Source organism: Nesoenas mayeri (genome assembly GCF_963082525.1).
Source record: "Nesoenas mayeri genome assembly, chromosome: 1".
In the NCBI taxonomy this organism is placed as follows: domain Eukaryota; kingdom Metazoa; phylum Chordata; class Aves; order Columbiformes; family Columbidae; genus Nesoenas; species Nesoenas mayeri.
In genome coordinates, this window is record NC_137541.1 from 123,379,396 (window position 1) to 123,451,219 (window position 71,824).

The 71,824-nt window shown below is 42.7% G+C and overlaps 2 protein-coding genes across 4 annotated transcripts in view; both read right to left on the reverse strand.

Moving 5' to 3' along the window:
- IL10RB (interleukin 10 receptor subunit beta) overlaps nt 1-8,379 on the reverse strand; it is a gene marked incomplete at its 5' end in the record, with an annotated part of 13,509 nt that extends 5,130 nt beyond the window's left edge. Inside the window, 5 exons of one of the 2 annotated variants that reach the window (XM_080363764.1) lie at nt 1-85; nt 1,869-2,035; nt 4,164-4,333; nt 5,769-5,892; nt 8,241-8,379. The exon at nt 1-85 is cut by the window's left edge and continues 66 nt beyond it. In XM_080363764.1, coding sequence (XP_080219890.1) covers nt 1-85; nt 1,869-2,035; nt 4,164-4,333; nt 5,769-5,892; nt 8,241-8,289 — 595 coding nt within the window. Of the gene's footprint in view, nt 86-1,868; nt 2,036-4,163; nt 4,334-5,768; nt 5,954-8,240 lie in introns of those variants that run through there. The other variant, XM_080363763.1, reaches the window with a different exon arrangement.
- A 1,192-nt stretch (nt 8,380-9,571) lies between these two features.
- IFNAR2 (interferon alpha and beta receptor subunit 2) lies at nt 9,572-26,132 on the reverse strand. Of its 2 annotated transcripts, none has more exons than XM_080363718.1 (10): nt 25,814-26,132; nt 24,208-24,539; nt 22,678-22,774; nt 20,064-20,105; nt 19,639-19,759; nt 19,277-19,440; nt 16,920-16,939; nt 15,163-15,325; nt 14,596-14,714; nt 9,572-10,972 (listed from the first exon to the last, which is right to left on the reverse strand). In XM_080363718.1, exons 3-10 carry the CDS (start codon nt 22,718-22,720, stop codon nt 10,280-10,282), a joined length of 1,365 nt encoding a protein of 454 aa, XP_080219844.1. In that variant the 5' UTR covers nt 22,721-22,774; nt 24,208-24,539; nt 25,814-26,132; the 3' UTR covers nt 9,572-10,279. The 2 variants fall into 2 exon arrangements, with proteins under 2 accessions (XP_080219844.1, XP_080219843.1); XM_080363717.1 differs by having other exon boundaries at nt 16,776-16,939.
- Between the last annotated feature and the right edge of the window lie 45,692 nt (nt 26,133-71,824).

Below are 71,824 nucleotides of genomic sequence, written 5' to 3' on the forward strand. Positions count from 1 at the left end.
CTGCTTGCACTTGAATACAATATACCGTCCACGGCTCCAACTGAGATAGTATTTCAGAATTATGTTTAGTATCTACGTGAGCTACCTAATAACAGAAAAGAATATAAAAAATTTGAAAAGCACAAGTCCAGTGAATGGAGTAGCAAAGTAAGTAAAATTACTCTTAGTAGGACAAATCTGAGCAGTTGTAGCTGCAACATGAATAAGGCTTTTAAAGGCAGAATGAAATGCTGTGCCTACATCACATAACTAATAACTCTACATTGATTTCACCTGTGGTTAGTGTGATACCACTCACACTACTGACTTTCTGGATGCTTCTAGCAGCATTAATGAAGTTTTAGGCTAAAGAGGCCTACAGAGATGTGGTAAGTGAGGTCTGCTTGCAGAGAGAAACGATTGCCTAACCAAATGAGATCAATTAGGAGTGCTGTCACAAACAAACATAATTTAATTTGAGATGGAGCAAGTAGAGTGGATGATCTAGGTAAAAGAAAGAAGAAGACAGAAAGAAAAAGGCTGGTGGAAGCTATTAGGTGATCGACAGCAGATGCAACTTGCTGTTTAGAGGCATATATTGGTTATGTTCCTGTAACTATACAGTCTTTGCAGAGTACAGGAATCCCTACAACATGCCTCATTATGTAGTAACAGATTCCTTCTGTAGCTAGGTTTCAACATTTTGAGCAAGCATTCACTTCAAAAAAACCAACCTATGAAGTTACACAGTCTATGCCTTTTGCAGAATCATAGAATTGTTTTGATTAGAAAAGACCTTTAAGACCATCAAGTCAAGCCTTTAACCTAACACTGCCAAGTCCACCACTATGCCATGTTCCTAAGAACCTCATCTACACATCTTTTAAACACCTCCAAGGATGGTGACTCCACCACTTCCCTGGGCAGCCTGTTCCAAAGCCTGACAACCCTTTCTGGGAAGAAATATTTCCTAATATCCAATCTGAACCTCCCCTGGTGCAACTTGAGGCCATCTGCTCTCATCTTATCACTTGTCACTAGGGAGAAGAGACCAACACCCTCTATGCTACAACCTCCTTTCAGATAGTTGTAGAGAGCGATAAGGTTTCCCCTCAGCCTCCTTTTCTCTAGGCTGAACAGCTCCAGTTCCCTCAGCTGCTCCTCATCAGACTTGTGCTCCAGATCCCTCACCAGCACTAATGATACCGTGACTAATATCTTCCAGTAAAGGGCTTCCTTTTTTCCTGTAATAGAACTCATGACCCTATAATTAATATATTATTTACAATCCTTCTTCATGCATTTTGTATGGAGAAGTCTTTTGAGCTGAGTAACAGTCTATGGAAGAGGCTGTCCATAAGAAGAAGAAAGCTAATTACAACTGACAGAAATTGAAGAGATGAAGGTGACCACAGTTAATATAAAGCCCCAGCCATGATGCTATTCAAAGCCCAGAGTCCCATGAAGAGCACAAATACTTGAATTACATGAGATTTGAATCTAAGTCAACTTAGAGCCATCATGACAGATACTGCTGATGTTACAGCTTCTAAGTTTACCCTTGCTTCTATGTGTGAAATACAGAGACTTGGTGAGGCAGACTGCATCGCAAATGAATCTCCACTAAACTGAGGGCACAAACTCTCATAATGTAGCAGTTATTTCTAACAATGGAAAGAGCAAACTATATCCATGCTACTGTTTAACTACACAGCTCTCTGCCATTTGCTTTGAATACCAGCTGTAGTGACTAGACTTTACTACACTGTAATTAGTAGAGAAACATTTTTACTTCAGTACTGTTAGCTTTCAGAAATCAGTCTGATAATTTATAAAGAAAAGCATACATCAAAATCACGGAATCACAACATGCAGGAAATAGAAGTTACCTCTGTATTGCTGCCTTTCTTCCAGTACAGTATTCTGTAATTCCATGAGCCGTAATATTGCTTTATAGGCCACTTGTCATGTTCATATTCAGCAAAAGGGCCTATGAAATCCACATGCAGGGACCCAGACTCAGACTTCACTTTTACATCAGGTGGCCCAATCACTGCTACATATTGGAATGGTGGAAAAGAAGAAAGAATGGAATTCAGTTTCACACTGTTTTCAATTTGACTTTTTTCCACAACCTATGACAATTCATGCTTTAAATAATTTTATCTGTTAGAAGAAAGTAATTTCCTTTTAAGAGTCAGGCATAAATAAATCCTTTCCTTATGGACCTGGTCTTGAAAGGGGTTTATTTTTGCAGTTACGCAACAGATATTTTTGTAGATGACATTTCCCATACACTAAATGTATGGGAAACTCAGTTCTCTTTTGCCAGCTGTGGTGACTCCTGGGAGAGGAAGGACTATTTCTATAGTTTATTACTCACTTCTCTTTCTGAGCCGAGCCGTTACAACATCTGTCTTTTCTGAGGAGACCCTCTAGTGAAGGGGTTTAATGTTTCTTCCATTGTGATTGTTTTGAAAAACTGAAACATTTGAATTATTCCTGCATGTCTTAAACATTGAGCTCCTTAGACTGAATATTATATTCTTATATTTTGAAAAAGGCTTGTGCTTTTTACGTTTTTGTGCCACCACCTAAATTAATTCATAAGTAGCTCAGTTATTAACTATAATACGTTGTGTCTGCAATGAGCTCTCCATTAAAGTCTCCTGTAATTCCAACAAACAACTGTTCCTTGGCTGCCTCTACTAAAGTTCTACCTGGCTACAGCCACACTATCAAGTGTCTAGAAAGGAAGAGCTCAATATACAGAAAATTTGGCATTCCTCTAGAAACAGGCGTTTCTTTAACTAAAAAAAAAAAACAAAACAAAACCCCAAACAAACAAAAATCCCTTGCTGGACCATTAATTCATGTAATGCTATGAATATGTTGTTGAACTTGTGAAAAATTAACGTTTCTTTGGGAAAGTCTTTCTTCGTTAGGAAGGTCTTGGTTACTCAGTTTTCTTAGGCTATTCCTACAATACAGTGTGGAATTTCTTACAAAAGCACTAGCAGAAATAACAACACAGAAAGGAATATCAGGTATTCTTATTATGATGCTCAGATCAGCTATGACATTAAAAGTCCTCATGTCTTCCTCAGAGATTCAGACAGTTTTCCCAGGTCTTTCTTTCCAGGTAGTTTTACATCCAGATTTTCCTGGTTCAGGAATAAGCTGCCTTTTCATGGCCAAGCCTGCTCTATAGGCCACACATTCTTTCAAGTACATGTCAAACTACAACTATGTTAATGATTTACACGTTTGCTCTCTGCTCTGAAAATCCACCCATACTTTTTGTATTATGCTTCCTTTATGCCGTAATTCATACCTGCGATGTTGGTTTGTTTTTTTGTTTCTGTGCTATGTTTCAGCACTTCTGTTCTAGGCAGATTAAATTATTATCAACATTATGCTTTTGAAGAGAGACAATCAATAAAAGCATTTTAAAGAACAAGGCTGTGAGGAGAAAAAAAGCCTTAGGTAACATTAACTACATAATCTAAAATAATTTCATTTTTGCTTATGAGAAGCATACGAATGTACAAAACAAAGGATGCTCATTGGCAAAACCCACGCTCTCATTCCCAAGCTCAAGCTGCCAGCAATGTGATTAACATCATTGCTGTGCATTATAATGCAAGGCAATGTCTAAACTGTGTCTCTCAAAAGACTATGAAGCTTCACTAAGAGAATGGAAATACTGTGCAATGAATATTTCTTGACTAAAAATTAATCCTTTGCTGTGATTTAGTTTTTTTAATTAAAAAGCCCCAAACAAACAAAAAAAGAAATCTTTTTGCCTGACGCAGCAATGAACAAGAAAGTAATTGAATTTATTTAGATATACAGGAAGTCTGAAGCCTTGAAGAAAAGCTCTCCCTAGTAAAAAATATAACTGAAGCCTTATTTTAAAGGAAAAATATACATTAAAAAAAAAATCTCCTCAAAAGATGTTTCAAGTACCAATACTAACATCTACTATAATAATGAACCTACTATGCTTTCTGACAGCAACTTCTGCCTTTGAAAAATGAAAGTGTTACAACTAAGATTTTATAGTACAATGTAATTAAATTCTAAAATTATCTGCATGCTATAGCTCTTTTCATGGAGCCAAATTTTAAATGTGCATGAATAACAGACAAGATTTTTTTGTGGAAGAGTAGAAGAAGGCTTACTGTCATCCATTGGCTTAAATCGGATGGTCACCCAGTCTGAATATTTATCTTCTGACTCCGCTCTGACCTGTAAAATGTAGTCTCCATATGCAGACAGAGAAGAGATATCACACTCTGTGAGACTCAAGTTCGTGCTCACATTTTCATATGTGTTTCCAGGGAAATTGATGCTGTATGGAAGATAAACAAAATGTGTATGATGGGTGAATTGTAACTGACTAAATGTCTCTCCTCTCAGTTAACTGGAAAAGTGGCACTTCTCTTTGTTAATACAAGCAATTATGACTCATGAACAAGAAAAATTAAATCCAGTGTATAAGATACTTCATTACAAGTATGTACACACACATTAAGCATTTTATATGCAACCATAAATCTGTGATAAAGTCAGAGGTTAAAATTATGATTCACTAAGTAGATGCCCTTGTCTTGACAGCGTTTACAAAACTTGATTCAACAGTCAGTAGTTATCAAACAAGTCCGCAAGTATTAAGATAATATCACTATGCACGGCTTTGCTGTCTAACTTGGACTTTGTTCAGAACTGTCTTTAAGATATGCATATATGGATAGATGCATATACTCAGAGAAAATCAAGCCTGAGAACTGACAGGAAACTGTATAATAAGTTATATTCTTCCTGTTTTGCACCAGAAGCCCACCTAGGAACATTGTGATCAACAGCTAATTGCTACCAGAACCCAGAAAAATAATCTTGTAGATGGCCTGTACCCTCAGTTTAGGGATTTCTCTTCAGCAGGCCCCTGTCTGTGGGTGCCATCATCTCCGCTTCACATCCTGTCCTGCCTTGCACAAATAATTCACCCTTCAGCAGGAACACAAGACCTGTGGTCAAACACGTGGTTTCATCGCCCAGCACGGAGGAGCAGGCAGGGAGCCCATCACTGGGCTGGGGATGCAGCCACATTCGTCCATACAGCCGCACAGACCATTTTCCAGATGGGAAAGACCAGCTTGGAAGGACACAGTGACAAAACCAAACGAGAGCTGGATCAAGCCACAAAAACGACCACAGAAAAGCTCAGAAAACGTGTCCTAAGTTTAAGGCACTGGACGGATGAGCCACCAGCCTGCCGTTCATCGAGCATTTCCACTAAGGGTGCAGGGCAGCTGGCTGCATTGGTGGTAGAGCACAGAACGCTGCTGGAGTTTCACAGAATCACAGAATGTTAGGGATTGGAAAGGACCTCGACAGATCATCTAGTCCAATCCCCCTGCCAGAGCAGGAACACCTAGGTGAGGCTACACAGGAACATTTGAAAGTTTGAAAGACAAGGTCCTAATTCTCAGCAGGACTAAGCCTCTTGAATCACAGGTAGCAGCTACATGACAGAGAAAAAACACACACACAGCTAATAACAGCCAACATCAAAATGTGTTTCTGGTTCCAAAACAAGTACGTACAAAGCTGCCTTGAGTGTGAAATGTGTAGAAAATGCCTCTGCCCTGTTATTGAGCTCAAAAGATAAGCCTCTCACAAACTAAAAGAAAGGGCCAGCTACTGATCTTCCTATAAAAAAGGAAACAAATCACAAACACACTGTAAAACATAAATTAAAGAAAACACAACTCCCCCAGACTTACCTCTTAGATCGGACAGTGTAACTTATATTTCCTTCGTGAAATTTAGGTGCATCCCACTGTAAAATGCTATGAAGATTAAGTGAAATAATTCTTGCGTTTTTGGGTTTTGGCACTATTCCAGATACTGTGGAAGCAATCAAAACCAAACATTTTAGTATGTGTTCCTCCAGCAACTTCTCAGTCATCCAAAACTTAAATACAGCTTTCTTTCTCTTCCTTGCCTTGGGCACTTCTTAAAAAAACAGACTTTAATGTAATTAATTTAAATCCTGATGTCTATCATTCCTTCTGAGCTTATGCAACAAAACCAAATTAGCCAGCATCAATAATTTCCAGTAAGTACAGTCTTTCTGACAACATAATTTATTATGCATGACTGATTTGTTACTGCCTAAGACTTCAGGCCCATCAAGCCACATGCATGAACTTTCACTGAGATTGTCAAAATCAATTTTTTGAAGTAGTGCTCCGGTAGCACTATGGAAATAACGTGGCTGTGTGGATTAATTTGTGGTGTGTGGTTTTGGTTTATTTTCTGAAGAGGAACATGCATAGTCTTTCTGCATAGACCTCAGTATAAGACTGAAATAATTTTAAAAAAAAAAATCCACCATAAGCATGGTTATATCATCACTCCATGGATTAGCATTGCCATTTAAAATGCTTTATGCATTATGTTATTAAGCCACCATCTGAAAAACAGAGATACCTTCAAAGGCAAGAGAGCTATTAAATATACCATAAAGGTATCAGTAACTGGCACTCTTCACAAGTGACAAAACCACAATTCTTTCACTTTATTGAAACTAAATAAAGGAAACCTTAAAGTAGTATCGATGAATAGACCATTACTATTATGATTGAATTATTTTAAAACAATTGTTGCCACTGAAAGTAAAATAGAAAAGATTTTGGCCCATTATTGCAACACAAATGATCAACACAAACAAAACCTGTCAGATCAGATTGGTGCTTAAATGTCACAGGATAAAACCTAATTAATAAGTTCTAAGGTAAGCAACCTATTTTTTATGTCTATAATTGATGCATAAATACATTAAATGAATGTGTCAGTTATCCACCTGTAGCGGAAAAGAGTTTAAAATCTAAACTCTGCTTAAATAAAAACTATTTCACTGACTCAATTCCTACAATGTTGCCCTCACACCCAACAAATCCACTCAAATGCACTCATGAAAGCAGAAGTTGGGTGCTCCCTGGCACCCAGGCGTCCTTGAGGGACGCTGCCCCTGCGCATACGTGTCCTCACCAGTACCCACCTCGGGCACCCGCCTTCAGAGACCTCTGCCTGTGCACATGCTGTGTCCCTTCACAAGCACCTCTGGCCTCCTGCTCTCTCACCTTCTCCTACCTGCAAAATCCCAGGTATGCAGAACGCTAAGGAAAATGGGTGCAGGTAACAGACTTCAAGGACTCAACCTGAACAACACAGCTGGAAACAAATCTGGCTAGTACAGGGCATCTGGTTTCTCCTCTCCCGCACAACACTGTCCTCACTACAAAGGACCCTCTCTAGAGCGCTGCCTGTGCTTTGCAGAAACTCCCTCCAAAGGTTTAAGGTAGGCTTGTAAATTCCCAGTAAAAAGCACGATGAAGGGTGGCTTCCCTTACATTGCTTTCTACTTGATAAAATTCTCCAGGTAAAGTTTTCTATTCAGCACTGTGGACCTAAAGAGATAAGAAAATACTTCTGTGGTTTTGTACTTTGTCAATGAACGGTTTTTACACAGTTCACATCACTGCCCTGGATACAGTCTGTTCTGGGAAAGGCATGGCCCGGGCCAGTTTAGGCAGCCGTGGTGGCTGCTCTCCCGGCGCCGCTGCCCTGCCTGAAGCAGCAGGAGCTCTGCCAGAGAAGGGCAGTCAGTGCCGGGCTTTGCGGGCACAGCTACACACGCACTCCCACAGCTCACAGTCACGATGCCTGGAAAAGTGTGGTTTTGCTCCCACTCGCATGTTTCATCAGCGGGACTTACACAAGTGTCCAAAACCGAAAAGGAAAGTTCGTTTCTCAGCACAGATGCTGCCTAAGGGGAAAGAAAAGCCCGCGGGCAGCGGGAGCTGGGCCCCGCCAGCGGCGCATCCTGCCGGCGCCCGGGCACCCCTCCGCGCCCCCAGCCAAGCTCTCCTGCGACGGGCGGGCGGCCGCCGGCCTTTGCCCGCTCTCCTCGGGGCGCGGCGGATGACACCCGGCCGGCTGCCCGCTGGCTGTCGGTGCCGCTCGGCTCGTCACGGCAGCGGCGCACCCCACGGGGCCGCCGCCGGCCGCCAGCTCCTTGCGACCCCGCCAGCGGCGCCCGTGGGGCAGCGCGGCCCTAGAGAACAAAGCCGGCAGGCTCTAGCGACCCTTGCTCCCAACGTCCACTCCCACCCGCGACGCGGCGGTGATCGGGAGGACGATCCCTCGCCCAGACGGGCCGGGCTCCCCCGCCAGCCCCGGGGCCGACTCACCGCACAGCAGGAGGCAGCTGCAGAGGGCGCAGCGGAGGGCGGCGGCCATGGCGGCTGCGGTGCGGGCCTCTCTCAGCAGCGTAGGTGCCGGCGCCTCCGCGCCATGGCACCGGGCGCTGCCCTCGCAGGCGGCGGAGCGGGGCCGCCCCGAAACTCTTCCGCATTGCCGCGGCGGGGTGGGGCGGAGCGGGGCGGGAGGCGGCGCCGTGCGGGCACTGCGGTCGCCCCCGCCTGCAGGACTTCACCCTCCGCCGAGGGGGCCGGCCGCAGGCTGGGACATCAACCTTGCTGCGGTCGGCTCACCCTAACTTCTCCACAGCCTCCCGTGTTCTCCGTGGCTGTGTTCCCCTTTCCAGAAAGAGGGTAGCCAGCACCCGAACCCTCCCGCAGGTTTGGAAAGCTGGTCATCGGTGCTGTGTTTTGAAATATCTTAGTGATGCCTTGCTGCTTGGATACCCATAATCTCTAAAATGTGGTTTCAGCATACAGCCTGCCAGCTGGGAAGACAGGAGATGGGAGTTCAGCATAAAGAGCGTAAACAAATAATGCATAAACGTCACATAATGCATAGTGTCAAACGTGATCTTGAGTGCAACTCCCACTGCAAACAAAAGTTCATCTTCTGACTTCAGGATCTGCCCTGCAGCAAAGATGCCAATGCTACTATGAGAAGACTGAGCATCCCTGATCAAAAACAGTAGAAACTTTAGGGGGAAAAAGAGGGAAAGGAAGGGGAAGCAGTTTTATTATTCACAGAGTAAAAGGGTTCTCTCTCAAGCTGTTACTTTTGCCACTCTTTCTGGGAGTCCAATACCTTTGTTTGTATCACATCCTGTTATTAAATGAGGCTACAAGGCAGGCTTGGCCTTCCCTGGGATGAGCAAAGTCCCACAGCCTTCACTTACATGTGAGCAATTCCCCTGGCTCCTGCCACAGTGGAACAGCAGAGTGTTACTGGGTCAGTGTGCGTCAGCAGCAGTTTCGTCACTAACTCTACAGATGCATAGATCTGCCAATAATCAACTTGTCAAGATCCAAGCTGTCAGGTACTTACACCTACTTAGTTCCTAATAGTAGTACAGCAACAATATATATTCCACCACTTTAGAAATTACTCTCAGCTATCCTGACCAAAAGAATGTCTGGCAGCCATAGCAGCCAGAAGCTGCTTGTGGGCACAAAAGTAGCACCTAAGCAGATGAACACAAGGTGAAAAATATTTGTTTGAGCTATGTGGTACCCAAAAGCCTACCCTTAAAGATTAAATCCTTAGCAGGCTAACTCATGTAGCTTTTCCAAGGCATGTAGCAACCACAGTAAAAATTCAGACAGGGATATAAAAATCTTTTTTTTTTTTCATGAAGCACAAAAGTTAAACTGTATACTGCAGTAACATTTAAATGTCAAAAATATTTTTAAGTGTAGTATTCAGTAATGGTACAAGATTATATAAAAAAATATTAAAAGGTATATTTAATGCTTTCACAGTAAGGAGAACTCCTTCACAAGTTGAGTATTCTCATCTTTGCCCCCATTATTTCACTTGATCAGCTTTCTCTGCACAAATGTAGAAATCGGTTCTCAGATGAATATAGCGATCATCCAGCAAAACAGGTTTCAGAGTAAGCCATCAACAGAGCTAGAGAATAATAAAGAAGCATCCTTTCAAATTTAAAAAGTGGTCTGGTTGAGAGACTCACAACTCCCTGTACTACAAACTAACTTCTCACTTGAGTTACAAAAAATATTTACTTCGGAACAGCTGGAAGGTATTAATTATATGAAACTGCAAAATGAAATAACTACTCTTACTGCTGCATCTGAACAGTCATTTCTGTTTCTCTGTGGATAATCCAACCTGAACGACACCTGGAATGATCACAGAAATATTTGTTAAGAATGAATGTTGCATATTTTCAGTGTTCATATATATACTCACAGAATGTTAAAAAAGAAAAAGACAAGATCTGTATGTGGAATCCAGAAAAAAAGTTGGGCGATACCAATTCATATGTTATAAAAGAGTGGTTCTCACTTATTCATCTTCTTAAATATTCAGTTTTTTGGCCCATGTCTGAATCTGATGAGTCACTTTCATCAGAAGAATGAGAGGAATTTTGCCATTCATGAGAGCTGTTACGACAACATGGTTTCTGCACACTTTCTGTATCATCCAAGAGTTTTTCTTCCAAAGCTTGAGTACATTGCCAGTCAGCTGTATCTTCTTGGGCAGCAAGAAGAGCTGCAGAACTATCCCCATTCTCTTCAGAGGCTCCCAACAGCACAGTTTTTAAGTTAATGGTAAAGCAAGCGCTGTTCCTTTGCCTGGAAGAATAGCTACAATTTACCTCAGAGAGAGGATTAAGTAACTCCCTACTTGTGTCTTTGTCTTCTTCAACATCCGTCTCATGTTCTTCAAAATCTTCTGGCTCAGTGTCTGGATTTTCACTTGCCTGGCTGCTGCTGTGATCAGATGTACTGTTTGTGGAGGACTGCATGAACCCATTTGGCACATCAGAGGAATGAGGTACTCTACTTAAGATATCACGCCTTGTATAGTCATGATTACTTATGGCATCGCTGTCATTGTCATCACTGTCATCTTCATCACCACCACCACCACCACTGGATTCAGTTGCCTTTTTTTTAACCTCTCTGTAAATGATCTCTACAGAGGCTGTTTCTTCAGATTTAGGTGTCCAAGGTGAATAGGCTAACGTCTTGATGAATACCTAAAAGAGCAAAATGAATTAAAAAACAAAAAAAATCAGCCAAATTTGCACACACACAGAAAAATTAATTTTAAAAATATCCCCAGTTATAAGGTTGTTAAACGAATTCTTTCTGTGCCACACTTTTGGCTTTCTCTGCAGAGTTCAGGACATCTAGGATCATTCCTTCTTCTCCATTCCTGTAAATATGGCAGCCTTCACCACAAATCAAGGCACACAGCATTGGACAGCCTCAAAGAAATGACACTAATGTCAAGCAGTGTCTCAAGTATGAAACATTTTCATTCTAATTTTTGAGATATCTTTCTAAGACTAAAAGCTCATTTTACAAGTACATCTTAAACCTGAGGTGAGTCTTGCAACTCTCTCTGAGCTCTTGCAGTTACCATGCAAAAGAGAAACCTGGCATGGATGATCAATTTTGATGTCCTTTAGAAATGTACCATTTGAAGTAATGACATATATGTAACATCTTAAGTCACATTTTTGCAGTTTTACTCTGCACTTTGAAGGACTAGCATTGGAGGAAAAATGTTGACAACAACAAAAATATTAACCTTAACTCGGCAAGGTCATGTTCAGCAATTTTAGGGAGATGAAGGTAGGACAGAAACAGGAGGAAAAAAGTCCTAGAAAAAATTGATACCAATCTGCTCAGCATATTTTTGTAGAAAATAAATATTTATGCTGAAAAAAACCATATAAATAAATGTAAAAGAAGTCAGAGACTGTAAAATAAAAGGAAGCAAGCAGAACTGGATAGAAACAAGTCCCAGGAATGTTATTTTTGCTTGAAATTTAGTGGCAGTTCAGTCTCCTCTCTTTCTCTTAAAATATCAAAAATAGCCAACTCGAGACCAGCCTCCTCAAGCACTAAAACATGACACTTGATCACAGAAAAAGTCAAAGAAAGATTATTTCATTCAAAATAGTGGAACAATTTGAGTGATATATTACCATTACCTTTCTTCCTTCCTTAAGTACTCCTTCTTAAACATGGAGTTTTTTGTCAAACACTATATGTGACTAATGAGAATGGTTTAGCATTTGCAGGTGAGGCAGGTAGTGTTTGCCTTGTGTACATGCCCATCCATGCCCCTACCCCACAGAATCCCAGAATGGTTGGGGTTGGAAGGGACCTCTGTAGATCATCCAGTCCAACCCACCTGCTAAAGCCAATTCAACCAGAGCAGATTGCACAGGAATGTGTCCAGGTGGGTTTTGAATGTCTCCAGAGCAGGAGACTCCACAACCTCTCTGGGCAGCCTGTTCCAGTGCTCTGGCACTCTCACAGTAAAGAAGTTTCTCCTCATGTTTAGGTGGAACCTCCTGTGCTTCAGTCTGTGCCTGTTGCCCCTCATCGTACCATTGGGCACCACTGAAAGGAGTCTGGTCCCATCCTCTTAACACCCACCCTTGAGATATTTAGAAGTGTAAATAAGATTTCCTCCACCTCAGCCAACACTGAGGAAGTTTTCTTCTGGAGCTATATTGTTTCTTTTCCTTTGGTTTTTGTTCTCATCCAACTCCAATATTTGTTTAGATAATGACAGCCTGATCCAGGACTTCATTTCTAAGATACTATGCCAGCTCTGGCAGAGAGAACTTGCATATAAATGCCCTCCTTTCCTAGTAAGTGTTCCACTATCAGACATGCTTTTCACTAATGCCTGTTGATAACAGAATGCAGTAATAAATCATTACTGGGACTGGAGAAGGAAGGCAGACATCAGGTTACCTACAGATGTGATCCTGAACTTGCTAGTAACAGTTATGCAACTGACAACTAGGATTCTTTTCCGTCAGGGACATATCCGCACACAACTGCATCCCAGTCTGTGATACAAGATACATGTGTAACTGGAAGGTTGGGGACCTGGAACGTATATCTGATTTCAATAACAGGATTTTTTTCTTTGACTGAGAAGGTACTGTTGATGTTACAAAGCAGACATGCTTTGAAGACTGTTTCCTCAAAGCAGTATCTCATCTCTACAAAGATCTTTGATGGTCTGTCCTTGTTGAGGAGAATGGAGAGTAAGTTCTTATCTGTTGTGTGTGAGATCATTTCCAACAACCATCCAGATCTTGCTTTACCAGGATGCTGAACTTTTAGCACTTCTCACATGCTGTTTGTGGACAGTAATGATAAAGCATAGCTTTAGGAAAAAAGAAAAGAGTCTTAGAGCACTAACAGTGACTTTGTTTTTCTCCAGATGTGCCAAAATAATTGGGCCATCTTCGGAGGATAATGAGACCAAATCTCCCAACTCTAGGGCATTTTTATGCATCACTACATGAACAATTTGCCCATACCAAACTGGGTCTCAAATCTACCTTTTGTCTTTTAACCTTGCTTTCCTAAGGAAACGTCATAAAGACTTTGAGATTTAAAATATTTGCTTTCAGTTTTAGAATCTCTCAAAATTGGTAATTGGTTTTGTTCTTAGAGAGGAGTACAATGCTGCAGGGTGAAATAATGGAGACAAATTGTGACAGAAATTGCTTTTCTAAGGAGCCATGAGTACACATTGCTCCCAAATGTTTTCAGAGCATCCTTGGTGGAGAACAGGTCTTCTACCCATGCACTTCACTTAAGAACTGCAGCAGTTTTTTTGTGTTGGAGTTATTGCCCTGGCTCAGATAGTAGAATAAATTAATCTGCTGCAAGAAGAATTCACATGTAAGATAATTTTCAAAGGGCAAGGGGTTAATCGTTCTATGCTGGGTGCTCTTCTGTAGGACCTAGCCTGCTTCTGTATACCCTAAAGAGTTTATTTAAAGTTACTTTTTTGGGGGGAGGTGGGGAGAGGGACTCTCCCCTTCACTACTGCTTGCCCCTTCTAACTTCATGCAATCATAGAACAGGCCAGGCTGGAAGGACCTCAAAAGACCATCTGGTCCAGCGTTTCATGGCAGAGGGAGCCTGCCTAGATGAGTTTATCTAGCACCCTGTTCAATCACATCTTGAAAACCTCCGGTGATAGGGACTCTACCACATCCTTGAGGAGATTGTTCCAGTGATTAATTGTTCTCACTGTAAAAAAATTCTCTTATACCAAGATGAAACCTCTCATGGTACAACTTCTACCCATTGCTCTTTGTCTTGAGAACCTCTGTCCTCTTTGTAGCTGCCCTTGAAATACTAGATGAGTACTGTAATGAGATATGTCCTGAGCCCTCTATTCTCTGGGAGAAAAGACCTAACTTCTTCAGTCTTTCCTCACAGGGCAGGTTCTCCAGGCCTCTGCTCATCTTCATTGCCCTCCTCTGGACCCTCTCTAGTCTGTCTGCATCTTTCCTGTGCTGTGGGCATCAGAACTGGGGACAACACTCCAGGTGCAGCCTGATAAGAACTGAGTAGGGTAGAATGATCACATCTCTATCTCTGTTAGTAATTTGTCACAGAAGTAGCAAGAAATGGTTTTGAAAAAGACCGAATACTTGTCCTGCAGAATGGACAAGATTCAGCAGTCTGTAGACTGTCTTTGACATAGGTAAACTGCAAATTAAAACATTATATGTAGTTATATAACTTGTACCTAATGCACAGGATTAGAAATTTCAGATGGCAAACTACTTCCTCCCAACCAGGAAAGTTAAATATGTGAATTATTACGTACCAAGGTATGTGGAAGTGATGTTTTTAGAAGAATATAACCTCCTGCATGCATATACTTCAGGGCAGCAGCTACCATCAGTGAAAAACATACAGCACCTGCAATTGTAAGTATACTATAACCTGCAAGTGAAAGAAAAAACAAAACAAATAAAACATAGATGAATGAAGTTTCCAATGACCACATTTCTTATTTCACATTCAGAACAGCTATTTACAATCACAGAATAATTTTGGTTAGACCTCTCTGGAGGTAATCTAGTCACAGTCAAAACAAGACCAAATCTCATATTAGATTCAGGAACTATAAAAGAAGTTACACCATCTTTGATAACTACTTTTACAGTTAGTGGAGGTTTGCATGGTTCACAGGATTAACAATAGATTTGTAGCCCCAAAGTGGATGGGTTTTTATATTTCACTTCTAACTCCCCACAGTCTTATCACTCAGAAGGTACTTTCTCTCTTACTATTCTTAGGATTAATTGATTTGTTAATCTTCCTATGTAAAAAGAAAACACTTGCACATAATCAAGCCAGACAATCCATTCCTGCATCACAGCACAGTTACCTTGTTGAGCTACAGAGCCTGCAGTTACACATTTCCAGTCTGATGTGATGAAATGTTTGTTTAAAGATGCAGTGACCGTAACAGACACACAGTAATTTCTACTTGGATACAATTCTCCAATGATAGTATTAAAAACTTCTTTAGTGGCAATCTCAAGTGGGCCCTGTCATGAAAGACAATGTTTTAAAGTTAGCTATTGGCCTAAAAAAAGATCTCCAGCAAATGATAAATCATTATGGCTATTTCCAAGAAATGCAGTAGCATGTGAAACTGCAAAAACTGACACAGTAACTCAGCGGTTTAGCTAGACAACTGCTTCATCTCTAGTTCTAGCTGATATCAAGATGCCTACCTGATGCTGGTTTGTGAAATATTGTATTATCAAAGAGAAATTGCTTTCTGTCTTCAACACTTGGTTACTCTATGTCCCCTTGAAATAGCTTTACATAGATTCTACAGATTTGAAACTGCAAGTAATATTCTGATTTGGAAATCAGGAGGAAAATATCCATGACAGGCAAGTTGTGGTCCTTCTTCTGTGACTCATGACAGAATGAGTTAGATTAAATTCCCAACAGGTACCTCTCTGACCTGCTGTTCATAACTTCCAGTACAGGTAGCCCATGCTCTAATTAGGCAACTCATTCCAGTGCTTTGCCAGCCCACATATCAATGTCTCTCTCAATGTTTAACCTAAAGTCTGCACAACTGCCAATTTCCCTTCACTGTTTATCATCACAGTGAATAGTTTATTTCCTCCTTTTCTGTAGTAGATGTTTACATACTCAGAGCCCCTGGCCTCTAACTGTGCTTTGCTTGCTTACACTAAGTGGTCTCCTATTATTCCAGCATTTCCTCACAGGTCACATGTCAGTCCTCAGTGTTCCTTTTTGAATCCAGCTGTGGTCCAAGCCTTTTCTGGACTCCAGACTGGTGTGGGGTAGGTAGGCTTTACAAGTATGCAAATACATGATTTTTTAAATTTCTCAGCAACATGTAAGTCATGTTTAGCTTATAATACTATAGAACGGTTTCATCCTTCCTGACAAAACTGCTGTCTACGTAGCTGTTACCACTACCTATTACACAGGCAATTATTCTTAAGTGTTATGTCTTGCATTGGTCCTTATTGGATTATCTCCTATTATTTTAAGATTATTTCTCAATTTTGTGAAGATCATTTTAAGTTTTAATCACTCTTATCTACCTATTTCAGCATAAAAAAAAAAAAATTAAATAGCACCAGACCCAGCATAGGTTGTCTCAGAAACTAACTGGATACATTTTTCCAGTTTGACAGAAAAACACTGAACTGCTTTCTGAACACGTTTCCTATTAGCTGTGCATACACCTGCCAGTAGTTTTTGCTCAACTGTCGTTCTCTTGTTTTCCCAGAGAATAATCACTCAAGCCAGTACCCTGCACTTTAGTATTCCTCTTCTAGGTCTGCTACTCTGCAGTAAAAGGAAGCTAAGATTATGCTGGCCATTCTCTTTGTTTTCTTTGAAGTATCTTCTATTCACATATTTGTTTCCATGAATCTGCTAACCTGAGCCTTTTTATGCTTTCTGAATTTCTTCCCTAAAGCAGAAATAAAACAAAAAGTTCTCTACCTTATGCTCTCCATCAAGACTTTTCAGTGTTATATTATAATAAAGCTCATTATATATAGGAATTAAAGACAACAGCTTTCCATTTTGAGGGGTTGGAAGCTTTATGGTGACATTTATACACTTTAGACAGGAACTGATATTTACTTCTGGTGGTCCCAGGTGTGCTATTGAAAAAAAAAAAAAAAAAGAGAGAGAAAAAGAAAATTATGGAAAAAAATTGCAGTATGTATTACTATTCAGTATCAGTTCTATTTTGGTGACAGATATATAGCTAACTAAATAGATTCCAGAGTATGTCACTCTTGTAAACCCACAAGGCCTTACAACATTTAAGTTCCACAGTCGAACAATCTTTTCCCACATGACTAGATTTCAAAAACAGAAAGCAGTGGAGGAGAGGGAAGAAGCAGAAAGGTGACAGAGGCTTTGGCTTCAGCTCCATCAAGATGTAAGCTTTTTATCTATTTGAGAGGAAAGCTGAGGTTAATGGATAGGAAAAGCTGATTACTTTCTTGCTCGTTATTATCTTCTAGTCACTCTCTAGAAGGAATCTTTGTAGAAGATCATGAAGACTCTGGTGTGTAGCCCTGCACACATTCATACTGTTTGCAAGGAAGGCTGTAGGTCTAAACTTGACAGCTGAGCTCCTAAGACCAAAAACTGTACTGACAGTAGACAGAGCACCTAAAGAAACATAGTTACACTTCTGTGAGACTTCCACTGAGTATAAAGTAATCTCTCAAGTTCAGGTCCTTGGAACACTGATGTGTTTGAAGAGCCATGCACGTTAAATGTGTCCTCTCTCCAAAACTGCACATCCATCAAGATCAGAGGAACTTCACTGGTGAATCAAGCCCAAGATGTTCCTTCCTCCAACACAGGAAGGAAGTAGGAATGTTGGAAAATTATGTGTGATAACATCTCCAGGCTTAACAGCCCCAGTTCCTTCAGCTGCCCCTCATCAGACTTGTTCTCTAGACCCCTCACCAGCTTCCTTGCCCTCCTCTGAACTCTCTCCAGCACCTCAATGTCTTCCTTGCAGTGAGGGGCCCAAAACTGAACACAAGATTTGAGATGCAGCCTCACCAGTGCCAAGTACAGGGTGACGATCACTTCACTAGTCCTGCTAGACACAATAATAGTTCAGATACAAGTAACTAGTATGTGGCTCAGTTTTGGATTTGGGTTGGAAACAGTGTTGATAACACAGGGATGTTTTAGTTACCACTGAGCAGTGCTCATGCAGAGTCAAGGCCTTTTCTGCTTCTCACAGCACCCATCAGGGAGTGGGCTGGGGGTGCACAAGAAGCTGGGAGGGGACACAGCTGGGACAGGTGACCCCACTGACCAAAGGGATATTCCACACCATATGATGTGATGTTCAGCATATAAAGTTGGGGAAGAAGAAGGAAGGGGGGATGTTCAGAGTGATAGTGTTTGCCTTTCTGAGTCACCATGACGTGTGATGGAGCCCTACTGTCCTGGAGGTGGCTGAACACCTGCCTGTCAATGGTTAGTGGTGAATGAATCCCTTGTTTTGCTTTGCTTGTGAGTGCAGCTTTTTCTTTACCTTTTAAATAGTCTTCATCTCAACCCATGAGGTTTTTGACTTTCACTCTTCTGTTTCTCTTCCCCATCCCACTAGCGGGGGAGTGAGTGAGCAGCTGTGGGGGGCTTAGTTGATAGTTGGGGTTAAATCATGACATGGTCAATGCACCTTCTGTTCCTTCTCTTCATTAAACTAACTGCTGAAAGACTGCAAGCCTCCACCACAGAGGATGTTCTCAAATCTCTGTGGCTATTCTCTCCATTCCATCCAATTTTTCATCATTTATGAGCCTCTAAGTGGACAGAGCAGCAGCTACTTCTGTGCTGAATTCAGGGGTAAAATGACCTATTTTTCCTCTATGGTCCTCCAATTGTTCCTCTGTCTGTTACTTCAAAACTGAATACTAAACACAACTAAGGGTGAAGCCACCTCTGGTGTTAAAATATGCCACAGCTAGTAAGAATCTTCTTTCAGAAAGGAAAGGGAAAAGAGCAGGCTGATGAACAAACACGTAAATCTCTTCCTCTACCTAGTGCAGACACGGCATTTCTTAAACTTTTAACACTGGCTACTTGAAGACAAAAAACAATGTTGATTTTTTTTAAGTTACATATCCTATGCACTTAGAGAATTTTACTTTGTGCTCGTCAATGCTTGACACAATGCTATTTCCTATATATATATATATATCTATATATGGCATTTCAAAACCAGAGCCTTGTCCACTCAGCAGAACTACTGTAGCCACTAATTTTAGAAAGCTCGCTATATATTGTGTGTCTTGTAACTGATATGTGATAGATTATATACAAATTCATATTATCTCAGATAAAGGAATAAGCTACCAACCAAGCTAGTCTGAAGTGTCTTACTGTAAAGCTAGCAGAATATCTTCTATACATCAGCTATGAATAAAAACTACTAAACGAACAAATGCAGACACAGAACTTACTGCTGATAAGAGGCATAAAACGAAGTACAGAAGAATTGAATACTTCAGTTCCTATGAAGCTCTGAACAAATGCAGAATACTCAGTGCGAATGTCTTCAAAATCTTCTGTCAGATTACAGGAGAGCTGTGTAATATTTGAACATTGTTTAGCAGTCTTCCAGATCCTGTAAACCAAAACAAGTTAAAGAAAGATCAAAATAATCTGTCTGGATTCTCTGATACAAGAAAGTATTGCGGGGGGGTGGGGAGAGGTGGCATTTTTGAGTGGAATAACAGGCAAATAAACAAGAAAACTCCAGTTTTAGTATTTTGAGTTGACAAATGTTAAAAGCAAAATTTGTATCTTATTTTATAAGACTTGCCCGTTGCCAGTATACAGCACACGATAGTACGTTGGCACAGTTGGATCACTATTTGCCTGCCAGGACAAAATGTGCTGAAAATTGCGAGATTCCATTTGTGGGTTGCGAGGTGGACCACTTTCTAGAAAGGGAAAGAAAACAAACAGACACAACCCACCAATATGAATGGCAAAAAAAAGTGAGATTGCAACAATTCTAACCAATAAGCCCAATTAGAGCAGCCCAATATTTGCCCCAAAATAAAGCAACCACAGAACAGAGTTCAGCAAAATAGAAATGGCAATGCAAAGGACTGTTCTCCTGTATTATACTTATATTAAGTTATTTCTCTGAAAAGCATAAAGTTTTAAATTGATGCTTAGTGAGAATATGCAAATTTTTTGGAACTGTATTAGGAAAAGCATTTGAAAGACAAAATCTCTTACCAGGCAAGCTCCAACAAGCCGTAGACAGAATGCTGACATACACTGGAAAATTAAACCATGCATTAATGCATTTGTATGTCTACAATATGTGATTATTTGCTCACTATTGGCAATATTGATTTGTAACAGTTAGAGACAACACTCAGCATTCCCTCAGTGGAACTGTTTCTTTCCTTCACACGTTCTTCCTACTACTTTCCTCCACTGTCCCCTCATTCCCCAAAGTATATTCCTTCCCCAGATGTCCCCTTCCAACATCTGTTACTTATTCAAGGCTCCTAGGAGCTAGTTCTTTGATAACTACACTGTGGTTCAGGCTTATGCTGATCACCGCTAGATGAGGTTCAAACTTCCTGTTGTCATTTTAAAGGCATTTCGTGACATATCCTCTTATTGATGGGATGCCAGCTCCCATACTCAGCTGGCCAAAGAAGTTATTGATGTAAGTTCAAACATGCATGCTTTTGCTCACGTTTTAGATGAACTCCCTGGAAATATCTGCAAATTGCTTCATTATTTTCCCTAAAACTCTTCTCCATGAACCCTCTTTTGCCTTGACACCTAAACCTTCTACCTCAAAATATGTCAATACACAAAACACCACTGGCCTGATACCTCTGTTGAACTGTTAATACTTCCTTAACATGTTATTTTATTCTTCTCATCTCACTTAGAACAGTAACTTCTGTAGCATGAGGAATATCTTTGAGTTTACTTTTGAACAGCAACTAACACAGTAGCACTCTGGTCCACAACTGAGGTTGTCAAGTGACATACTATAAAAAATAACATTGCAGAACTTCTTGATGTGTCAACAAGATGTGCCACAGTAAGAATGGCTGTGAAAAAAGAAATATGGGACACACCTTATAAAAAATTAAAACAATATTTATGGAGATCTACAAATAATGGATAGGAAGGACTATCAGAGAGTGGCTGAGGTTGGAAGGGACATCTGGAGGTCAACCGGTCTAACTCCCACCAATGTGAAACACGGTAACAGAATACATGTTCCTGGTAAATTAGAGGGGATTCACAACAGTAGTAGGTCAGTGGGAACTTTCACGTCCCAGACACAATGGGACAATTTCCTAATGCAGTTATGATCCTTGTCTACTGTTGTAGAGAGCACTGGAAGAGCAAAGGAGAAAATTTCCTACTCAAATTACTTAAATAAAGAGATATCTGCACAGAATCTTTTTGGCTGCAGAGAAGTGCCTTAAAAAGTTGCCCTTTCATTAGCAGTGGGCACACACGGAAGCACACACAAATACACTTAGGCACCTAAATTTGTTGAAATAATCTGAGATGGATACTTCACCATGTACTTCTTAAAGAACTGTCTCTTTGGACATCTGTCTTACAAATGTTAAACTATGCACCTAGCATCCCTTCTGAAATTAGATGCAAAGAGATTAAGTGGCTCACTTGAGTTGCACATGCAGCAAACTTATATTTCCACAAGACAAAAAACTCATCTCTCTCAAGCTGCATTTTGCAATTAAAACCACAGACATCCTCTCTCTTGCATGTCTTCCTTTTGCAGTTGTTCTTCTGTGTTACTACTAAATAATAAACATCCCCTTCGAGAATTGCAGTTAAAAGTAGAAAAACTAATTTCCTGCCATATAGTAACAGACCACCTACCTGGAAAAAAACATCCAGTGGCATGAATAACAAAGCAATACTTCAGCAGTTATTATTCCTTATCTGGACAAAAGCTCAGATTTGTAACCAATTGTGACAGGAATTCTCCTCTCAACAGGCACACAGCCTTTAGCACATTAAAATATTCCCATTATAGAAACAGATAGTGTCAGTGCACAGACTGCAGTAATGACACACTTTCCTTGGAGTCCCTTTGGATTCAGAGATACAAACAGTCTTTTGCCATTCTCTCTTATGCCAGCCACTTCACATATGCCAGCTGTCTTGCTGATTTCCTTTTGACATAAATCTTTTTCTACTCTGCCCATATTTGTGATTTTTAAATGCCTTTCCCCTATCAAAATCAAAGTCTGTTCATCTGCCTCAGAACTCTGTTTCAACAAAGATGTTTAGCAAAGATAGTTGGGAGAACTGCAAAACTTCATAGGTAATACTTCAATGTAAGAGACAAAGACAAGAAAAAAATCTTAGAGCAAATAACTGGGAAACCTAAGACTGGTGAAATAAAGATGGTCTGAAAACTCAACAGGGAATCTTCTTTACCATCTTATCCCTTTTACAGAATGAAATGATCCTATCAAAACAGCTTCCCACTACAACTACAGCTCAGCCAACAAACTGTGTGTGTTGTGCCAGCTAATCCAGAAACTAAGGAGTCCTGAAAAAAAGTATAAGAAGAAATTAAAAACAACACATCCAACTAAGAGTTAACTGGACATTTCCAGAGGGACAATGCAGTAAGTTCTTTCTTTCCTATAGAAAAATCAGAGTTTACGTATAGAATGGAGTATGTAAAATAGAACACATTAGATTATTGATTCTGCAAATTATTCCAGGGAGATCTCTATAATAAGATGACAGTATATTACTTCACTAACTCAGAAGTAGCGTTAGAGAAAATTAGCAGTACTACTCATCTTACAATATAAAGGTACAAGCAACTCACCGATTCGATAAAAATGCATTGGTCCATCCATCAGTGTTTCCATAGTGATTAAGAAATGTAACCTACTGATTGCAAAATAAACATTTTGCTTCTGTACCTGCAAATACATTAAAAACAATCCCATTCAGCAAATCACCTTTGTAAATTACTTGCAAATAAAATGAGGTCTATGTACAAAGTATTATTTTAATCTCTTCAGTGTTTTGGGGGAGGCACTGGTACTGAAACAGTTATTGCCAGGGGTGATGAGGGACAAGGATCCTCAGATTAGGCAGGCAATTTTATGACTATAGCACTTTCCTTTTTTCACATGGGAAGAGCTCTTATGTCAAATAAATACAGGAAGCACTGTATGATGAATTGCATTAATTTTGCATGAAGACATCATCTGAAAATTCTATGCTACAATGAAAACAAACATTTTTTGGTTTTATATGAAATACTGCAAGAACTCATCACTGTTGTAAAAAATGTTTCCAGAAAGCAGCCAGATCAAGAGGGAGCTCATAAAAAAAAAAAGCTAATTATAAGGAAGTTATGAAGTTTATGTTACAATTTTTTAATACATAAAATCTATTAAAATATTCTCTCTCCTTGAAGTTATTATTTTACTCTGTTTTCCACACAGCATTAATATTCACAGGATCTGGTTTTAAATTACAGGCAAAGGATAAAAGAACAACTGTGAATCTACAGATGGCTGGGCAAGGGTATAGCTGTTTCCAAATAATCTTCTCCTTGGGTTTAACACAAATAAATTGGGTTTTAAATTATTTTAAAAGACAACTTAAATTGCTTTCTCTGCTAAACAAAATAGCTTTACATTTAAAATCATGACAAATCATACAATGGGCAAACAACACAGTATGTTACGATCCTATGAATTTAAAAAAAACCCTTAACTGAGATGTCAACCTTCCTCTGCTCAAAGTTTTAGCATGACTATAGGAAGTCACGGGATAAATGTTGAGAACCTTTACTGGTGCAACTGATAATCATAATTGCACAGGCAAAGAAAATGTTACTTTCATTTCTGTTTGGTTCATTTTATTAATTCATTCAAGCCTGAGGAATATTTAGGAGACACAATAGAACAGGCTTCCTCTTTTCAATCACAATTATACGTTACAGATAAGATTTTCCAGTCACAAAATCTTTATCACTGCTATCAGCAAACCGGAAAGCTATTAACTCACCTGTATCTATCAATTCCATTTAGTTTTTGCACTAGTGAATGTGACAGAAGCTTCCAGATTACACAAGTAGGAAAAAAAAATAATGTTTCTACTTGTTACCAGCTTTGTTCAGAAGTCACTCAGAAACCTAAAGCCAAACAATGTTACTTTCACACGTTACACCTGCAAGATCTGATTTCTCAGGCTCTTCAAAATTTTCTCTTAAGGGGAAAACTCTGAGCATATGAATTCGCTTAGCAAAATATCTCCTTTATGTCTTAATCCTGGCAATTTATCACAAGACATGTTCAAAGCACACCATATACAGCATTATGCAATAGATGTATTTGCGTACCTTCGATGCTTGCTGTATGTGCTGTCATGAATAACAACTATCCCGCTCTTCGAATCCGAAGTGATCCATGTGTTGCTCTGTGTACTGAACAATACACGTATCTCACATGATGCATATTCAAAGCCAAGTTATGTGTTTAGCACCTTAGAATATGGAAGAAAAATGTGACGAGACAGGTTTATCTCCAACTTTGCACAGCTGTCTAAATCCGGATGTCCTCTGCAGGTCTACCAATGCCAGTGAAATTCCAGAGGAAATTCCAGGGGAAAAGCATTTCTGTCAAAACTCCGATTAGCTTTTGATAGTCTTCCTCTTCAGAACCTCAGCAATCCCTGGAGAGAAGCCATGGAAATACTAGTGAGTTCAGACCCTCCTCACCTCATAAGCCTTGGTTCACAACTTCCCTGGGACCTGCCTGAAGCCCCCAGCACTTTAAAATCTAGCTTCACACTTCCAAGTCATCTTCACTGGCAACTCATTTTTAACCAAAGTTCAGGCTGAGTCACTTTGTATTTGCTTCCAATCAGAAAAAAAGCAGGCTTCGAAGTTCTGAAAGTCACTGGCTTGTATTTCACAGAAGTGCCACATCAGTACACAAAACACACTATTCTTTGAAACAAACAGGTGGCATAATTATTTATAGAAATCTACTTACCTGAATATTGAAAGAAAGACACCACTTTCAGGCAGAGATGTCAGCAGAAGTATGTTCAAGAACTACACAGGTAATACAATGCACAGATTGATGTTTGTACAGAATCCATGTGCGTTAGGGAATCGCACTGTGCGTTGTAATGTTATGCCCGCACTCTATTCCTGGCTTTGCCGGGCAACTTTGTATAAGTCACTTCTAAGAACATCGGAATCACTTAACCTTAAAAATCCATTACCCAGGGGCAGGTTTTCAATCCACTGCCAGTGGTGCCGCCGGTGAGCTGGACGTGCCTCTGGAGAAACCACTGCGGGACATGCAACACTCAAACCTACGGGCTCCTCGGCCGCCCTGTGCCCTCCAGCACGGCGCGGGGGGGCCGACGGCACAGCATTTGCGACAAGCAGCTCTGTCAGAGTCTGCGGTTGTGTATTTTTAGCTTACAGATTTCTGGTCTTGAGTTACAAGATTACCTGCGTCCGAACCAGCTCCAACGCACCTCACAGACTACCGCTGGGGATGACTTCGCATTCAGCAACAGCGCCGAAGAAGCCACTCGAATAACCGGCTGTTTTTTACGCGCGGTCCATCAGGTATTAACGCCAAAACGTGCCGCGGGATCACGGCTTCCAGCCAAGAGCGGCCTCCACAGCTCGCCCACCGAAGCGCGGACACGGACCCGCCGCCTTTCCAGGAGACCCCGGCGCCGCCGACCGCGGCTCGGGCAGCCGGGCCTGCCGTCCGCAGACACCTCACCTCGCCGCTGGAGCACAGCGGGGAACACAGCGCGGCCCGGCGCGCCCTGCAGCCGTCGGAGGCCGCCCCAGCCCTCGCTCCGGCCGCTCTCACGGAGCAGCCCCGACACCCGCACCACAGACGCCCCCCCCCCCCCGCCACACGGGCGACAAGCCGCTAATGGAAAGCGGGGGGATGCCGCCGCCATCCCAGCCGTACCTCGCAGCAGACGCCATCCATTCAGCTCCGCTCGGCGCCGGCTCCCCATGGCTCCCCGGCAAGGCCGAGGGAGAGGTGGCGGGTGGGGGCGCCGAACGGGAAACGGCGGAGGAGGGGGCGGCTCGCCCCGCCCTCGCCGCCCGGCCGGGGAACGGGTGATTTCCGTCCGCCGAGGGCCGGTGTCCGGCGGGTCCCGGCGTCAGGGCAGCGCTTCACTCGGAGCGGGGAGCGCGTCCCGCCGGAGGCTGCCCCGCCGGAGCACAACTGCCCCCCGCGCACTGACGGGACGCGCTTCCTGCCCTTCTTTCACTTTCCGTGAGCTGCCTCGCCACGCCCCCGCCCCGCCCCCGCTCAGTCTCTGCTCACAGAGTCACAAAGTGGTTTGGGTCGGAAGTGACCTCTGGAGATCATCCAGTCCAGCGCAATGATGCTTGTTATGAAGGGAAGTCTCGGCAGAAAGCTGCGAAAGCGCTTGCTGACCCCCTGCCTCCTTTGTGGAGCGCGGTGCTGCTCCCCGTGTTTCACAAAAATATTTGCATTAATGGGCACCTCAATGGATGAGGTGGTATCATGGTTTAACCCCCGCTACACAGCCACTCGCTGACTCCCCCGGTGGGATGGCAGAGGGAATTGGAAGAGTAAAAGTGAGAAAATTCGTGGGTTGAGACCAAGACAGTTTCATAGGTAAAGAAAAAGACACGCGCACACAAGCAAAACAAGGAATTCGTGCACATTGTCAGGCAGGTGTTCAGCCATCTCCAGGACAACAGGACTTCATCACATGTAACAGTGACTTGGGAAGACAAATGCCATCACTCTGAATGGCAAACTCTTTCTTCTTTCCCCAACTTCATATGCTGAGCATGACATCATATGACATGGAATATCCCTTGGGTCAGCTGGGGTCAGCTGTCCCAGCTGTGTCCCCTCCCAACTGCTTGTGCACGCCCAGCCCACTCGCTGGTGGGGTGGTGTGGGAAGCAGAATAGGCCTTGGCTCTGTGTGACCGCTGCTCAGTAATAACTAAATATACCTGTGTTATCAACACTGTTTCCAGCACAAACCCAAAGCAGAGCCCCATACTAGCTACTAGCAAGCAAATTAACCCTATTCCGGCCAAAACCAGCACATTCTCCACCCCTTATTCCAAATTGTTTACATCGTGCTCAAGTCGCACGCTATCCAATACATTCTCTTTAACTACCATTCTACTTCTGTTCCTTTGATACAATGCACAGATACCCTTCCTTTAGTCTGTGGACCACCCCTATGAAACATCTTTAAAACACCCACAAATGCCAACAAAATGTCCATTGAGTTAATTTAGTCCATGACTTTGGTCTCCATCTATTATGCTGCTCATTCAGGACAGGAGAGGTGATGTGTTGTGTGGAGTTACTGGGCACTAAAGCTGGCTCAGGTCAGGTCACTGCTGCACTTGCATTGTTCCTTGTAAGGCTTGTCCTCCGCTGGTTCAAGTGGTTCCTGCTGTAATAATTCCTATAACATGCAACTCAAATCATGGGTTACAACAATTTAAAGGTATTTTCATTACAATCTCTGCCCTGGTCCCTTTGGATGAGACCATGGGGTTTCACATCACAATGAGCTCCTTCCCTTGTCCCTGCTCTGGTGTGGACTTATGCACACACTGCAGTCCCTTAGGGGCGCACCTTCTCCAGGTGGAGCCTTATCTATGAGCCACAGTCTCTCCAGGGGTTTATCTGCTGTGGCATAGATTTATCCACAACCACAGTCACTTTGAGGTACACCTGTTCCCGTATGGCTTTCTCCATGGGCTACAGTCCTTTCAGAAAGTATACCTGCTCCAGCTTGGCCTTACTCACGGCTGCAGTCCCTCAGAGTTGTACCTGCTCTGTTGTGGGCTTATCCGTGGCCACACACTTTGATGTGCTCCAGCATGACCTCACACACAGCCACTAATGCTTCAAGGTGTACCTGCAGCAGCATGGGACTTATCCACAACCACAGATGCTTCAGGGTGTACCTTCTCCAGGGCGGACTTGTCTTTGGGCCAAAATCCCTTCAGAAGTACACCTGCTGCAGCACAGACATAACCATGGCTGCAAACATTTTGCATGTACCTGCTCTGGCATGGGCTTCTCCACGGTCACAGATGTTCGGGGTGCCCTACTCCCATGTGGACTCTTCCAGAAGTCACAGTTTCTTTGATTCAAGTTCACACTGGACCTCCAGCCTGCTCAGTAGAGCAGCACAGAAACAGCAGTGATGGCCTGTCCATCTGCTTGCCCAGGCACACCACCATTGCTGTTATCAGAATGTTCCCAGGCACAGCAGAGTCAACTGATAAGCAGTGCAGCAGTACAGCAAGCAGCAAAAGCAAAACCCAGACACTAACGAGCCTTAGACTACAATACACAGTGAGGCAAGCAAGCCCCATGGCAAGCAGAGAAGTCTGTCAATTCATAGCTAAACAGCCATATCATCTATAAATTTGATCTCACACATTCCAATCAAATCTGTTGTTATCTTGAACCCTTCAAGCCCCAGCTTGGGTGCCAAAAAGGACTACCATGGTTAACCCCCACCGGCAACTAAGCCACCACACAGCCACTCACTCACTCCTGCCTGGTGGGACTGGGGAGAGAATTGGAAGAGTAAAAGTGAGAAAGCCCATGGGTTGAGATAAAGACAGTTTAACAGGTAAAGAAAAACCCATGCACACGTAAGCAAAACAAAACAAGGAATTAATTCTCCACTAACCATTAGCAGGCAGGTGTTCAGCCATCCCCAGCACAGCAGGGCTCCGTCATGTGATGGTTGCTTGGGAAGACAAATGCCATCACTCTGGATGTCTCCCCCTTCCTTCTTCTTCCCTCAGCTTTATACACTGAGCATGATGTCATATGGTGTGGAATACCCCTTTGGTCAGTTGGGGTCAGCTGTCCCAGCTGTGTCCCCTCCCAGCTTCTTGTGCACCCCCAGCCCACTCTCTGGTGGGTGCTGTGAGAAGCAGAAGAGACCTTGACTCTGTGTGAGCGCTGCTCAGTGATAACTAAAACATCCCTGTGTTATCAATGTTGGTTTAATCACAAATCCAAAGCATAGCCCCATAGTAGCTACCAGCAAGACAACTCTATTCCAGCCAAAACCAGCAGAGGTGTCCTCTCTCCAAATGCTTTCTGATAGTGGAAACAGCATATGTTATTAAATATAGCCTGTATCATGTCATGTGAGGGTTCTTCATGAGAAGATATTGTAACCTGCCTGAGGTGAACAAGGAGTAAGAAACCAGGTCCGGTTTGTGGCCGTGTCCCACTGCACCCGTGGCCTCGCTGACTAAACCTCCCAGTCTATCTGACTACAAGCAATGAATAGTGAAGATGTGGCTAGTGCAAAGTATAAAGCCTCTTGATTTTGGCAGCTCAACTTGCATTTCCCACAAATGAAAAACTGTGCTGAAGCCACAGGGATGCTTACCTATACCAGGAATAAGATTCTGTAAGAATTTGGAACAGGAATCTTAATGAATAGCACCTGCCTTAGAAGTTTGATTTTGACACTGGTACAGTAAGCACCCTCTCTTTCCAGTTGTCACTTTGCTGTTCAGTTTTTGAATGCAGGGCTATCTGGAAGGAAAGTCTCATCAGTATAGATGGACACAAGGTCAGACCATTGCTGTCTATGCAGGCCAAAGCTTATGGAGGTTGTTCAGAGATCCAGGATATTCTAAGAATATCACAATAAGCCAGCCTGGAACATGACAAAAAGATCACTCTGTTCCTCTCTGGAGCTATTGTGGCATCTCAATCAGCCAAAGAATTCTCACCTGTGGTGCAAGCGCTGTGGTAGAACTGGAGAAGCACAGCAGCTAAGCACGTATGCCAGTCCCTGTGCTGTGCTGCACAGAATGGTAGTTCGCAAATTTTTTGGAATAACAGACCATCTTCACACCCCCTCTCTTGTGGCTGCTCAGCCTAATTGTGCTCAATAGTTTTTACTATTAAATATGATCATGTGTGTATGTCAAACGCCAGGACAAGCAATAGCATGAAAATAATTCAAATTATAATTTCAAAATAGCTCAACAAGTTCGCATTTATTCTGAAGTTATGCACTGGTACGTGCATTTATTTCCCTGATAGGAGGGAAATTCTTAGTGTCCATGCAGGTCTTGTTTGGCCTAACTTCTGCTGATAGCTGCTTCTGCTTGCTCACCCTGAAACATCCTGTTTTCTGCCACGTTGACCTTTCTGACTGCATTATTGCTACTAGGGATTTCAGGCTGCAAAATAATTGCTATAGCAGTTGGCTACTGAGAGGTTTGTTGGTAAAAATGGCCCATTGCAAAGAAAGAGAGAATGAAGATGTAGAAAGACAGGACTGAGATGCTGTTATTTTCTTTGTAAATTTATGGAGTACTCATTTCCTCTCACACATCCAGTTCAGATATCCTCGATTTTTCCATGACCTGCATTATTTCATTTCTTCTCCGTGCATCCTACTACTTTCTCACTGCTGATACCTCTAGTAAGGGCTGATCCTTTATACAGGCAGAATTTCACTGAGTATATAAATGCTGAGTATAAACTAAAACCAGTATAAAGTGCTGTGAGCCTGTCTTCCAATTGTTATGCTTACTGTCAACATTCGTACCGGTGCACCTGATTTAGTGATTGTGTCAGGGAAAACATTATAGAGTTTCCAGGTGTAGGCATCTTTATGTGACTTTCCCTGATTATTTACTCCTAACATATCTGTTTCTGTTAGATCTTATTTGTGTTGTTGCTATCTTTATTTTGTTCTGAGTCCAGCTGTTCTGAAATTTCAGTGGATACAAATCCAGGGAAAGCTGCCCCTTCCCCACATTTTTTAAAATTTGTGTACAGCCCCATATATATATGTTTTTATATGTTCACATTTCACAGTCTAGGATCTGAAAGAAATAATAGATGTGCTAGATTGTGAGAAGTAATTTTTAAGTCTTTCCTTAGTAAAGAAATTGGAATGTGATCTTTTTTGGCCTGAAGGTGATGCTGTTTCTCTAGGAAAAAAAGGTATTGCAAAAGACATTGAAGAGGAGTACTTTGGAAGTCTTCTAGAAAGTTCTTGCATTAAAATTAGATATACACCTATTTATGCTCTTGGACTTTGTGCTAGTAAGATTTCGTCAACACTTTGGAAGTCTGAGACCTCCCTTAGCAGAACTCAAATGTACTTTATTAAACTTTCTAGCATATCATGGACCAGCACACTAAAAATAAGAGCAATTAAAAAAATATTATTTATGCACATCTTTAATTTGTCTTCTTGTGTTAGTCATATGTTTTGACATGCTTTCAGATTTGTTGGTGGGAGAGAGGTGTGCTTTCTGTGCAAGTCCCCAGGAAAGATATTTGTGCATATTCACTATGCAAATCTAAGAGACAGAGTAGGTTTCTGATATTACTTCAGTACCTTGTCAATGACTCATTTTAGATAGTTTTTATTATCTTTGCATTTTGAATCAAATTGTCATATACACGCAGGTTTCTGAAATTTTATCCAACTTTCTTGCCCCTTTGTAGGCTTAGCAAATTGGTGGGATCCTTCTACATTTACTAAGAAATCTTTTGTTTCTGGAAAGACTGCTTAAAAGTGCTGTTGAACTGCAAAGCAACTCTATGGACTTGGTGCAGGCTCAGCTGCAACACCTCCCAGCAATAAACAGGTCTTTTCTTGACTGTGAAGGGTTGTGTGGACCCTTCCTCCCCATCCCCCACCACTACCCCTCTTGAAGATCTGCCATCTCTCCTGCACCCAGCCCCAGGGGAGAGGGAGGGAGAGGTTCTGGCCTGCATCGAGCTGCTGCCTTCCCCAGATGGCAAAGGACAATTCCATCAGCTGTCCTGCCTTCCCCAGATGGGCGGCAACACCCACAACCTTACCAAAGTTAGCCTGTCTCAGCACCACCCAGGCCCTTCCTTCAGACCGTCACCAGCATCAGCCCCAGTCACACCAGCCCCACCAGCTGCCCGCGGCTGCCATTTGTCCTGCTGAGCTCAAGGCAGCGCTCCTCCATCCGTGTGGTTCCCTTCTCCCCTCCACATCTCACACAACTGGGAGGCTGTGCCATGGCACTCGCTCAAGGCAGAGTCAATGGCAGCCAGTGCTCTCCCCTTCTCCCGCCAGGTGAGTCGCCTCCTCAAAGCAAGGCTTGTGTGCTGGTCCCAGCACACCTTGTTCTTGTTGAAGCTGTGCTGCCCATGGCCTGATGTCACCTTGTCCGTCATGTGCCTCCCAGTCATCTTCTGGCAGTGGGCTGAGCTGGGTAAGAGCTTCTTCCTGGAAATCTGCTGGAAGACTCCAGTTCCGGAGCTGTCTTTGATTCTTCCAACAAATAGGGAGAGTTCTTGCTCAGAACGGGGAAGCAAGAGACTGCAAGAGCTGTGAGAAGCTTGGTCCTTCATACAGGCCACCAGAGAAAGGGTGCACCTCGGACTGAAGCCACTGCCATCTCCAGGCCACCAGGACTTTCCTTGGTGGCCTCACTCAAGCTCCTGGCGTGGTGCTGGCACAGCAGCCCAAAGGACGCCAGGCCCCCTCCTCCCCTCTCCCTGGGGTCTGTGCACCAGAAGTGGCACCTCACCAAGCTCCAGGGGAAGGAGACTCCAGGGAAGAAGAGTCCACACAACACTTGACAGTCAGCGATTCTTTTATGGCGTGATGGGAGACCCTGTGCAGGTGTCCGGGATCTCTGTTTGCCAGCGGCAGGATGTCTGGATGCTTTGCCCCCTCTCAGCCGCTGCTGAGTGTGGGGGGCTGTGCTGCTTGCAGGGCTCTGCATCAATGGGGCGTCACTGAGGACCCCCAGCCCTCCTGGAACTTTCTTGCCACCATCTCGTTGAAGGGATCCCAGGCAGGGGATGAGGAGAGGCTGGAGCCCAGGGCTCACAAGGGGAGGTGCAGAGCGGTCCCAGCGCCCAAGAGGCAGCCTTTCTCTCAGGCAAGTAACATGGCAGGTGGGAGCGAGCCCCAGGAAACAGGTCCTCAGACCCCACCACCCTTCTCTTCTTCCCACATTTGGGCATCTTTCGGGCCACAGGCCCCTACGCCCAGACCCTCAGTCCATGACCACACCCATCGACCACAGTCACAATGGCCATCACAGTGGCCTCGTGCTGTCAGCGCTCACCTCACTGCCCTTTGTTCCTGCCCTATAAAAGCGGGGGCCTGTGCCGCTGGCCCCCAGTGCGAGGCCCTCGGACGCCAAGCATGCTTGGGAGGAAGAGGAAGCTGAGCAGCGATGTGGGTGGCTGCCCACCTCCGGGTGGGACACCACAGAGCAGCGTGCCAAGAGCACAGAGGAGGGAGGCAGCTCCCGGGAGGAGCAACATCAGCCCTCGGGCCACGAGCGCCATCGACATCGATTCTCTGGTCGATGGCATGCAGCGCATGGCTATAGGCCCACCGTGCCATGCTGTGGAGCCCAAGAGGGTCTGCCTGCCGGGGAGCAGCCAGAGCAGCCAGGGGGGTGGCTGCCCACCTTGGACCGGGACACCGCAGAGCTGCTCCGCGCAAGGGCAAAGGGGCAAGAGACGTCACAGGAGGAGGAGGCGAAGGCAGCGCAGGCAACGGAGGTGGAGAAGGAGGAGGAACAACAGCTTTACCCCTCATGCCACAACCGCGATCAGCCTCGATTCTCTGATCGCCGCCATGCAGCGTTTGTCTATAAGCCCACCGAAGACCGGCGTGGAGCCCAAGCCTGTCTGCCTGCCAGGGAGCAGCCCGAGTAGCAAAGCAGATGGCTGCCCACCTTGGCGTGGGACAGGACACAGACAGTTCCTGCGACAAACAAAGACTAAGACGCCTCACGGGAGCCTGAAGAAGACGAAGGAGCAGAGGAGGAAGAGGAACGTCCCCTCTCGCACCATGAGAGCCATGGCCCGCACTTATGTGACCGATGTCATCCAGTGCGCAGCTGTGGGCACACGGGGCAGCAGCACAGTGCGCCGGCACGTCCATCTGCTGGGGCACGGTGTGAGGCCCAGGCCTGCCAGCCCACCAAAGGCCAACATTAAGCCCATGGAGGTGCGTGTACCAGAGCACGGCATGGGGACAATGGCTGTTCATCCACCCAACAGCAGCGTGGAATCCATGGAGGTGGACCCACCTCAAGAACAACCATGCATGGCACTGGGTCCACCTGCCAGGGGGATGATCTATCACTTCCCCGGCCACCCAGGCTCCATCACGCGAGATGGTGCCAAGCGACGTCGCAGGAACGCACGACCGGCTCCCTACCGGCGGCCCGGCCGCCGCAGCTTTGTGACGGGAGAATAAATGACACCAAAGAATAAAAATGCTTTCGTCCTCTCTTATTTGCCACTGTGGTGCCTGCATCTGCTCTCTCCTGTGACACCTTCTGGTCTCTTGACTCGGAGGCTCTTTTTGGAATCTTTCTGTTTCCGTGCCCACCTTCCTGCTTTGGTGCTGCCTTACCTTCTGGGGCTTTTTTTTAAGCTGCAACATCAAGAATTTGGTAATAGATTTTCACATGGAGTAAAATGATCCTAGTAAAGGCATTGAATGCTAGGAATTTCTGGTTGTGCTGGTTTGACTGCAAACAATTTGATTTTCTTAATGCATTATTCCTGATGAGGGAGAGAATGTGCCTCATCCTCAGCAAGGGTGGGCAGAGAAAGATGTAACCTACTGCCTTTGGTGGTGGCACCTGAGATGCCATACACTTCTGGCGTGGTGCAAAGCACAACCCTCTATTATTTTTGGACTGTGAGGGAATGTAGGACTTCAGGATAGGTTAGACAGTGAGCATGGGGTCTTCCACATAGGTGTGCGTTTGGTCTGTAGTGTTCACTGTTTTCAGAAATCACCTGGAAAAGGGAGCAGGCAGACAAAGTTTATTGCTAGTGTGAAATTATGCAGGGTATAATGTTTACGGAATACTTCCCAGCTGTCACTGGCCTATGTCCTGGTTTTGTTAAAAACAAGTTTCTCTTTCAGTGAATTTTGCCTGTCAGCTAAAGCCTTCATATTAACTGCATTTTCCTGGAGAACCAGACACATGTTTTGGTAAAACCTAGCAATGGAATGCAAACTTATTGATAAGCATGGATGGACATCTCGCGAGAGGGGTGACGAGAAACAACTGACCAACTGTGTATAACATTCCATTCACGTGAATACTCCATATAAAATGGGAGATCACTAGGATCTCGCTCTCTTGTTCTTATGGCCGACATTAGGAGAGGACCTTGCTAGTCGTCCCTGCAAACTGAGGCCTAGTGAGAGACTGAATCCAGCTCTGGTTGGCTGTGAAGTCTAATCCAGGACTTTGGGTGCTGGCTCTGCAGTTGCTGAGACTTTCAAGATTGGTTTTGTATATTTTGTATTATTTTCTCTATTCTTATTAGTAGCATTAGTAAAACATCTTTAATTTTTTCCAACTCTCTTCTCTCTGTTCTTCTTTTTCCCTCCCGATCGCCTCTCCTGAGTGGGAAGTGAGGGGAGAGGGAGGGGCAAAAGGGGGAAGTGGGGGGGAAGAGGGGGTTAACAATACAGCTGCCAGGGTTTTATTGTCACCCCGCAATCTTAACCCTCGACAGCCTACTAGATACTTTAAAGTTAAGGTATGACTAGATGCTTAATACGTTTTTACATTATTCCTGAGGTCTATGCTGCTGGTTGCTGAATGAGACAGGACAGGGGTATAACTGAATTTTAGGTATGATAAAGTCCAACTGAATTTCTGTCCTTACGGCTGCGGAATCAGGACGTTCAAGCCAGGACGTTCAAGCTGCAGGACGTTCAAGCCAGGTGTGCTTAGGGGTAACAGGATTTTGTGAATGTGGGCTGTTGCACTACCCATGAACTCACAGAGGTTCCTTGTGCATTTTCAGGTACGGTGAAGGCTCCAAATTCCATGTGAACCTAACAGGCATAATGACTCCAGGAGCACAGCTGAGCTCCTGCGTGCAGCTGCCATGTAGAAGACATAAAATCTGCAGCATGCTAAGGCATGTGAAATGTAATGTTACATAGATCTAGTGGCATTTCAGCTGCACAGGGAAAGATTCTGTTTCATGTTTGCAGAAAACTGATTGTTCATGAGATCTTTTCCTTGCCTAAGCCTCTACACTTCGATTGAGGAGGTCCTTGCTGTACAGGTTCTGCTTCTTCTGTCTTACATGCCTTGCACTGTGTCCTGCCTGTGTTCTGTGGAGTCATGTAGGTAATGAGTTCTCTCTGGATGAAGACATATGTCAGGCTGTGTGTATATAAAAGGTGAATACTGTGGATTTCTGATCTTTGGCCAGGATTCTGAGACCCTTCTGCAACAGAAATGACAACTACAACCTCTCAACACTGTTTATTCTGGAGAACCTGCTAACTTTTATCTGAAAATTGCTGCTTTAAGTAACCTTGATCATTTTCTCAGGAGATGTGCAGGTGCCAGACCAAATCCTTGATTTGCAAAATTTAATTTGGCCTCTACATGGTTTATTACGTAGAGAATCACAGCTGGGAACATGATATTGTTCTTTACTCCTTGTACCAGAGAGATGTAGAAGAGGAATGGGGACTCCCTGTTGTCCGGTAAATACTTTTCACCCCCAAATCCATGCTGGATTGTCTGCAAGAAAAGGAGGATCTAAAGATGGGAAACATTTTCTCAGTTTTATAGGGACTTCCGTGTGCTCTCTAAAATATAGTTTGTGTTTGAAAACAGAGGTCTGAATAAGCCTTTTGTTTCTGTTTGGATAATGAGTATTGGCAGTTTCCATGTAGGTGGTGTTAAACAAAAGTTTGGTTTAATTTCTGTGCAACATTACATGACAGATAGGCAATGAGTACTTGCCTATACCCCCACTCTTTCGCTCTCACACATAGTGCAATGTTGTTATGAAAAAGGGAGCACTTTAAAATATGGTTCATACCTGCTTTGATAACTTGTACTGGCTTTGAAATTTTGGCTGAAGAACGAGTCAGAGATTAAAAAGAAAGTATAAAACAGTAAAGTATAGTTCATTTGTAGTATTTCACAGATCTAGGATAGTTATAGGGGTTGCTGTGCATGAGAACCATGCATGTATATATTTCCCAGATGGGTGGGCTTGAAGCAGTGCTTGCCATCGACTGATAATGGCAAAAGCCATGATTGTGCTTCTAGGTGCGACACTTATTCTGCTTGGGAAGATGTGGCCACTTTCCAGGCTAAGTTTTGCAAATTTATGAAGCAATGCATCTCTTTTCCTCAAGGTTGTGATCTCTGAAACCTAAATCCTGGAAAAAATTCCAAGTTGCCACTTTTTCCTATGTGTACTGACAAAGGGTTTTTTCACTTTTTACTGCGTGTTTTCACAACTTACTCTAAGTGTGTTGTATTAAATAAATCCAAATCTACTTTTACTACTACTGTTAGTACTGATTGCATGAAGACAGTTTTTGTACAATTAAGTTAGTATATGAACTCTTTTCAGTTGGGTGGTGCAGAATCTGCTTTCTGGTTTATATTCATTAAAAACTATTACTGAGCTAGAAGAGTATCAGATGTTATCTGGGGCTTCTGACCATTCAGAAAGGATCTGATTTTTTTCAGAATAGTCAGCTTTGGAAGAACTGGAATCATCCTTTCACTGATTAGCACCTGGTAGGGGTAGAGAGCTGCAGAAACTGCACAATCCTGGAGCATATGAGAACACGTTATTCCCAGTGCGGGACCATTAGTTTCACAGCTCTCTCAGATAAATATAAACATAGAAACATGTAATAAGTGTTACTCAAAGCAGAACATGCATCATCTGGGATTTCACTGTCTGTGGGTTTTAAATACAGTGGTGTCCCCAAGGGTTAATCAATATGGACGGCAATTAGTCTACACACCAAACGAAATGAACCTTCATATTTTTCCTGTTTTGCTTTGTCTCTTCACTAAGATGTAACAGAGAAATACCTAAATAATAAAAAAATTGTGTTGGAGCTGCAGTAGGTTGACAGAGGAGTTGGATGTATTTTGTATCATGTGTTGTTCAGTAACAGTCTCTGTTGCCTTAGTCCTTTGGGAGAAGGATGATGTGTAGCAGCGCTCTGCAATGCAAAAGAATGAAAAATCCCAACAACTTGGATTTGAGGAACATGTGAAGACTGTACCTCGGAGGGGTTTATTTCTGTTTTCCCTTTTGTAAACATCACCTTCTGGAGAGATGGGGGCTTAGATCCCTGGAAAGCTTTTCTCAGTATTTGACAAGCACCATATGTAACATGAAATGCACACAAACTGCAGTATGGTTGCTAAATAGAGGTGATGAAACTTAGATATTACTGTAGCCCGGCAAACCTTTACACACATCCTTGGTCTTACTCTCACAAATGAGCCTAGTGAAAGAAATGAGATTATTAAATCCTTACATTAGTGCATATGAGTAAAGGGCCTTAAAATGGTAGAGAAAGTGTAAAATCTTCCATTGCCCAGCACTTGGATTTTCAAGTAGTCAGGATTTTCAGTCAGGATCTGAACATTTTGCTTGCAAATGACTTGTCTACATGTTAGTTTAGCATGAGGCTTTCTTCTGTTCTCCTTGCTTTTTTAATTACTCCTTTTAATTTTTGAACTAAGTAAGAATTCAGTTTTTCCTCACAGGAGTGTTTGAGTAGATGGGAAAAGAGCAAGTGAATGGCGTTAGAAATTACCCAGCTAGGGAAGGGCTGCAGGCCCCATGTGTGAAATACGTTGTGGTGGACCTGGGAAGTAGGATTCACAGATGTGGGCACAGATTTCTCTTTCTGTGGGTATCTTGATCTTGAGAGCGCAGCTCCTGCAGTCTCAAACATTGAGCCTCACTGTTCTAATGTTTTCCTTCCCTTGATGCTTTGCTTCTTATAAGTAATCACTTAATGGCATGTCAGAGCCTAGGAAAATCATTGTTAATATTATAATAACATAATTTGCAGCTCAGCTGGCAGTAACCAACTGCAGACTATGTTTCTACATCAGACGATAATTTTTAGCTTGCCATGAAGATGCATTTCTATTAGCTCTGTAATGGGAAGCCCAGAAAAGAACAGAGTTACAATAGGAGTTTGGGTAGAAGTGTGGAGAGAGAGTAGAAGGAGTGACCCAGAAAGTCCCAGCGAAAGGAGGAGTGTAGTTAACGTGACAACCCAATGGTTTCTCCTCTTGCAAATCCAGTGCAGCCTCAGTGAACACCAGTGAACCTAAACCCCCTAGCAGCTGAATTTGAATTGTGTTCTGGGATGTGTCTGAATGTGCTGACATTTTTGGAAAACTGCAGGGTCTCCTAAATGGCAGGGCTGAAGGGGAGAGCTGAGAGGGGAGATTTCCCCTCTGGCCCTGTCTTCTCCACTGGCTTTTGCAGAAGGGCAGTGGGTCTGATTTTATTTGCTGCAGCTCATCAGTCCTTTATTTCAGAAAAGCTTGAGGTCTCTGCCAATACTTTTAAGGCCTGTAGCCTCCCATGCTTGTGGAGAGCAGCAAAATTACCACCTTACTCATTGTGTTCCCCTTGTTGTTGTTTTTGGTGGGTTTGTTTGTTGGTTTGTTTTTCTTGCTAGTGTGAGCACTTCCTTGAGTATGGTAGGTAGCATTTTGTCCCAACAATAACACAGATCTGTCTGACCACTGGGCACTCAGTAGCTGCAGTAATGTGTAGAGCTACCTAGGAATTCTAGGAATTTGATTTTTCTTTTATTTTCTTCCTTTTTCTTTTTTTTTTTTTTTTTTAAATTACAGGACAAAGTGCTTACAGCCATTGTGTGAAAAATAATATTGTTTAGTCTGATTAGTATTCTTTATTTTAAGGAAATAATGCGTAGTCTTGCCAGAAGATGGCAATTGGAAGCACTTACTTTAAAACTCTGTTCGTTTAATTTTACAATTTGAAACACCTTATAATAAAGCGATTGGCTTTGTAGTGGGGATGTGTTGTTAATTATCATTAGACCTCTGCTTTTGATTAATGCTGCTAATTAGTTTCTGTCCTTGACTTTTTCCAATTAAGAAGTAGATGCCTTGATGTTAAACACCTGGGCATATTATCTAATTAGATGAAGGAAACATGTATTCTCTTTGTAGGTAATTATTTTAACTTTCGGTAGTTGCTGTGTACTGAACGGAGGTAGTTGTACCTCTTTGGATGACGGCAAAGGAAACATCAAGGTACCAGTGAGCAGGGCAGCGGGTGTAAGCCATTTCCTGCTGGTAATTTTCTTGATTTACATGTGTGAGAAATGCTCACTCTGTAGCTTCTGGCAGACATAGGGCTGGGGAGGAGGAAACATAACAAATTAAAATGCAAGAGAAAGAAATATATGACTGTGCAGCCCAGCTCTTTACATCAGCTTAGGGACAAAAAAACTTGCATTGCTTTCAGAAGAAGCAGCCACCTGAGTATATTTAAGGGTCTGTTGATGTACATATTTGAAAACTCTTCACTTGTCACAGGGGGCTGGAAGCAGCAGCTCCTTGTGCAATAGGCTCCCAAGACACATCAGGGGAAGGAAAAGGATCAGCTTTAGGAAAACAGCCTGCTGTCCCTCAGCTGCACCTCTTCCTGGCCTCCTTCCTGAAGGAGCTGCCCAAGTCCACTTGGATGTGACAGTAACATCTGCCTGGGAGAGCAGACAAAAGTCTGTGCTGTATCGTGTGGATCTGGCTGTCAGAAATGCCTCTATGGGGGTCTGTTCTCCCTTGCTCGCCTGTGGGATGGGTTATGTGCAGTGCCTGCCACTCTCTTACTTGCTGTCAGGATTTGAGGTCCTTAATCTCTAAATTGCCCCCATGGATGGTTATAGTTCTGTCTGCCTGGGGTACAAGGTAACTTCTTTACTGGTGGTTTTTACTGAGAATAGAAACCAGCTAGCAAACTCCATTTATTGATCCCTGGTTTTGAATCCTGGAAGCTTTTCAGAAGAGAAGACTTCTGAACCAGAGGTTTGTTTCTCCTGTTGGCTTTGTATGATGCATTTTAAAGATCCTAGCTGAGACTGAACCTGTGCAATGCAGGTAATGTACAAAGCAGGTGCATCCCACCCCAGCTTGTATAAACAACTAAGGCAAAGCTTCAGACTCAAGGAGCTCATTATCTAAATTCAAAAAATAGGGACCACTGTATTTGATGTATGGGCTGCCCTCACTCTGGTCTTCAACACACACACACATACAAAATAAAGAGAAAGAAAGAAAAAAAAAAAGGAAAAAATTGTAACTGAGTTTTGTGTGTTGGTGAGGACAAGGAGGGGACTCACAGATGTCAGTGAGGGATAGATAGAGGTATGGAGAGAAGGCTGTAGCACAAGGAGACAGGAAGAAATTTAGAAAGCTCTGAAGAGTATTAATGCTGGCATGTGACATTCCAGTGACTGAAGGGCTGACTGGTGTACAGGAGGGAAGGCAGAGGATTTTACTGTTATTGTGGTGATACTTTTTGCTGGATGATTTCTAAAGCAGCAGAAACAGGGTAGGCAATGATGTTAAGAAAAGAGAAGCATCCAAAGCAGCATCTTGCCATTCAGAGCCATGACATCCTTCACATCTTTGTCTCAAGAGGAACCTGCTTCTTAAACTGTGTCAGACTTGCAGGGCTGAGAAATTAAATGTTTCTTTTTTTTTTCTTTTTTTCATTAGCCCAGATAAAAACTAAATAAAATTATGTGTGTATTTATATATATGTATATATATATATATATACATCCTGCCCCTGTAGATACAGGAATTGAAAGAATGCAACAGGAATCAAGTGCTCCTCAAAATGTATTCCTTGGTATTCCATTATGTACAGACCCAGGTCACAGGTGTGATAGTTGGTCGCACTTTGTACTGTCATTATTTTTTGTGGTGGTGAGATGTGGTCATCATTGTTCATTCTATTTTTTTTGCAGTGTCAAAGTGATCATCTAGTGAGGCCAGTATTATAGTCCTTTTTGAACTAGCTCTCATACATGTTTTGTATGGAGGAAATCTCAGAGGGCACTCAGGTCCCAGTGGAAGTCAATGAGAGTAAGATATAAGTCAGATACCTGGTTAATCTCAACCATATTTTAAAATCTCCTGTTCTTTTCGTCCCTTCTTTTCTGAAATATGGGATGGAGGGCTATGTAAGCATCACTGCCGATGCTTTATTTTTCCCTTGTGAAGTAAATGGTACCTATTGCTTCACAAAGACAATAATGGTAACTCTAGGGCCAGCAAATTGCCGAGAAAATAACATCCAAACACAGTGCACAACCAAATGACAGCTAGCTGCAGAGGAGCAGAAGTGCTCCTGTGCACCTTGCCACAGACCCCTACTCAGAGGGTGTGTCTCTTGTGTGTAGACAGGCTGCAGTTAAATAGCAGTTCCAGAACTACAGGACAGTAGTCCAGGCAACAACATAAAAAGCCCTAGTATTTCAAAACTCTAAAAAGAAAAACAAGCAAGTATCCTGTTGGGCTTTTTTTGATTGGTGGCTCAGCAGAAGCAGATATGTATCAAGTCTCTGCTTCACTGAAGGAATATAGGAAGCTAGCAGCACCTGTTGGTGCATTTAGATCTTTAGCAAGACAATTCTTAATCATGATCTTTCTTCATACAATCTGTTGGGCTATTGGGAACATCTGTAAAGTTGCAACATGTAGGGAGCTGCAGGGGACTACTATGCAACTAAAAGTTGTGTTGCATATAGTATTTATTCAAAAGCAACAGCTTTTGAACCAATTGGAATCAGGAAACATTCACATTACATTAAATACAGTTTATTTAATTGAGAGCAGTAAAAAAATTGCAGAAACATAATTTCCTAGCTGATTTGGCAATATAAATTCGAATGGCCAAAGTGGTGATTTCTTCTGAGCACTTCAAATTCCTTGTATGGAAGTCCCTATAAAAGTGCAAAGTATTATCATGCTAATAATGCATTGTAGTAGAATGTCATGATTCTGCATATAAACTCAGAAAACTATCATTTTCCTTGTTTGCATAAACAACTCACTTTACACTTCTAAATAATGGATGGAAATCCAGAGAGGATTAAAATAAATGAAGGAACAGATCATTTTCAAAGGCTAAAGCTTTACAGCTCCTGGAGTTACAAAAGAATGAACTAAACGCATTTCTTAAACTTTATTTGAGAGAAACCTTAGCATCTATCTGCTTTGAAAATAAATTTTACCCTAATCTATATTTATACTTGCAAACATGATACTGGATACCACAAAGCAGTCAGTTCTGATAATTCCTTTGTAAAGTTGTCCAAATTATTCTCGTGCTGCAGATAATGAAAACCTAAAGTTATAAAAGGGTTCCCAGAAGTCTCAGAGACAGCTAAGGTGGTTATTTGGTATTTGTTTAATTTTATGTAGTAATAGTAAATAAGTAAGTAAGTAGTTTTGTCCTTGGACTTGGGAGGCCTTGAATCTGTTCCTTTCTCTTAACTTGCTTGCTGATCTGTAGTTAGATGTGCCTCAGTTTCTTCTCTGTGACATGAAAATAATGACACCGACTTTCATAATTAACTTTTCTATATTTAACTCTGTTTGATCCCAATTATGGTTTGTAAATACTTTTGCCAGCTATGTTATCAGGTGATTCTGTTGAATGTAAAATTTGGTAGAAATAAATTAACACCACTAGAACTTCTTTGAGATAAAAGTATTTTGTAGTGTCTGTGTGACAATTACCCTGTCTCATTAATATGTATTTGTAATGGAGGCATTTTCTTCATCATCTATTTATTTTTAATCCTCTCCACATCCATAACATGACTAAGTGGTTCACGTAAGTGTGGTCTCTTATGTTGCTCAAAATGAAGAAACGTTATCCCAATTGTTTAGTAGTTTCTCGATCATTGAAAATGTTGGTATATATTGTGTTTCAAAACAGTGCACAGCATATTTTTTGAAAAAATTGATGTGATATAGTCTTTTTACATGTAGTACTTGATAGGATTCAAGAGAAAAAAGCTCTTTATTTAGAAAATAGTAGTTTCACTAGTTGAATTCTGTTTTCATGGTTTTTTTCTGTTATGAGATTGTATTTATTTCTTGGAGGAAAATACACTTGAATTCAGAAGATGAGAGTGCTGGGTTTGGCTGGGATAGAGTTAATTTCTTGGTAGTAGCTAGTATGGGGCTCTGTTTTGGGTTTGTGTGGGAAACAGTGTTGATAATACAGGGATGTTTTAGTTACCACTGAGCAGCACTCACACAGAGCCAAGGCCTGTTCTGCTTCTCACAGCACCCACCAGAGAGTGAGCTGGGGGTGCACAAGAAGTTGGGAGGGGACACAGCTGGGACAGCTGACCCCAACTGACCAAAGGGGTATTCCACACCATATGACATCATGCTCAGCATACAAAGCTGAGGGAAGAAGAAGGAAGGGGGGGACATCCAGAGTGATGGCATTTGTCTTCCCAAGTCGCGGTGATGCATGATGGAGCCCTGCTGTGCTGGGGATGGCTGAACACCTACCTGCCCATGGGAAGTGGTGACTTAAAACCTTATTTTGTTTTACTTGCGTGTGCATGGCTTTTTCTTTGCCTATTAAACTGTCTTTATCTCAACTCATGAGTTTTCTAACTTTTACTACTCCAATTCTCTCCCCCATCTCACTGGGGGGGGGTGAATGAGTGGCTGTGTGGGGCTTAGTTGCCAGTGGGGGTTAAACAATGATAATAAGGTAAGAAACAATTTTTGTTTTATTATTTCTTGTTGTGAGATAACTACCTGAAGAAACCATTCTCAGAGTCCATGTGTTCTTCAAAAACTTGGAGATATGTTAAAATACGGTTACTCTAGAAATAACCTTATCAGTTCCTCTATGGTGTTTTCTGCTGATAAATCCAATAGTTCTTTATTAGCCTTAATCCACTCAATTTATCAGAGGGATTTGATGCAATTGTTCTCAAACACTGAATGATAAATGCCCCATATTTGGGATTTAACAGTGGGTCCTCCAGCAGTTCTTCTTTCCTGGAACATTAATTTCAAGCATTTGTCTTGGTGTGTTTAATTTAACAGTGGCATGTAATTGGGAGAGTGTTCAAGACAATCTATGTGTCTGATGGTGTAAATCAAATACATTTGATATAGCATATATATTTAAGATTCAGATTTGTCCTTTCTGAGGGTAGAATTCTCCTTGGTTTTCCTTTCAGCAACTCTTTCCAGTGGGATATACCTAAATTGATGGTACAAACTATGTCTAAAGGCCTTAAGTCCTCTTAAAGTAACCTCTATAAAGCCTTTGCTAAATTCTGCCTCCAGTTTGCCTGTGAGGAAGTCCAGATTTCTAATGTTAGCCTTCCTTGGATGAAGGTAGAAGATGGGAAATAGCATGTAATTTTTTCAAGTGAAATGATAGCTTATTAAGGTACTTTTTAGATGTTTAGAGTTATGCTGTCATGTGGAAATGAAATATTGTTTTCCTTCTCTATGCTACAAATAATTTTGTTGAAACTTTCCCCCCCGCCCCCTGCCAAAGATGAACACATTTTGACTTTCAGGTTATTTGTTCACTAAATATATTTCTCTACGGCACTGAAAATAGATAGGTGACACTGAATTTGTTCCACCTTGCCCTGAGGTGGAATGAAAGCTTTTAATGTATGTGTGCGGTAGAGGTCACTCACAAAAAGAATCCAGTAATTTTAATCCAAAACAGATTTTCAGTGAGCCACCTCTTGGAGCGTGGAAGAACTTAGCAATCATTAAATTAAGTGGTATCTTCTTCTTTCTCAAAGAGCTGGGAACACAGAGGAACATCCAGGAAAGGAGGCACCAAGAGCAACTTCCAAAGAAGCAGTAGCCTGACTGTTCCTGGAGGGAATCTGTAGACTCATGGAAAGAAGGGGAGGGCTCCTGCCCTCCAAATTGTGCTATATGAATTGAACATGTCTTTTTGCTCAGTTGGGATATTGTAAATGCTACTGCTATATATGGGCTGGTTTGTACAGGGTCAGAAGAAACATGCCTTGAGCCCCACAGCCTGTGTCCATGCATTAGCCCCAGGAATACATGAAAGCTCCTACAAGCTTTACAAGCACCTGCAAAGCAGAGAAGCAGGAAAATCCCAAAGGTGGTGTTGGCTGTGCTCACAGTCCTTGTGTGTGGTGATGAAGCAATGCTATATTGGTGAATTAGAGAGAACTGATCACATAGGTGGGAAAATTGTTGTTGGTCTCCCATGCTGACTCACCAAGTGTGATGTGATCTGCCTTGGGTTTGGTGTTCAACCTAGAGGTCTGGGAAAGCAGCAGAACAACCTGCTGTCCTCCTATCCATTTGGTTAGTTAGTGCTGATAGCCTCAGCTGGCATTAGGGACAGTGAGAAAGTTCATGAATACACACAAGAGGCAAGATCCTGAGGTTCTTTTTCTAGGCTGTCTAAATTGGGTACCCTGATAATTCTTTCAAACCCAGAGACCACTGGCTAGTGGCAAGGACTTAGGGAAAAAAAATTGAAAACAGATTAAGACCTACCAAGCCAGAGAAAGACTTACTGACCTATTCTATTTTAAACTGACAAAAGAGGGAGCTGAATTAAAGTATTGTTCTGTATTTCAATAATTTGGTGTCCTGATAAACTGTATAAACTGTGCCTGAGCTTTATTTGTCCTCCTATCCTGTGAAGCCCTTTGTGAGTTTGTAGGTTTGTATATTGTGTGGTAATGATACTGAAGAGAGAGGGTAAATTCAGGTAGCCCAGATCTTCCTGAAGTGTGGAGCAAACAAAACACTACTGCTTCATTACTGAGCAGGGGCAGTAATGACATGGGACTTTGCAGTGGGAGTAAAATTTGGATAGTGCTTTGAAGATGTCTTCTATACATACGTAGGATATACAGGTTTCTAAAGTGCTGTTCCCCGTGGTTCTGAAAAGTCTTTCCAAACTTCACAGATTTGCTGTCGTACAAGGTCGCTTTTGATGGAGGTTCCCAGTGATTAGTTTGCATGTCTTGAATCCATCACACAAGCAGTGTACAAGAAGTCCTGGAGGCTTCGCTTTGCTACCAGGCACGGGACTGCTGCTGTTGCTGCACATGTTCTTTGGTTGTTTGCAGTGCATTGTTCAAGCTGGATTATATCTCCTCCTGTACTTCTCCTGATCAGGAATTCTTCAGCTGCAGATAGACTTTCACCTTTGTCCTACCAACTAAAGGCAACCAACTACCCGACCAATGACTGACAATGACATAAAAAGTATATTCTGTTAAGTTGTTTGGGTTACCAGCCATGGAAATGTTAGCACACTGCGTTCTCATTACCATACACAACGGAATTAAATGTAGATTTCCAAGAAAGGGTAAGCAGAAGTTTGTGTGCAAATCCCCATGAACAATGCTGTGGGATTTGTGCAGCCCTCTGAAACTGTCCCCCTTAGTGTATGTGAGCGCATTAACTCCTTGTGCATGAATGCATTATTGACTCTGAGTAAACAGCTCTTTTTAAAGACTCAACAAAGTGTTATTGGCCAATAATACACAGTAAATAGACAAAGAATTACACTGTGACAGTTAGAACAAAAGAAAGAAAGCGAGGGGTACAGATAATGAATCATTAATGATCAGGAGTTGTGTGTTGCTTTTTAAGAGTTGCCTGAGGGAGGTAAGTGGGAGGGCTAAAACTCCTCCATGTGGTATAGACACCAGGCTGGCGGTGGGGAAGGCTAAAAGATGGTTTCTTTTTCATCTAAACCCAGCCCCCTTCTGATATTGCCAGACCCAGAACGGTCTGTCCCAAAGCTCTAATCATAGTCTTATGCTATGAGCTTATTTGGAATGCAAGGCCAATAATAGAGATCGGAGGAAAAGAAAGCAGAGAAAGACTCTGTTCTCCTTTCATGTTGTTTTCTTCATATTTTGACCTGCTAGTACTGAGTTTGACTTGCTTAGATCAGGAGGAAGACTCTCTTCACATTGCTGTGTTTTCTGCTCATCATGTAAAAGAGAGCTCTGCTCAGCTGCATTTAACAGAGAAGGGAATGTTCTTCATCTTTTAAATGATAAGAAAAATTAGAAGCTAATTAGCTTTTACTCAGAATATTTGAAATTTCCTGATTTGCCTTAGCAGAACATCCCATACATTCAAAGGCAGTTGACACTTGCTTAAAGGCAAAGATTAGCTCAAAAACAAATAGTTTTATTTCCACAGGGAAAAAAAAACAAAAAAAATCAGTTAACTGTCTAACCATTAATGACTGTGAGAGTGACTATAACTGATCCATCCATTAGGAACAGAAAGTCTGAGTTACTGTATTTGTCTGTCATGGAGATTAATCAAATAATCTCAGAAAGTAGTGTACCTACTCTTAGTTTTCCTTTGACTGTGTGGATACAAGGTTTTTGTATTGCCAAGCAGAGTCTTTAGGAAAAGATGTGGTCTGACAACTACTGTGCTGGGAACAATGGTTTCTTGCTGCTTTTAAAAGATCCACGTCAAAGGGAATGTGACCCATCAAAAGTAACCAGATGAGGAGTAGAGAAATAGCCTCCACCAAGACAAACAGGCGGCACTGGCAGGATGGCAATACATGGTAAAGTAGAGATGAAGAACTGTACTTAGTTTCTAGATTATCTATAAACTAAATTATAGGAAGCCCTGTGCTGCATGGTCAGTGATTCACTGGCTGAACATACAGAATAACCCAGGTGTAATCTGCAGTATATTTCTGACAGATTTTAAAAAAAATGGGAGGAGGAAATAAGGGGAAAAGTGATGCCGTCTGTCTCCATATGAGTTTGAGCATACAGTGAGAGACAGGCATGTCTATATACAGAGATCATATTGTCTTATTTGTGGACTACTGCTGGTCTCTTGTCTTTAAGCTGCAGTTGTTCTTGGGATGTAGTTCTCAATAGCAGATTCAACAAAACCCCGTGTAACTCCCAACTGGTCCCATACACAGATGTCATTATTTACAATTTCACTCCATGCATAGTTTTAAAATTTTAAATCTAGCCAGTTTGAGTTGTGTGTAGAAAAGGAGAATGTGCCGCCATTTTAAAGGCAAAAATACACCGTTTTCCTTGTCTAGGAATTCCAATGTATAAGGGATGATTTTGAGGCTCTCCTTGAAATGATTTATTTTTTTTAAAGCAAAGAAAAATATGAAGGACAAGATTAAGAAAGTGAATGTATGAATCTGAAAGCCAGCAGATGCACAGTCTGAAATGGAGGCATTGTCTCAGCCATGCCTGATAATCATCAACATTTACTATTAGGAAAGGGGCACGTGGGGACTCACTAATGGTTCTTGAACCTGTTAGGAAGAGCTGCTGAGGAAGAACCATGTACAGGCTGGAAAATGAAGGGAAAACCGTTAATTGGTCAAGTGAGCAACCTTCCTCCATCATCGCAAATGCAATCCCTTTGTGCTCCTTCCGTATATCCCTCCCCTTTGAGCGCTTCTGAATTAACTTTGCAGCTCTCAACTTCTGATAAAACTGAGAAAAGAGATGGCACAAGGTGCCGCAGGTGACCTCTTTCGAGCAGCCGGGGAGGGGGCATTTTCCTGGCAGGCTTTCAGGTCTGGCACCGCAGTGTGCCGCACCCCCTTCTGTCTCCTGAAAGGGAAATGTCCTTGGCCTTTTGGGTTGCTGCCTCTCCTCCTGAGTGCCAGCCCCAGGCTGCGGTGTCAGCAGCGTGATATGGAGGAGCAGCAGGGAGAGCAAAGGACAAGTGACATCTTCGACTCGCCGGCTGGCCCTGTACTGCTGTGCTGAGTCCAGGGCTTTTCCTGGCTCCGTGCTTCTTCGCTGGCTGGGCTACTGCCCAGCACCGCTCCAGCGAGGCCACTGCAATGCGCCGCGGCCCGAGGCTGTTAAGTTGTCTTGTTGGTTAATTAAGGCTGGCTGCCTAGGAAGGTCCATCTGTTCCCAGGTAAATTGTGTTGCTATTTTTTCCCTTTGGCAGGCGTACAGAAAGCTCCCATCACTTCTTCCAAAGGATGGACGGGTAGTCTCGTGTGCCAGAGTTTGCATTCCTTCTCGGCTTTCCTGGAGGCACAACAGCCAACATGGAGTCACACTGAGACTGCCATGTGTTGGTATAAAAGACAGGGTAACACCCTCCCCCATGGCTGCATGCTGAACGCTTGCAAAACATCCCTTCCTCTTGCTCCACTTCTGGCAGCTCCCGTGTCCTTTGCTTTCTCTGATGTCTCCTCTGGCTGTGGCTATACAGGCACCTCCTTATTATTAGGTTGGTGCAAAGGTATTTGCGTTTTTCGACTGTGAATTTTAAATCATTATAACTAGGCTCAAATGCATCTTTATTAACCAAAATAGGAACCATTACAATCAACACATTTTTGCCAACGATAAATAAGTTTGTTTATTCCTGTAGCATAAAAATCCATGCTTCAGGATTTTATTAACTCTTGGGAAACATTCTCTGCATTCTGCTGGTTGTGAAAGCATTTTCCATGCAAAAATGTTGTCGAGATGCTTGAAGAAGTGGCAGTCGGTTGGTGAGAGGTCAGGAGAACATGGCAGATGAAGCTGCCATGTTCATTCAATGTTTGAAGTGTTGGTTGTGCAAAGTGCAGTCAGGCATTGTTGTGGAGAAGAACTGAGCCCTTTCTGTCGACCAATGCCAGCTGCAGATGTTGCAGTTTTTGGTGCATGTCATCGTTTTGCTGAGCAGACTTCTCGGATATAATGGTTGTACCAGGATTCAGAAAGCTGTAGTAGATCAGATGGGCAGCAGGCCACCAAACAGTGACTATGACCTTTTTTGGGTGCAAGTTTGGCTTTGGGAAGTGCTTTAGAGGTTCTTCTTGGTCCATCCACTGAGCTGGTTGTCATATCAAATCCACTTTCTGTCACACGTCACAATCTGATTGAGAACGGGTTTGTTTTTGTTGTGTAGAACAAGATGAAACTTCAAAATGACAATTTTTAGAATTTTTGGTCAGCTCATGAAGCGCCCAGTTTTCAAGCTTTTTTACGTTTCCAATTTGCTTCAAATGCTGAACAACCATAGAATGGTCAACATTGAGTTCTTTGACAACTTTCTGTGTAGTTGTAAGAGGATCAGCTTTGATGATTGCTCTCAACTGGCCATTGTCAAATTCTGATGGCCACCACTATACTCCTCATGTTCAAGGCTTTCTTCTCCTTTGCAAAACTTCTTGAACCACCACTGCATTGTACATTTGTTAGCAGTTCCTGGGCCAAATGTGTTGTTGATGTTGTGAGTTGTCTCTGCTGCTTTACAACCCATCCTGAACTTGAATAAGAAAATTTCTTGAATTTGCTTTTTGCATAACATCATTTCCACAGCCTAGAATACATATAAAATAAACAGCAAGTTATAAGTCAGTAGCAAAAACATGAAGCAAGAAAAGCACATTAAAGTTATATATAACATAACCACATTTACTTAGGAATGTGTTCCAGTATCAAACAGCAAATTTAAACAATGTAAAAAACACAATTACTTTTGCACCAGCCCTCGTTCTTCATCTACTATAGGTCTTGTTAGTGCTCCAGAGAGGTACACAGAAAGGCAAATTTTTACCTGGTGTGCAAGTGTGGTAGGAAGCTCAGCATGTCACATGTATTCACAAGTTAGTCACTATTGCCACAAGAACTACAGGTTTATATTTGCAGCATCCACCCTGGTCTGTAAAGAACTGCTCTTTCCTCCATTTCGGGGGCTGGGAACTGAGGGACTCTAAAGACAGGTAAACAACTTGCCCAGATCTGTGGTGTGTGATCCCAGTCTTCCCAAAGCCTGAAAAATGCCTGGTTTCTCAGCCACCTTTGCTGTTGCTCTGCTTACATGATGGAGATATTGGAGGTGGTCATGACCATCGCGGACAACCACGCACTTGTCAGCTGCATTTTAAGAGAGGATTGATGAGGCCACAGCATGTCCATGTTTCCCCTCTAAGCCCCTTTCTCCCCTTCCAGCTGTGACTACTGTTAGCAGCACTTACAGATGAAGATGAGGGACTTTGTAAGGGAACAGCTTGGGGACACAGTGATACTAAATAATTACTTCAATGCAACAAGTGCTTATTTAGAAAATTGACTTTATGATACATACCCAGATAGTAGGGCTTGTTCCAGCAGTAGTTAAACCAATATAATAAAGGGGAGATAAGAAGCGCAATCTAAGTCATACAGAAATTGGACAGGAATGTGGGGACTGACTGAACTCCTCTGGTGTGAGTGGGATGGTTGCAGCATGGTTACCTGGTGATAGGGGACCGTGATCATCCCAGGTGTCAGGGATGTAAAATAAAAGAAGTTTTAACGTTTTGAAAGCAGTGAGCTTTGTTTCCTCCCCTCTTGACAGCCTTGCCTGGGACTTGTCAACCTACCCCTGGCAACACAGTTACTGGCCAGAATGTTTAAGAATATGCTGGAATGGGAGAGCTTTTAGTTGTTTTTCATTTTTTTTAAAATTTATTTTAATTCTGAGTAAAAAGTAGGATAATATGTGAGGGCACTACTGTTGGTCCCCAGATTGAACTGGGGATGAGAAGTTCCCATAAAACCCAAGTATATCAAAGAAGGAAAATTTGGAAACACTTTACTAACACTCCTAAGTAGGAAGTGCTATAAGCAGAGGTAAATGTAATACAAATATTGCATGGAAGGAAAAATACATAATATTGCACTTATAAAGCTAACAGAAATAAAGCATGTCAGTTCTAAAATTTTAATTAGTATTGAGAAGAGACCAGCCCTGTATGGGTAATGCTTCTCAAAACTTTTGGGACTCTGCTCTGAAGAGGGCAGGTCTAGTTGCATCTGCACTTAGAAACATCAGCTCCAGTTAAGCGTCAGAATAACTCTGTCTCTGGGCAGAGCTCTCCCCACAAAGCGAACACAAAGCTACGTTTCCGCAGTTGGGGCAAGCACAGTGTGTCTGGTGAAACAAGCTCCAGCTAGCCTGGGCTTGCTCTTTGTGGTTAAGTGCGAGGGGTTGCACAGGTCACAAAGCCTCTGATTTCCCTTGGCTGGGCTTCCTGTGACATCAGCTGTGTTAGGTGTTAAAGCATGACTTATAAACCATAAACCATTGGTTTCTATAAAACTTCCAGCAGCTTTCTAGAAGGCCTGTAGATGCACAGCAACCACCTGTGGTTTTAATTTGCCTGTTATCTTCTGCTTGCTGTTCCAAGGAAAGGCCATTGTTTTGACCTGTCTTCTTGTCCTGCTTTTGGCTGGGATAGAGTTAATTTTCTTCCTAGTAGGTGGTAGAGTGCTGGGGTTTGGATTTAGGATGAGAATGTTGATAATACACTGATATTTTGTTTTTTGTTAAGCAATGTTTATACCAAGTCAAGGACTTTTCAGCCAGGAGGCTGGTGGTACACAAGAAGCTGGAGAGGACACAGCCAGGACAGCTGACCCAAACTGGCCAAAGGGATATTCCATACCATGTGATGTCATGCTCAGCATATAAACCTTGGAAGTTGGTCTCAGCATCCTCACCTTTCTCCTGGAAAGCCAGGCATGAGCTTAGGTTTTGCAGTTTCCTAGTCCTTTCTCTGCCACGAAAGATGCCACAGAAAATGTTTTAATTGAAACGTCCCCTGTCTGAGACACAGCATGTCAAAGAGTAATGAGCAAAACAGGTATTAAACTGAGATAGGGGGCTAATAAGGCAAAACATTACTAGTCTAGTTAGGAAAAGATTTGAGTCTGGAATTCATTTGCTCAAAAATAGAACAATTTATTGTATTGTTTTATTTTATTTTATTTTATTTTATTTTATTTTATTTTATTTTAAGAAGTGAGGCTCTGGGGGAGCCCAGCTTTAGGGCTAATGTAGCTGACTATTTCCTGCAATTGTTTTATTCTCCCTGTGAATAGGTTAGAAATGAAAGACAACAGTTCTGTCAGGACAACAATTCTGTCAGAGGTGCTCAGATCATACTGGCAACAATCAGCACATGTTTTGAATGAATAAAATAAGGACATTCTTGCCAAGTAGTTTCACAAATGCTCAAATATAGTCAAACAAAGACTTAATCTGGGCTCAAAGACACGTATCTCAGCAGATGTGTGTAAACTAAATCAAATCCCCTGGGAACAGTACTTAGGAGTTATTCTTAGGCGTTGGAAGGACAAGGATGGTCCATCTGTGAATTTATTACAGGAGATGAGAAACATCATATGAAAGTCATTGCTGGACTGGAGGACAAGATGGTTGATTTTTCAGAAAGTTTAGAGGTCATTCATAAAACCTCTTTTTAATTAAAATAGAATCCCTCAGAATCAGAATAGAATTTAACATCTGAAGACTCTCATGTACTGAGGTGTGGCTGGTTAGTAGGAAAACAGGTGATTTTGCTACTGGGCCCAGTGCGGCCAGGTTTTTGCAGAGTGATTGGAGTGATACAGAAGTTTTTACTGACTCTTTTGACATTTCCTCTCTTGTCAGAATAAATCTCTTGAACTGACAGAAGCATAAATGTTTTAGGAATTTATGATTTAAAATAGTATGCAAGGATACTGTTGCAAAGACATCAGTTCTGTGGCAGCTTATTACAGCTGCACACCCTTAAGAAAGCCAAACTGAAACAGTGAGTTCTTAAAAAGCATAATATAACCCTTCAGCTTAAATGTCTAGAGGAATAGATCTCCAGAAGACCTTAGCTCCTCTCTTTCTATAGCTGAGCTTTCTGAAATAGATGTGCTCTGCCACATGCAGGATTCAACGCTGTTGGACTGATCAGGTGAGAAGCAGATACCAAAGCTCCAATATAAACAATGCAGTGGAATGGAGTGGGGTCAGCATGGCCTGAATGAAACATATTGTCCTTCAAAGAGGAATGTCCCAGTCCACAAAAGGTCTTACAGACTAAATTCAACACTTTCTGGGTGCTCAGCCTTTGTGAGACACAAATCTGAAGGCATTGGAACTCATCCTGTGGAAATTTATCTTGTACTACAAACAACTCTTCCTTTCAGCCTGCAAGCAAACAAGATTAGTTCTCCAAAAAAACATACCTGCAATAGTATCTCGTTGTGGATAGTGTGGTGCCTTCTTTTTGGAAAACAGAGAGTAAAATATGTTGGATTTCAGCCTTGCTATGGGAAACTGGTGTAGACCTCTCCTATTTTATGGGTGATTTTTTTTTTTTTTTTATTTTTCCATGCAAGGTGTCAGATATGAAAATGAAATAAGAAAATACCTGGAACAGCAGGCTGTACCAGTTCAAATCTCTCTTAGACCTGAAGCTTTTTAAGAAATACCTGAAAAGAAATAGTTTGAAATAGTGCTTTCCTTTTATATCTACAAACCATGGATAGCTGAGAGAATGGAGGAACTATGAAATGCTTTACTTATGTCAGAGGAGTTCTGCACAGTGTGTAAATGTGAAATTTTGATCCAATTGCAAAGAGAAAGTGAAAATGGTTTTGTTGCTCCAATCCCAAGGTGTTGCATTTGTAGGTTAAATCCATGCTAAAAGTCCAAGTAGAGATTGGTCAAATAAATGAAAACAGAAGATCCATCCCAAACAAACCAGGCAGACAACCAGCACGACCCACACAGAGGGGCAACTGAATTACAGTTTGCTAACCAAAAGAGGTCAGCAAGGCTGGAGCGAAACTCAGAGTGCAAGTAATTTGAACAAAACATGTCTGAAAGGGAGCAATATGAGGTCAGAAGGCATTTGGTTTGTGAAAGCCAGACCCACAGGAAGCTGTGCATGTTGCAAAACCACGTTGCAAACAGCTGCATGAACTTTAGCAAGACAATCCCAACAGCCTGCACAGAGCTGGAAGCATCAGCACACCACACGATGTGAGCAACACCTCGAAACCACACATGGGTTCTCCACTGGAAGCATGAATGATGTGACTACTGAGGATGAACAAGCTGCCGGTCTGAGAGCAAACAAGGTCATGACTCATGTAAAGTTGGACTTTGGTGCCCAGGCACATCAGCATGAGAGAGTGAAGTTTGGCTAGTGCTGGTGAGCTTGTCTCTCACAAAGGTGCATAAACTGACTGGGAACAGTCATGACACCCTGTAACCCTTAATGGTGCTCACTCTGGACAGAAGATCCATTCCCTGGTTAGGTAGAAAAGAAGTAGTAAAACCGATTTACATATTAATAGTTAGCTGTCACCAACAAATTACTGAGGTGATTTTCAAGAGATCCATTCATCTGTGTATTTGCTTCTAGGAAATGTCTTCATGGACTATTTCAAATTATTCAGTTTCCATCCTCAAAGTGTATACCGGGTAATTTCATGTTTCTTCACTCCTTGTTTCTAAAAACCAGTAATTTCCAGAAATTCATACTTTTGCATGCACTCGTTCAGCCTGACACTTCTTTGCTGTATGAAGAATATGAATCTGAAAGAAAGCAGTTGTGGATGTTAAAATCAGAAATGTGGTGAGAGGGAAGCAGGCTCTGCCATCGTGCCATGTTTAAGATCTGATCCTTGAAAGTGTTCAGCATTTTCCACTCCCACTGTCCTTGCATCCGTAGGATGTGAAGCTCCTACTGAATCTCTGCTAGTTTCTGCGCAGCAGTTACCATTTCTGTCCTTGCTGAGATTTTAGCCTGGGGATATTTTTCTCCCCCACCCCCCCAAAAAAAAAATAACCCAAACATTTGAGCAGACAGAACTGCTTTTCCCATTCTTTTTCTTCACTGGAGTTTCAGGTTAGGTGGAGGAAAGGTTGAAGGTGACCTTTCATGTTTGAAATCAGTGCTGAATTTAATTGCCAAAGTTCAGTCTCCCCTCGCCATCTGGAAGCTGTAACATCACTGCAAAATGTGGATTGGTGTCAGGAAAACACTAGCAACCTTTACAGCAATGTCTGACTTCTTCTTCCAATGCATACTGCCGCTGCTTAGCTTTTGTGCAACAATTATGAGTGGATGACTTCAACATTTTGTAAATATTTTTAAAGTTGTAAGTATTTTTAAATGTTCATAGCCATATTCTTGAGGGAATAATGCCAGCTTACACCACTTGAAGATTTACCCTTGAAGAGACTTCTAATGACACTTTGCAGTAATCGTGCAAAGAACACAATCAAAACTTTCAACAAAACTTTCAACTGTGTTTGATTATAGAATCATAGAATCATTTAGGTTGGAAAAGACCCTTAAGATCATCAAGTTCAACCATAAACCTAACATTGCCATGTCCACCACTAAACCATGTCCCTTAGAAAAAAGCCTAGATATGTTTTTCTCTCAGAGGGTGTTTGTTAGTATAGGTTGGGAAATTACATATTAGAGAGCAGTGTAGGGGAAAGGGACCTGGGGGTTCTGGTGGACAACAGGATGACCGTGAGCCAGCACTGTGCCCTTGTGGCCAGGAAGGCCAATGGCATCCTGGGGTGTATTACAAGGGGGGTGGTTAGTAGATCGAGAGAGGTTCTCCTTCCCCTCTACTCCGCCCTGGTGAGACCACATCTGGAATATTGTGTCCAGTTCTGGGCCCCTCAGTTCAAGAAGGACAGGGAACTTCTGGAGAGGGTCCAGGGTCGGGCAACCAAGATGATTAAGGGAGTGGAGCACCTCCCTTATGAGGAAAGGCTGAGGGAGCTGGGTCTCTTTAGTTTGGAGAAGAGGAGACTGAGGGGGGACCTTATTAATGTTTATAAATATATAAAGGGTGAGTGCCACGAGGATGGAACCAGGCTCTTCTCGGTGGCAAACAATGATAGGACAAGGGGTAATGGGATCAAGCTGGAACACAAGAGGTTCCACTTAAATTTGAGAAAAAACTTCTTCTCAGTAAGGGTGCCAGAGCACTGGAACAGGCTGCCCAGGGGGGTTGTGGAGTCTCCTTCTCTGGAGACGTTCAAGACCCACCTGGACATGTTCCTATGCGACCTCACCTAGGCGTTCCTGCTCCAGCAGGGGGATTGGACTAGATGATCTTTTGAGGTCCCTTCCAATCCCAAACATACTGTGATACTGTGATACTGTGAAAGTGAGGCAAGGTCTACCTGCCATTCTCACCAAAAATGTCTCACCAAATAGGCAAGAGACCAGTCTGAGGGTGGGCAGTCTGTTGCACCTGAAGACTTGGGCACCAGCTGCTCCCATAGGCTCCCAAATTTGCAGTCTTAGATGATCAGGTTGCTGCTCTGATTCAGATGATGCTGCCCCCAAATCTCTGTGTTCAATCTGACGTACTGAGCTGAGACTCAGGAATCTGTCATTCACTACCACTCTTGCTTCCTAGCCATCGTTCACTTGACTTCCTCAGAGCACAGCTACTACTTTCCTTTCCAATGCTGTTTTTCTTGTAGCCAGTAGTTTGGTTTAGCTTCCACTTCAATTTGGTTTACCTTCCACTTGTGCCCAAAGTAACTGGAATTTGAGTCTTCCACCACTGTAATGAATACCCTTAGGACTATACTGTAAGGCCTTCCAAGACTGGGGCTAGACCTGTGAGAGGAAAAGTGAAAATTAACATATTTTGTTAAAGGCTGGCAGTGGTTTAAATGTGTATTCTAGTGGAAACAAATACCTGAATCTCTTTTTAATGTTGTGACAAGTGCTCAGCGTGTGAACATTATGAATATGGCCCTCTCAAAATAACGGGAATTCAGTAGCTTGGGGTCCCAGGTGAATAGTGTCTACTGCACCTTCTAAAAGACCAGACTAAGGCATTCTGGGGAGGAAAATAAATAAGGCAAACTATTTAAAGAGTAAGTAGTGCAGGGAGAGTTATCCTAGTTTCTCCTGTCCCAAAAGCTGTAGCTGCAGCAGAAAACACCCTTCCCCTTCCTTGCCGATATGTGTGTGTGTGTGTTGCACAGAGCAGGCTCTCATCTGCCATGCTAAATGCAGAGAAGCCTGTGCAGAACACAACGGTGCCCAGTGGCTCCAACTTGCACTCAGTGGCTAGAAGAGCTGAGTCCCCATCCCTTTCACTTGCAAAGGGAACTGTCTTGGGCTGTCCTGGGTCAGGAGGGAGGTTCTGGGCAAGGCACCATCACTGCTGACCTTGGCTTTATCTATGGGTGGGCTGTAATTCAGGCAGCTCTAATTCTGGGAGGTGGAGGTGTCCTCCCTCCAGACCAGCAGTAGGTACCACTCAGCATGAGAGAGGCAGGGCTAGTGTTCTGTGTCTTCCCTTAGGATGTCCTACTCACTGATTTTAGAGCTGCATACAGGATTTCTAGTAACAACTCTTTCCATAACATGTTTAAAACTGCTTAAGTGCTTCACTGCTGTTTACATTCTTATTGAAAAGCTACTTAACTGCATCTTCAGTGTAGGAGTGGTAGCATCTACCTTAAATGTCTGTTGTGGTGGTGAATTACAAAGGGTCAATTGAATCATTCTTAGACTGCTGTCCTCAATAATCTAGCAGGAGAAAGAAGAGAATATTAGCAGCATAGTTGATTCTGTCTGCTGTTGACTGTAATTCTTCAGCATCAGTATTATTTTTAAACTGAGAAATGATAGGGAAGGAGTACAAGAAGCTGATAGTGGGAGTAGTTACTCTGTATTGAAAGAAGTATTTTTGTTTTGAAAAAGCCTTTTCAGATCACTGAATTGTTCAAGGTATTTTACTCAGAGAAGGACTTGTGACCAGGACACAAGTTTTGCTGCCATTAATAAACGAAGACTTGAAGGAGGCTCTACTATGTTGTGCGCATTTTTTTTGTTTGTTTTGTTTCCATTTAGGTAAAAGTGATAATCCAGACTAATTAAGCTTTTCTCAAAGGCAGAAGCTCTGGATTCAGCACTGTCTGCAGCCAAACTGCAGGGACCCAGCTACAGGCAGCACAGCACTGTTGTGTTCACAGGAGGGCTGTACCAGTTGCACATTGACTGGTGCTCTTCACCAAGCCCAGGAGCACTTGGAGAACACTGAGCCTATGCATGCTGGGACCTGCCTCCTGGGAGGCTCATCCTGTGCCTTTAGGTCTCACACTCTTGTTTTACAGTGCCAATTCTATTACTGCTTTGAAACTCTCATTGCGGAAGACAAAATGATTTTCTGTGGAAGGGATTCCTGCCTCTGGTCCCAGGGCCATCTTTAAGGGATGGATGGGGAAGTGATGTGCCATGGCAGCAATCAGCGAGGGGGCTGAAGAAGTGCAATCGATTTGTGCTCTTGGTAGATGGAAAGACACCTGGGCCCGATCCAGCAAATTAATCTTGTGATACTAAAGCTGCAGGATCGGGCCCTTCCCCTTCCCCTCCGCAGAGCTGAGGAGGAGGCGTTTGCCACGCTTGTGATAAAGACTTACTGCCCTGCCACACTGGGGATTTCTGTGTCACCTTGTGCATACACCTGCTCCATGGCAAACTGGCCTGTAGAACTGGTATTAGTTATCACTATTTGTAGGATGCACAGAATGCCACCTGATTTGATGAAGACCGCGCCGTTGCAGAGCAGCGCAGATTATTTGTTTTTAACAAAAAAAAGAGGATTTAAGGTGATTACCTCCAGCCGCTCTCCCACCGCCTCACTCCTTTTCCTCGCTAGAGACTTTTTCATCCCGGCTATCCCCCGTGCAAAGAGGCTCTTTGCTACGATGCTTTGCCAGCTCCGCTTTACATCTCGCGGAGCCGACAGAGCTTTTCCCAGCCTTCCCGACGCGCTGGGCGTCCCGCCGCGCTGCGACTGGCGCACGTCGACATCTGAAGCCCCCGTGCCGGAGCGCAGGGCTGGGTCTGGCTGCAGCCCGGCCAGAAGGCTGCGAGGGGCCGCGCGTAAACAGAGGCAGCTGGTCACACAGCATGGTGTGGCGGGCCCACGGAACGCGGCAGATGCAGCTTCAGCTGTTATTGGGGAGAGAGCATCAGCCTCCGAGCCTGGGTCACATGAAGGACTGGTTTTCACTGTGACAGGACGGTGTCAAACTGCCATTCTTCTCCTGAAGTCTGCCACATCTCCGGAGCAGCAAAGAGCCCCAGCCTCCGGTTCACAGGCCAGGGGACAAAAAGATCACGTATATCAAGGATTATGCATTTACAGTTACAGGAGAGTTTTGCTTTTGGAGTTTAAAACTTAACTCAGGAGGAAAAAAAAAAAGAGCATAATTCAGCTACAGAGTTAGTGCATATAAAGTGTGGCTTATTATTGCTGATATGAGCCCTGTGATATAGCAGAAAAGAAATCACAGTGAACTAATGCTCTCTACAACTATGACTCAGTACATCACCACATTATTAATTTCTCAAAAAAATTACATTCTGTAAGGCGGTAAAAATATTTTTCAGACATCTCTAAGTGTTCTGGAAAACCCGCCAGAATTTCAAGTGGCAGTGATGCTAATAATCAATGGCACCCCACTCAGTTCTGCACCACATCTTACATTTCAGGGTGTTAAATTCTTTTCTTGACTTGCTGTCATCTTCAGAAGCCAAACCAAGTGAAAACTCTCTGTGGCTACCAATATAACACAGCAAAATTCAGATTCATTATGATATATTTGTATTTATCATTTTGTTAAATGCAGGATATATAGATTACCCATACAGTTTTTTTAGTTGCACATTGCTGCAACTAAACACCGTGCTGCAAAGCATTAAACATTTTAGGAAAGTCTTGGAATTATAACAAAGCAGTTTTTGACTTCACAATTTTAAAACTTTATCCTGTGCTAGTTAATCGAGAGGCCTAAAAACATCCCAGTAGAGCCTTTTAAAAACTGCATTTGCACCAGAGTATAGTATACAGTGAGTACACTCTTCGGGCATAAAAAGATACATCAATTTCCACCCTAAAAAAAAAATTCAGATGTTTCTAAAAATAAAATCTCTTTCTTTTCCTTTGTCAGAATAATCTTTAACTGAGTAAACAAAACCACAAAAGGAAAATAAAGCGAAATCCTAGGCAAGGCATCAAGAAAAAGCATTGTTATGGGCCAGCTTTAAGTCTGCAACTTAAAAGGCTATTTCTTTAGATCTTTTGCATTCAAGGGACTGTGGTTCTATTTACTGAGGGATCAGTGGCGGGCATTTATGAACCAGCATGAATCGAAGCCTGCAGCAGCATTGCTTCATTGCTGCTGTGGGTGTCTATAGAAACAGATGTAAAAAGAAAAAGGAAAAAAAAAAGGCTAATATAGTACGATGTTCAAAGACTATCCAGTAAGAGATGTTCTCGTTCAGCCCTGATCTTTTCTGAAAACCTGGGCTCGTGTGAGCCAGGGAAGCTTGTGCTGTAACTGTACAACTGGAGTCTGTCACAGGGATTACTTCTTAATCCTGGGTGCACAAAATAAAGCACTGAAATTGCTTGTATTTTGATGCCTAAATAAAAGCTATCTGATTTTTCAAGGCACAGGGGAGACTTATGTAATGCCTCATTTCACCTTAGCACATCTGGAAATCAGGCTAGTGTTTGAGATCACCAGAATAGTTCGTTCTTACTTAACTACCATGTTTTAAGCTACCACATCAACTGGAGTTATGGCTTAAGAACATCACCCTCCTCTGCAGATCATATCTTTGACTGCTACTGTTTTCTTCCCTGATTATCATCTAAGAAATGGGGGGACTTTGTTAGTAAAATGAGCCAGTAGAATTGATTTTTAGAATTTGTCTGCACTTCTCCACTGCAAAATAAAAAGACAAGAAGTAAAACTTGTGAGAGAGCCAGAGCACCATTTCTAAAATCTCTTGCAATTATGTGTTGCTACACTTCCACCCTGAGCTGGTTGCACAAGATGCTTAGAGTCATAGATTCGTTTTGGTAGAAAAAGATCTTTAAGATCATCAAGTCAAACCATTATCTCAACACTGCCAAGTCTACCACTAAACCATGTCCCTAAGAACCTCATCTACGTGTCTTTTAAACACTTCTGGGGATGGTGACTTCACCACTTCCCTGGGCAGCCTGTTCCAGTGCCTGACAACCCTTTCTGGGAAGAAATGTTTCCTAATATCCAATCTAAACCTCCCCTGGTGCAACTTGAGGCCATTTCTTCTTGTTCTATAGCTTGTTACTGGGAAGAAGAGACCAACACCCTTCATGCTACAACCTCCTTTCAGAATTGCTTGATAAAACCTTGGAAAAAGAGCTGCTCTGCCCAAGAGGGATTTGTCCTGTCTTAGGTCAGGGGCTTCAGAGGCCTGCAGTAGTCCACGCTCTGGTGGTTTCCAATTTTTCCACTGACTGTGGAGGAGGACTGCAGTCAGAGTATGTGCTGAACCTTCAAGGGGCTCAAGTAAGGTGAGATGCCCCCATGTCCAGGACTGCCAGTTGCCCTGAAGATAGGTGGCTCACTATAGTTTTTTGCCCTGAACCATCCACTGAATTTTGCATACAGGCACCTTCCTGTCTTGTAACATCCTAGGTGGGTTTTATCAGAGGGTTTAATTTGTGTTGGAATGGTTTAAGGAGGGCTCTGGTCCAGCCTCTGCCCCAAGCATGGCCAGCTCTGGGATCAGACTGTGCTGCTCAGGGCTTTGCTCAGGTAGGTCTTGAAAACCAAGGATGGAACCTGCACAACATCACTGGTTAGCGGCTTAATCCAGCAAAAGATAGCCCAGGGCAAGAGAGAAGGACTGGCGGAGAGTGTATGGAGTGCCCTGAAATCTGCAGGCAGCACCTGGCAGATGTCTGCAGTGAGGAGCAGAGGCTTGGGAAAAGAAATGTGAAGGATAAAGTTGTATTGCAGGGTATGATGCCATGGGAAGATTATTCCTGAGAGAGCAATTGTCTCACTGTTGCTTCAACCTCTGTTTTGTGGGAGAATTCCCTTGTTTTCCAAGCTGCAGAGTCTCCAGGGAGAATCCTGGACCAAGATACAGAGAAAACCCTGAGTCCAGGCACAGGGGGATGCTGGTAGAGAGAAATCAGTTCCAGTGGGTGGAGGGAACATTGCAGGATCATTATTGGGTGGTCTTCATTTCAAGTGAATTTCAGACCTCAAAACCTGACATTGTGCTGCAGCTGCATATCAGATGCCAAAGTTTATCAATGTTTGGATCAGATTTTTCCACTATCATAATATGCTCACTTGCATTTACAGATGCAGCTCAGAAATAGCCTGTTCTTTACAATATCTGTCTATTCTTAAAAAAAAATATCTCAGAACACATTCACAGTGTATCTGGAAATATCTTACCGAGTGGTCCAGGAAAATTCTTTTACAACTAATGACACTAACGTGCCACGGAGAGAAAAACCCATTAATTTTGCCCTGTTTCTCTCTTTGACGTTATTTAGTCTTGTAATTTATCTGGTTTGCTCTTTGACATTATTTATTATTGTAATTTATCTTTTTTTTAAGACTATTGTAATTTACGATCTGTTCTTTTAAGACCACCACTCCTCAGGACATGGAACTGTTTTACAATGTGTGGACAGCCTACATATTTAAGGGGCCTGTGGAAACTGTGAGCTGCCCACTTACATTGCCAGACTCTCCAGAATTAAAGACTGCATCCATTTTATACTTGCTCAAACCCCAAATGCCCAGCAGCACCGGTTTATGCATAAACGCTGGAGATGTCAAAAACACAGTAGATCAATTTGTCCGCTCCTTCTCTCAGCCTTATCCCTCTGGTATACCTTTTTCTTTGTGCTTTGTCTTGTCTAGTCCTAGTAAGTGATGGGACTTCTGCTGTGGGATTTACGCAGTAGATTAATGAGCTGCAAAACTTCACATATGTTTAAATCATTGTACTTGCTCCCCCCCTTTCTATCTCTGTAAGGTAGTGGAGAGGCTGGGACCAATCCATTTATCAACTTGCCGTACCGGCGAGATGCACCTCGACTTAGCGCCTGACATGATAATAAACATCAAAGCCTTAGCACCTGATGTTAGCGCAAGGTGCCTTTCCTCTCGGAACATCTGGTCCCCTGACAAATCGTTCCACTTGCCACCGCTCGCCGCACCCTGTGCGAGGGGAGAGCCCTGCCCGGAGCGTGCTGCTCCGGGTCTGTTCGCAAGTTGTCGCGGCGGCCGCCGGCCGTATGATGACAATTAGAAGCAGTTAGTGCGCAGATGAGGCTGGCGAGTGGCAGGTGGCGGGAACGGGGCTCAATTAACTAACATGCACAAAATCCTTTGCTAATGAGGCTGGGCCACCCCAGATGAGCAGGAAAGCATGTGTCGCTGACAGCAACAGAGGATTTGAAACTGAGAGGGAGAGAAACCAGTCAACAGGTATCCTCAGTGAGCAAACAAGCCTTTCTAGCTCGCCACAGTCAGACTGAGTGATGGGTTTAAGTCTGAGCACTGAAAATCAGCGAAGGAGATAGTGGTTTGCCAGAGGGCTGGGAAGAATTTAATTTCTCCTGTCTCTAAATCACCTGCTGTTTTTTACCTTCCCTGTGTTCTCCCTGCTAACCTGTTCTTTTGTGAGAGCTGGGGCAATGATTACAGTACAATGTAAATTTAAATATCATCCATCTGTATTGTCAAAATACAGATACGAAAGGCAAGAGAGGTCAGAAAAATAATTAGTTTGCTTGGCTTTCAAATTAGATCATTTTAAAGCAAAGCAAAAGCTGTGTTTGGGACATGTTACTTAAGCCCCTGGCCACTTTATGTGGTACTATTCTGTTATTTTTTGTCTTTCTATGCTAAGCAGCAGTTTGCAGTTGGATAAGAGAGTCACAGATAACCTCATAAAGGATTTTTAGTTTTAGCAGGTCATAATTCAGCATTTTTCTTCAGACTAAATCATCCTGTGGAAGCTGTCAGTGTGACTAAGACACCGCTTCTAATCCAGGTCTCCAAATGCTGCCTCCTTTGTCACCGTTCATTTTAAAATGGTTTGCAAGGGGATATACAGCTGTGAATATCTTTGCCTGTTTTGTGTACAGTATCTAAAATTCTTCAGTACAGAATTTTCTGCTAAACTTCTGTTTTTCCCGGAAGTGTTTGGGTACCACAGGCAGTGTATAGTCACCTTTATTTCAAAATGTATCCACAATATGAACGAAACTGAGAAAACGCAGACTTTTGAGATTTGGTGTAACAGACTAATGAGAAGTCCCAAGAAAACATAGTACTCTGTACCCAGAAGCAATGAGGTGAAGCCTGGATGAGGCACAGTCCAGACTGTGAATGCCCCTGGAGTCCTTGGAAGTATTTCAGTACATCAGGGGCAGTATCTGTTTCTTTAACTGTATGTTCTCAAGTGACACAGTGTGAAGAGGCTTGAAGAAAGGAAAACTCCCCTTAAACTCTTTCACTGGATAAGTTAAAAGGGAAAAAACTGCTTCTGTGCTTGAAGTTGTAACAAAATGTTACGTATTTCACACAAATCTGAAAAAAATTCTTCATTTCCTCAGAAGGCCTGGCATGGTTTTTACTATATTTTACACTGCACATTGGTATGTTGGTAGAATTTGTACCAGTTTTACCTGAGTAGGTTTTGCCTTGACTGCAAGGCATCCCTTTCATCAGGCAGGAAATACCTCACAGGTTTATATAGTGTCCATCCCTAGCAGAAAGTTGTGCTTATTATAATTCCATTGGAAATATCAGCTTTGTAAGTGTCTATAAGTTGCTTTGGGCAAAATGTTCCATGCCTTGTTTCTGACTTCTATCTCCGCAGCCTTCAGGTGGATATTTCATGCTGTTGAGCTATTAGGAGCTGAAAAACTTCTTCAGTCAGTCTTCTGACAAGTGGCACGTATTTGGTTTTGGGTGTTGCGGTTTTTTTACTGGGAGATAACCATTAAAGCTCATATGTTCCTGGGTCAATTGCTGTTACTCTTTACATAGCATGACACTAAAATGTCTTGTGTGGCAAGCTGACTCAATATAAAACCAAATATTTTCTCACGACTTGAGCGGATTCTGCACTCTGGAGTATTTTTGGCTCAAAAGCGCTTAAGCACTTTTGTTTGTGTGAGGGTTTCGTAGGGATGTTAACCTTATCGTCCTGGGTAGGCTTTAAAGTAACCAACTAACCCTTGTAAATGGAAGTGGGGGAGCAGACTGATTGGACCAACTATTTTCCCTTTCTGCCTCTAAGTCATATTTGCTGTTTCTGTGGGTTTCAGAGCAGCTGCTCTGTGGGCCTCACTTCTGCATGAGGCAGCACATGTGGCAGGGTCGTTTGTAAATTTGTGGCCACATAAACCAAAATGCTGGATACTTGACAACCCTGTGAGAGTAAATTATTGTATATGAATATGCAGCTGTTTTGTAAATGATAATTTACTATGAGGAAATGAGAGAGAAATACTTTAAAGACTTTTTATATTCTGTGGACAAAAAAAAAAAGTGATGTGTGAATTTTTTCCAACCCACCTGTAGAACCTATTGCAAAAAGATCATCAGAGACTTTGCTTTTTTTTCCTGGAAAATTACATTATACAGAATGGTTTTGAGATAAAAATCCTGGTTCAAGACTCCCTAGGTCTTAGATAATCCCAGTATAAAGTAATGTCTTTAACCCCAACTTTAGGAGGAAATGGTACTCCTTGATCAATGTGTACCATCTTACCTTTCACCCAAGACCAAAGAGAGTATTTTAGTTCAATGTAAGATTAAAATAATGAAGTAACTGTGGGAAAATACTGGAGGACAGACATTGCTAACCACTGCTTTTGAGAAGCGGAGGTAAAGACTCTGAAAGGGAAAACTCCCCCATGGAAACTTTATCACACATTCGTACTTGGCATGGCAGCTACCTACTGTGTAGGCCCCCACATAACAAGGACAGCGATGGAGAGCTTTTGTCTGGCTTCGAACAAAGCTTGCTCAGCTGGCAAAAAAAGGGGGTGTTTCGTATGGACAGCCACCAGGGCAAGGAAGGGAAAGATTTTGGAGGGGGGAAAAAAGGCTAAAAAAAAAAATCAGAACAGGTTCCAGAGTGAGCAGGATAAGCAGATGTCAGGCAAAGAGATAAAAGGGAAAACTGTCGCAGGAGCACAGGGCTGTCGACCTGGTGCTGGAGAAGGCTGGGAGCTGCCCTGCTGAAGGCTGCCTAGATGAAAAGCTTGCTCCGTGGACAAGGGCTCAGGGCATGCTGTGCTAAGTAAATCCAGCTCCCCTTCTCAAGGAAAAAAGGCTGGAGGGAGATGACCCACTAAATGACATCCTTTGCCAGGCACAAATAATTGATGGGGGAGAAGTAATATCGCAAGCCAGTACTGTTAAGGAGCCCTCTCAAAGGAAGTGGGTAATACAGAACAGATAATTGTAATATGTCGCAATATAACACACAGTACCACATATTGAAGTGTCTATATGTGTGCTTAATTTAACCACAAACAGTTCAGAGTCTGCAAATCACCCCTGGGAGGGTTTAGCCACACACCTTCCATTTGCACGAACAGGCTGATGTCTGCATCCCGTAGATCGCTTTACAATTCCCAGGCCTTTGATATCCTACAGTACAACCAACTGGAATAAAACAAGAATAGTTGGAAGTCACAGCCCTGCCTCTGTTGGATAGGATCTGTTCCTATTTCGACATCCTAAGCTTGAACTATGGAACCTTTTCTGGAGGTCAGCATCTTCTTTACAACACGGATTCAATGTCCTTGGTGGGTGGCATATGTGCAATGGGCCATAAGAAATGTTCATAGTGTTGAGATTAAAATAACCTCCCAGGCTAGAAGAAATATAATTCTAATTTATAACCTAACTGTGGAGATTATTAACGTGTTCTCCTCTCCACTCACATAGATTTTATTTCTATTCTTCTTCCAATACATTCTGTTAGATAAAGTATTAAATAGAACAAGGTCACACAAAATTTAAGGAGAAAAGCAAGGGTTTGGTTAAAATTGATTTTTGGAGGGAAACTTAGATAGTTCTTTTTATTGCAGAGCTATAAGCACCTGGAGAGGCTACAGCATGTTTTAGGCAAGGAGTGGGAAGGAAAGAGAAGTGTGCACTGCCAGTATGATGGGCTAAAAAGCCAGTTGCAGAAATCAGTGTTAACATCTCCTAATGGATAATAATGGATTATAAGGATGATAGTCTTGTAGATACTAAAGAGTATCACTAAGTTTTAAGAAGCAGGTGCTCAGTGTGCATAAATAATTATGGATGTATTTGCTGTGGTGGAGCTGTGATGATTTACACCAGGTCTGAGCAAAAATTCAGAAAGTTTGAAAGTTGTTCATCAGGAAGAGACAACCAGTAAATGGGAGTGGGCACGTGTTATAGTGAAGAACTTGAATAAGCAGCTATGTGAGAGGGCAGTATGAAACAAACTTGGCAAAGGGGAATTCAGAGGCTCATGTGAAAGACTGCATCTAAGAGAAAGGCAATTCTGAAAGCCTGATTTTTTATTTTGCCTTGTGAGAACTAGGACGTGACGTTTCCATTTTGCAGTATAACCTTGTCAAATAGACTCTGGGTGGTGCACCAGGAACTCAGAATTTCCATCCCCAGTGCCATCCCCCTGTATGTGCAGTGGGCACTGACTTTCTTCATGGAAAAGCCTGCCTTCTGTGAAAGATAAAAATATGTACACAACTACAGATTTAAACAGTAAAATAAGAGGATTTAACTATTGCTCCCCCATCACATCCTTTACTTTAGAGAGTCGAATACCACCCCGTGAAAACTCCTGTAGGTGAGTGGGAATAGAGAGGTATGAGTGAAGCTAACACATGGCACACTCTGAGGAGGGAAGAAAAAAAAAAAGGTAAAATTTATGATTGCTTCTGTGCAATGAAAAATCAATTCACAGAAAGTTTAGGCTCAACTGCACTTCCTGCCTGCGTACGAGCTGTCAAATTATCTTGGTAGGAAGCTGCACCGAGGTATTGTCCTTAATTGCTGATAATGCTCTGTTTTGACAGCTGCAATACCTGGTTCAACATGGCTGCTAACAAAAAAGTCACCCATTAAGTATGTTTTCTTAAACAGTGACTGATAAGTTGTTATCTTTCAGCATCTCCAACTAATTAGACATCACGAATCAAAGTTAATTTGGTGGAAAACATTTCTCGACTTAATGACATTTATGGGCAATTAGGCACGTTGCAGAAAGGAATACACATTTACATTTCAGCCTATTTCCAGTGCTTAACAAGAACCCACCTCTCTCTCCACTGGAGATTTCTCATTCTCTGAGGAATACCTTCGATGCAGGCACCACGGGTCCTCTTGTTTTTCTAGAAACCAGCAATTGCTTGTGTGAAACAAGCTACCACACAGTAATGAGGCACAGGCAGAGACAAAATTAGGCACAATAAAAGCTTTTACACTGTTTAGACTCCTCTATTGTCACGGGGAGTGTAAGTTGGGGAATGACCTGTTGGAGAGCAGGGTAGAGGGGAAAGGGACCTGGGGACAGCAGGATGACCATGAGCCAGCACTGTGCCCTTGTGGCCAGGAAGGCCAATGGCATCCTGGGGTGTATTAGGAGGGGGGTGGTTAGTAGGTCAGAGAGGTTCTCCTGCCCCTCTACTCTGCCCTGGTGAGACCCCATCTGGAATATTGTGTCCAGTTCTGGGCCCCTCAGTTCCAGAAGGACAGGGAACTGCTGGAGAGGGTCCAGCGCAGGGCAACAAAGATGATCAAGAGAGTGGAGCATCTCCCTTATGAGGAAAGGCTGAGGGAGCTGGGTCTCTTCAGCTTGGAGGAGACTGAGGGGTGACCTCATTAATGTTTACAGATATATAAAAGGTGAGTGTCACGAGGATGAAGCCAGGCTCTTCTCAGTGACAACCAATGATAGGACCAGGACCAATGGGTTCAAACTGGAACACAGGAGGTTCCACTTAAATACAAGAAGAAACTTCTCAAGTGAGGGTGACAGAACACTGGAACAGGCTGCCCAGAGAGGCTGTGGAGTCTCCTACTCTGGAGACATTCAAACCCCGCCCGGACATATTCCTGTGTAACCTCATCTAGGTGTTCCTGCTCTGGTGGGGGGACTGGACTAGATGATCTTTTGAGGTCCCTTTCAATCCCTAACATTCTGTGATTCTGTGATGGGAAGAATTGTTGGAAAGTAAAATGTAGGAAAGCAAGATGTGTGGTTCCAGCCACCTGGATGATAAAGGAAGATCAATACTAACATGACCATCCGGACGGTCGAAGACATAATACTAACATAATAATATATAAGTGGCCTTGGAGAGATTACTTGGAAGTACGTTTCTCATAATTGTAAAAAGTTATAGCCCAGACTTGTGAGAATGGTATCTCAGGCTGGATAACCACCCCTAAGTGCATGGGTTGTGTGAATGTCCTTGGGCCTGGTCTGTGAATGAGTGGAAAAACAAGTGAGGCAAACATCACATGAGTTTAGTGTGTTCTTAATAGCAATTAGTGGAAAAACATCTTTTTATAAACATCTTAGTCCACGCTCGTATCTGTAAATCCTATAAATTGTCAATGGTGAATAGAGAAGGCAGCCTAGGCCTAGGTCAGCTTTCTGCTTGGCCAGGCTCTGCACTCCTTCATGAACAAGATCTCGGCCTCTGAGTGAATCTCTGTCTGCGTCCTGGTATGCGTCGTTCCTAATAGCTGCAGAGAATTCTGCTTAACTCCACTGTAGTAGTATATCCACTGCCTCTCAGAAGTGTTTGTAGTCTTAAAGCTTTTGCATGAAGTTTGGCAGAGGATTTGAGAAAGCAACATACAAACTTTTAACCTGTCCCACCCTTATTGAAGGACAAGCCAGAATGTGATTTGTTTCTTTCTAGCTGCCGCGGGCTGAGGAAGCCAGGGAGGAAAATGAGTAGCGGTCTTTGCTAGTTACGGGTAGGCATGGGCATCCATATGACCCCCTTGTGTCCTCAGACAAAGATGTGGCCGAATTTGGGAGGTGCTGCCCAACCAGCACCTCCTGTCATGGGCAGGGAGCTGGCTTTTGCCTCTGTCACTCCCAGCAGAAAGCACCCTGTTGAGACCACTGCTGGCTTCTGATTTTCACAAAACTTGCAAAAATGTAGAATCCGCATGTAGTGTCAGTGTAGCTGAAATTGGTCAATAGCTCCAAAGGCCATGTGGGCTGACAAATCCTGGTTATGACATCCCTTTTCCTCAGGAATTCAGGCTAGAATTCAAATGGAAGGCAGGCTGAGCATGCAAATATGTCCTTCAGTTTCACACTGCCTGCATGAGCTGGTTGCTCTACAACCAGCCCTAATGGGCCTGAGACTTGACCCATGACTCTAGAGACAGATAAGGAAAGAGTT

What these genes read in the sequence shown, in the direction of transcription:
- IFNAR2 (XM_080363717.1), bottom strand. Translation starts at nt 22,720, where the DNA reads ATGGAAACACTGATGGATGGACCAATGCATTTTTATCGAATCG. An exon ending in GTCTTGATGGAGAGCATAAG is followed by an intron (nt 15,326 to 16,775) that starts GTAGAGAACTTT and finishes CTTTCATGACAG; the next exon opens with GGCCCACTTGAGATTGCCAC. An exon ending in CATCACTTCCACATACCTTG is followed by an intron (nt 10,973 to 14,595) that starts GTACGTAATAAT and finishes TTGCTCTTTTAG; the next exon opens with GTATTCATCAAGACGTTAGC.